Raw genomic sequence first — 72,089 nt, 5'->3', positions numbered from 1 at the left:
TAGCTGACAAGGGACTCAGAAGACATAATCAAAGTCTCAATCTAGTGCCATTTGGTTGGGGAGAGAGTGTGGATGCATAGTAGCTCACAAAGCTTCTTAGCATTCTCCATTAGTACAAGAAATGTCATGTCTCTGATCTGTGCTGATCAGTTTTCCTTACTTCCTGGAGGGTTCTAAAGCAATGATTGGTCAGGGGAGAAAGGCTTATCTTTACCTCTGCTCATGAATGCATGCTTAATGCTCACATTTCGATACTGCTTTAAAGTAGACAAGTATTCTTCAATCTACATTTCATACCGCTGCTGATACAATCTTCCTAATAAACAGATACTGCTATATCATTTTCATGGTGTAGGGGATAAAGAACTTGACTTACAATTAAGAAGACAGAAGCTTGAATCCCACTTAAATCATTTACTAGTTGCCCATCAAGTAATTTTCCCTCTCTGACTTTGTTTTCTCATCTGTAAAATGAGAACACAGAACCCAGTTACTTTAGTAGCCAGTTAGTATCTTGTGGTCTTAAGCAAATAATTTTATTCTGGTATTCATTTCTTCATCTATAAAATGAAGGTGTTGAACTCAGTAACCCCTTAGTTTTCTTCTAGCTCTAAATATATGATTCTATAATCCTTTAGGTACCCCCTATAGCTTAGAGGATAAAATTCAAACTTGTTAACCTGGAATTCAATGGCTTTCACAATTCATTTCCGACTTACTGTCAGAGATTCTTTGCATTATTCTTTTCCATGCATTCAAAATTTCAGTCAGATTGGAGTATAAACCATTTCCCAATTTAATCGTATCCTTTTGACTTCTGCACATCTGTTCACACTGTTCCCTATACCTGCATCAGATTATTTCCACATCTCTGTGTTCCTATCCTTCAAGGCCCAGCTTAGGTACCATGACATTGAAATGGAGAATAGAAGCTGGCCATCAATTATTCCGTGCTCATGCTGCCTGACCCATCCTTTTTCTGGCCATATTTCATGTGTTTTTGATGGTATCTTTTATTCCTCTTCTCCTGTGAAGCTTTTTTTTTTTGCTAATATGTTATAACCTACGCATGCCCACCACAGAGCTCTCCTTTGCCATTTAGATAACCTATTATTTTAATTTTTTTGAAAACTGTGGAATTACATGACATATCATTACGAAAATAATAATATTTTATTTTATAGTTGTAACTTTGTCTTAGGGGGGAGTTTTAAATCATAAAATTGCTTCCAGTTTCCAAATACATTATAATGCTCCATACTATTTCTGTTCAACTTCACACTGGGCTCATTGTCCATGAATGATGTATATGTATATATATATATGTGTATGTGTGTATGTATATGTGTGTGTGTATATATATGTGCATATATATATATATGTATATACAGAATGAAGGAAGCTTAAGTATCTACTATGTGCTAGAAACTATGGTATGTGCTTTCCAAATATTACCCCATTTGCTGACATATATTTTACTGATAGACCAGATCTATGGATTATTCATTCATCCAAATGCATGACATTTTCTGGACTACCACATTTTCATCTTTTAGTTTTTCCTGTACTCTATCCACAGTACCACACTGTTTCTCCCACAGAAATGCCAACATTTATATTAGAATCTTATGTTTGTATTGCATATAACAGGTTAGTATTATATAGATTTGTACACACTCTGATTCTTATAGTAACAAATCACATTAAAAGGAAGCATCTTTACATGAAATTAGCCAAGATAAAGCTAAAATTAAAATGGCCATGAAATCTTTATACATGCGCACACATCAGAGTTCCTTTTATTTATAGCTTGAGGACAAAAATACCTGAGGACACAAGTGCTATTTCTCTCCATTTTACTGAAGATAAACATGATCAACCCTTGACAAAACTGTGAAATCTGCCATTTGTCTTCTTTTTTTCTCAGTCTTTTTTCTGTGTTTCTCACCTCTAGTTTCTCTGTATTCCTTGTCTATGTAATTACCTTGTTGAGAATGATCCAGTCCTACTATGAATCTATATTTTCAATATAAATTTATTTGTTCCCTGAACTAATTCTTTCCTAAATTAACAGTTGACTATTAGACTTTAAGTATTCCGGAGATATCTTAAAATCCAACATATCTGAAAGTGAACTCATTATTTTTAATCCCAAGCCCACCACTCTTCAAATTTCCCTATTTCTGTTGAAAGCACCACCATCCTTTCAGTGTCACAGGTTTGTGTTCTCAGAATTGTTCTCAAGTCCTGCATCTCTCTTATTCCACATATCTAATCAGCTGTTCAATCTCACCAAAGATACCTCAAATGTAGATGTCCAAAATTAAACTTATTATCTTTTCCTCAGTGGTTGCCTCTATTCCTAAGTTCTCAGTTTATGTTGATGATGCCACCATTCTCCCAGACACTAAAGTTTGGAAGCTTAATTATCTTTGATTCTTCTCCCTTCATCATTCTCCATGCTCAAACACCAATTCTTCTTTATTCTGTCTCCATAATATCTCTTAAATGCATATTCTTTTCATTTCTATTGCAACGATTTTTAACTTAAGCCTTTACTAATTCTAACCTAGACCATTGCAATAGGTTTCTACCTATTCTTCTTGTCTCTAGCCTTACCACTACCTAATTTATCTTTCCGAATTCTACCAAAGTGAACTTTACAGCGCCTGAATTTGATCACATCACCCCTTTTCTCAAAACTTCCTCATTGCCTGTCAGGTAAAATGCAATTTCCTGGGTTAGGTTAAAACCACCCTGAAGAGCTGAGGCTCAGGAAGCCATAGGGGACAAGTTTGGGGAGGGAGCAGAGTAGGAGACTGAGTGGTAATGAGTGAAGGGGATAGTGTATTTGTGTGATAGACAAGTCAATGACTGACTGTCACAACTAAGCTATGATGCATCTGATCTTTCGCTTCTCTGGTTGGGTGTGGGTCATGCCATAACTCCCTTGGGTTCATGCCACAGCTCATACTTTGGAGACCACATACTTTGGAGACACATACTGGAAGCTTTGTCATCCACTAGCCTTGTCTTCTCTCTGCTTTCCACTTATTGCACAATGCGTCTTCTAGTCTTAGGAAGGATTTCTGTGTTTCTGCTTGTGGAAGTCTTTCTCATTCTTCAAAACTCAGTTCAGGTTCAAACTTCTAAGATTCCCCTAGCTAGAAGATATTCCTCTTTCTTCAAAACTTTTATTAAATCTTGTTTAACCTCTCTTACACAATTAGTCATATTGCAACATGTTGCAGTTATTTTCATGTATGTCCTATCTACCCTCCTGGAATATAAACTCTGTGAGGGTAAATATTGTGCCCTGTTTCATCTTTGATTCCCCAAGATGTAGCACAGTGCTTTGCACATAGTAAATACTCAATAAGTATTCACTGAATTTGTTTGTTGAGTTCTCATTCCAAATTTCTTTTTGAGTCATGTAGTCTGTAGTCACTAGATCAAAAAGTGGTAAATCAAAATAGAACAAAACAAAACAGGATGTTCTAGACCTAATGGCAAACCAGATATAAATAAATCCCTGCATAATCAGATGGCATTAATCCAAGGAGTCTGCAGAAACTGTTAGCCATTGATTAAAGTAATTAGGACTCTAGACTGGAAAGGTGGAAGCTCTGAGAGAATGTGATTGAAGTCTACAAAATCATTTTGGGAAGATAGATGCTAAAAAAAGGAAAATAAACCTTTGATATTATTTGTATTCAAATATAATTTGAATTTCTATAACACTTTGTAGATTGCAAAATTCCTTCCTCAGTCCTGTGAAGTAGGGAGTATATGACATTTTACAGAGAAGTAATCTTAATCTCAGAGAGGTGAACTGATTTGTCCAAGGTCACACAGATAGTATATTATGCCAGCACTCAAACCTGGCTTTCCTGATACAAAATTCCATGCTTCTCCCACTATATCAGATTACATCTGATATTTCTTAATAGAAGTTTATTGACTTTAGTTGAGTGATAGTCTTCATCCTTTGTGAGCAGGAAATTGAATTGATTCTTAGTCCCTTCTTTCCTCGGAAGCCCAGTGGGAAGTTTGCTCTAGGCACTGTAATTTATCCATGGGTTGACTTCAATATGTAAAGTCCTCTGACCTTCCTTCATCTGAATAGAAACCATTGGTCTTAGAGTTGGAAGACCTGGGTTTAGTATTTAGTTCTTATACTTATTAGTTACATCACTTTGGGGAAAATGATTTATGTTTCTGAGACTTTGGTTCCTCTCAGCCGCAAGATGCAAATAATATTTCCCCACTGAAGGCATTCGGATCTCTTAATCCAAGTCAGGAACTCCTGGTGTGGAAAATTCCCTTCACTGAGATATATTAGCATTTTGTAGTCTTAGCTTCCTTGGAACCTCAAGAGGTTAAATGCCTTGTTAGCGGTCAAATAGCAGATAGGTGTCAAAGGCAAGATTTGAGTTCAAGTCTTCCTGACTTTAAAACTAGACCTATATCTACTGTAGAATACTATCTTTATAAAGAGGGACAGACAGATAGATCAATCATTTATTAAGCACTTACTGTGTATCAACTTCTGTGCTAAGAAGGTTACATTCGAATGGGGAAAACAACAGTGGAGGGCAGAGGGCAAAGTTGCACGCAGTGTTATGGAGATGTCTGGGGAGTGAGGAGCAAATAATAATGATAATAACAAATATCTGTTATTATTAAAAATCTATATACTGCTTTAAAGTTGGCCAAGTGCATTGTATGCACTCCTTTGATCTCATAATACATGAACTAACTCACTAGGATATTAAAGGGGAAGTGCTCTCTATAAATTAAAATTATCATTATTCAACTGATAAATATTTTTAAAGTACTTATTACACAGTGGCACTGTGAGAGTTACAAAGATAAAGTCCATTGAGTTCCTGCCCTCAAGGAGTTTACAATCTAGCAAAAGAAACAAGCACGTTTCTGGTTCTTTTTATTTGTTTTCACTCTTCCTCTTGGTCTAATACTACAGTTGTCTCTCCTTGAGAAATGAGAACCATAGTCCTCATAATCAGGCATAGGTAATCCAAGGGATTGCTCTTTGGTGACTTGCCTTTCATGCACCTGTCTTCTCCAATTCCAGCTTCATTTTGTATATAAAAACACAGTTCATTCTTCCACGCCTCCATGTCTTTATTTCCAATGTCCTGTGTCTTTGAGGTTATATATCTTCTTTGCAGATCTTATTCTCTCCATTAAAAAGATTCTTATTTTATTATGAACTTAATCGTCAACAAAAATAATTTTATCAATATAAAAAACACAAAAAGAGAAAGGCATATAAAGCCACAAACTTCTGCTGGGTGTAGTTTTTTTTTTTTTAAGTATATATTCAATTTAACAAGGTAACAAGAAAAAATTATTCAGTTTGCATTTTTTTAACTTTTTATTTTCTACCATAGATTTTTTCAGGTTCTGGAATGATAGTTTTAATACTTGGTCGTGGCAATTTGTCATCAGTTTGCCCATGTGCAACCCTCAAGGAGAATTACACTTATTTACCACTGCACCTCAGGATCTTACAATTGTTGCCACCTCTGATGGCATTTATGCCACCGAACAGTTGGGTAGAGATGGACAGTACTGACCTTGGTCTCAATATGAAATGAGGAGTATGGTGCATTCAGAACATTGAACTTTGATTTAGGTACCTGAGTTTTTGTGATTGTTATTGTTTGTTTTTAGTCCAAGGTGATACTATATAGCTGCATGACGTTGGGCAAATCACTTTCCTGTCTGGGTATTACTTTCCACATCTATAAAATCTGGGCATTGAACCAGATGACTGCTCATGTCAGTTTTAGCTCTATTAGTCTATGGACTAGATTCTAGAACATACTTTGCACAAGTAGTTCCTTAGGGTGTCTTCCCCTTAAATCTTCATTCTCTTGAATTAAAGATGAGGGGCAGCTAGGTGGAGCAGTCGTTAAAGTCCTGGACTCCTGATTCATTTTCCAGAGTTCATATCTAGCATCAGAAACTTAGTAGCTTTGTTACCCCTGGTAAGTCACTTAAGCTTGCCTTATCTCCTTCTCTGTAAAATGAGCTGGAGAAGGAAAGGCCAAACCACTCGAGTATCTTGGCCAAGAAAATTCCAAAATGGGTCATGAAGAGCTGAACATTTCTGAAATGACTTAACAACAAAACCTGAATTCCAGAATGATTGAGCTTCCTTCACTTTCTTTAATTTCAACAACCTTAATGCTACCCTACCTTGGGACTCCTGGGTAACTCGTTTATATTTTTTGGCCTTTTTGATGTTAATTCAATGAGTACTTAGTGAGTTTCTCTACTTTAACCCTTCCTACCTGAACAGTGAAACAGTATTTCCTCTTTCTGGTCTGGAAAGGAGAATTCCTCCTTTTTGTTATCAGATAGATTGAGTTTTCATGCAGCAAATCACATCCCTGAATCATTACAACTACATGCAACTTAGACTGTAGAAATCAGTTAGCCTAAGTTCAATTAATCAGTAAACATCTATTAAGTACCAGCTATCTGACAGGCACTGTGCAAAATGCTGGGGATACAAAAAGAGGCAAAAGACAGTCCTTGCTCTGAAGGACCTTACGATCTAATAAGGATAATCATAATTTGGGGGGCGGAGGTTTATTCCTGTCCTCAATATCAGTTTTATCAAGGAGCCTTATTTTTAGAGAAACAAAAGCACATTTGCATAAAGAATTTAAGAGTTGTAGCCTTTGGAGTCTAGGTTTCAGCGCCAGTTTTGTTGTTGACTAGCTGTGTTACTTTCGGTAAATTACTTAAACTCTCTCATTCTTGATTTCTTCATCTGTACTAGGGGGAAGTTGCATGAAATGAACTCTAAAGTTCCTTCCAGCTCTAAATCCTGTGATTCTTATAACATTTAAAAAACTACTATACTAATTAAGAAAGGCATTATCTTTTTGTGCAGATAAAGAAATGTAGGCAGGCAGAGCTCAAAAGGTGAATTGAAAGAATGACAAGTAAGTAGAAAAGCCGGTAATAAAACTTGGGGCTATTGGGTTGGGGAATAGAGGAAGGGGTGGTTCTGTTTTCAAACAACTGAATATGTGATAGGATGAGAGTTGTAAGCTTTAATTCTGGCTAGTGACTAGAAATGAAGAAGAATTTTCTGACAAAGCCCAAAAGTGAGTGGGACTGCCTGTGAAGGAGTGAGTTTTCCATTTCTGGAAGTCTACAAGTAGAGGTTGAATAACAACTTACTTGACAGGAATTTTATAAAATACATGCCTGCAAAGGGTATAATGTCTACCCTTTTCTATTGCAAGCCGTCCATGCTGGTGGGGTTTCTGATTCCCAGTCCAGTGAACGTTTACATGTCTACTTTACTCATGTACGTATAACAAGATCTTTCAGATTTGGAAGAGATCTTAAAAGTATCCAGTCTAACCTCTTCATTTTACAGATGAAGGAACTGACACAGACAACAGTGCAGTAACTTATCCAGGGCAATACAAGAGGTAAATAATGTAACAGATTTAAACCTACATAACTTGATTCTGAATCCATTGTTTTTTCCACCCTACTTCCAAAAATGAATACACATTTCTTATTCAAAGAAAAGTTTGTGTATTTCAGATAATGAGTTCTCATTTGCATTTGCTTTTTTAAAAAAATGGCAAGCTTCATCTCTTATATAGTATTTCATTTCTTGATAAGAATGTTATCTTAGATTTTGAATGGAAAGGGTGTTTAGGTGTCATTCAGTTCAACTCCTTAATTCTACAAATGAAGACCTTAATGGCTATAGATGTTAAATGACTTGCTGTTAATGACTTGCCCAAGATCATGAGAGTAACAACCTTCATTTACATAATGATTACGAATATTATCACATTTTATCCTCACAACAACCCAGGGAGGTGGGTGCTATTATTATCCCCATTTACAGATGAAGAAACTGAGGCAAACAGGTTAAATGACTTGCCCAGAGTTACACAACTAGTCAGTGTCAGAGGCAGGATTTGAACTTAAGTCCAAGGTTCTATTCAGTACCCTAACTAGACAAGGTCAGTAGGCAGAAAGTAGAAAAGCCAAGTCTTCTTAGAAATTGAAGACTTTCAATGGCATCACTATACCACTCTATGACAAGACTCCTCAATTTTCAAGTGAGAAAATTGAACCCTAAAAGGGAGAGTGACCAGCTCAAGTCACCCAGATGGTATGAAGCAGAGCCCAGATTCAAACCTTGGCATTTTGGACTCAATCTTCAATGTTCTTGTCCATATTTCACTATGTATTAAAAGACAATTGTTATGTTTTTCCAGTTCCACAAAGTAGTAGTGGATTAGACTAAGGAAAACTTTCTGTTCAATAGTGTAAGACAGAAGGAACTAAGTAACTATCACCAAAGCACCACTAGTTAAGATACAGCAGATTTATGAGCTCTAGTTTCTACCTTAGGCCTGTCATATTTTTTCACCTTTATGTTAGTTAATTGCGGAGTAACATAAATTAACTTTGGAACACAGCAAAAATGGGAACTTTATTTATGAATTTCTTGAATTTCTTTACCTCAAGCCAAACAACTAAATTGCTACTTAGCATAAATTATTTATTGGCCCTGGCTCAATAGCATCCACCACCAGCCCCTGGAGGTATGGGAGATATAAAAGATTTAAAGCATCTGTGCGACAGTATTGGTGCAGCCGCGGAGCGATGTTTCTTTCCAGAAGGGTCCACTTTATTTTGTTGTAAATAAATAGAGCCTGGATTTCCAGAGAGGGCAAGCTAGCTTCCAGCAAGATGGGGGTGTTTTGCATATGTTAATTACACAACCCTTTTATGACAGATAGACACATACTGTTTGCACAGATATTTCTCAGAAGACCTATCGACCAAAATGGATCTTTTCATTTCCTGGCAGGGTATAATTTCACTCATTTGATCTTACTTCATAATCCCAAGTTTCTCGAGTAGACCCAACAAACTAGTGAATCACAAAAGCATAACACTATCCTATCATTAATAAAATTGGGCTCGTCTCCAGTCCAATTTCTAGTGTATCCAAAGACTCCATGCCTGCCAAAGTCACCAGGGACACCACCAGTCTACTCCTTGCTCGAATGAAAAGGGAGTATTTTCATCTTGCTTTTTTCACTTTTCTTTCATAAGCTCTGGGTCAGAAATTAAAACAAGACCTTCTTTCCAGGGCATAGACAGGTTTTTCTCCAGTCTCTTTGGACAAACTTCAGCAGGTCACTTCTGACTGGACTGTGCTATGGTCCTCTCTATGATTCTTTTGTCTTTTTTGTATATAACAGTGTGTCTTTCACTCCTGTAGGTTGGGGTAGCTTTAGATAGCTGATAGAATTTGTGGGGAGTCCTTGACCATCCTTCCTTTCCTCACTTGCAAAATGAGATTGAATTAGATGACTTTTGAGGTCTGTTCCAAGTCTAAATCCTCCAAATTCAGTTTATTCTTATGCATCCCTCCATCAGCAGACTTGTTTAAAGTTGTATATATGTAGTCATCCTACTCCTGCTTCCAATCCTCTTTTACTAGACCACAACTTAGAGTATCCTTGAAATACCCTTCTCATTCCAGATTGTGAATTCTCCCTTCCTTTTTGGAAGGCATATCTTGAAATTCTATCTTCTCAACAAATTTTCTGAGCAGAAATTGTTTTATTCTTTGGGTTTGTATCCCAGCACCTACAACAGTGCCTGACATGTAGTCATTGATGACTAAAGCTTGTTGGATGGATTAAGGGCACTTTGGCTTCTCTCAGTTGAAGTATGTGATTTCTATGGCTTATTTTCATTCTCATACCATGTGACATAAGATTCTCTGCCTTTGTTGTCTCTTTGATTTTGCTCTGTCCATGCTTATTATACAATAGAGGAATGGGGTGTGTGTGTGTGTGTGTGTGTGTGTGTGTGTGTACTTTTGTGTGTACTTTGGGGAGATGCTCAACATCTGCTGTACCCCTTTATTATAGCATAGAGCATGCAGGATATGAGACAGTTCTTCACCTCTGATTAAATTCAGAGGGTGATTCTCTATGTGTTTATTATCTTCTCCTTCTCATTCCCCTTCTCCCAAACCCAGGGAGACGAATGCCCCAAATGAGCACTGGGGAAAAGTAGTCATACATTTTTTTTTTAATAGCAGAACTATATTTTTGTAAATTATAATAGATAATCTCAATGTGTCATATACATCTTATATAAAACATAAAGAGTTGCATGAGTCAGTCTTACATGCATTTAAAAAGCTCATTTTAATATTTAATGTTGCTTAACAGTCGCCTAAATCTCAGAAGGTGAGTATGGAATACTATACACAAAACTGGAGTTGAAAAAAATATTTGCAGAAAAATATTTGGAGTCCTTCTTTTCTTATCAGTCTGACCTCCAGAGCACTAGACTATCCAAAGTAATTTCTGTTTTTATAGCTCAGTGAAGTAACTTGGAAATGGATGTGAAAAAGAATGTCCAAGGAATATCTTCTCTCTAATGATATTGAACCATATTTTTCTTTCCATCATCTTCATATACTTTTCTTTTTGGCTTTATGTTATCATGTATTTTTTGAGAATGGGAAGGAGATTCAATTTTAATTGTAGCTGCCATCACTGAACTCATAATTCATTTCTTAATAAACCTCTGGTCTACCCAAAGTAGACTAATTTGTGGGTGGTATTGAAAGAATGTTAATATGAGGTAGTTTGGGGAATAACTAACTTGTGGTCAAACCTTATATATTCTATTTTAATACATATAATACTCTATTTTAATGTCTGTGGTACTCATCTATAGTATTCGTTTTCATATTCCTCTGTTTTTGAGTACCATGCATAGAACCACCTTTTGCTGAGATTGGATGATGTAGTCCATTTTTTAAACAAAAGAAAACATAAGTACTTCATTTCATAATGTTTATCATCATTCAGAGTACTTCTACATTTCTCTGCATAATTGGGCTTCTAGGATACTGTGTCATTAGGGATTTTGGTCCAGCTTTTCTAATTTAAAAGGATACTTTTGCCCCTGGAGAGAAAGCCTAAGACTTTCCTGGGATGCATGGAGAAGAGGAAAGAAGGGAGAAGAGGCAGAGTGCTTCTGGAAACCACTGATAACTATTGCTATCTGAACTTTTTGCTATATGTTATGAAGGGTTTCAGCTCTTGGAGATCTCCAGGGATGCCAAAGAGTCTGCTAAATTCTGCAAGCAAATCTCCAGTATGGAACTAGCCTCATATTGTTTTCTTTTAGAATATTAGTTTTTCTTTGCTCATAATCATAGAGAAATATGTTTTTCAATTCCTCATTGGTCTTTTGTAAAAAAAAAATAGAACTGTGACAAAATGCAGAGGAAATAAGTAAATAGTTCTTTTGGTGTGTAAAAATTCACTTATTTCTACTTCAAAAGACAAATTAAATCTGCCCCTCCCCAATCTAAATGCTCAAAATTTAAGAACTTTGCCATTTTGAAGTTTAGTTATGTGTCTAGTTCATGATGAGAAAAGTTGCTTGTTTAATTTAGTGAAATATAGGTATTAAAAAGGAAGTTAAAAAATAGAAAATTGCTTTTGAAAATCTATAGTATTTCCCTTCCTTCTTCACCGATCTTCCTTTTTTCCTTACTATTTTGATATGAAATCAGTGCATGAGAGTTGTATGGTCAGGCTTTGAAGTCAGACAAACATTGCGTCTTATCAATGTTTTTTTTTCCCTTTGATTTTCCCAGAAGGCAGACTTCCATAGTGACACTCACCATTTTTTAAAAATCTCATCCCTATTAATAACTCTTTTTTGAAAATATATTTCTAATACATGTATATTTAATTATTTTTAAATTGTATACATGTACCCCTGTACTAATATTTATGAAAATTAAAAATATATGCAAATAAGGCATTTTAAAAAATGAGTTAAAAATGAAATAATATTTGATCTTAGAGAAAGTAGGGGGCAATTAAAATTAATTGAGTATGGGAGCAGCATAATCAGATTGAGGATTTAAGAAAATAATTTTGGCAATTTACATTATGATAGATCAGAGTAGGTCAGGGAGGACAGGTAGGTGGTTGTTGAAATAGAACAAGTGAGAAAAGATGAGGAATTAGAAGTAAGTAATGTGTGTGTTGGTGGTGAGAAGGGGCAGATGCAAGGTAGAAATGATAAGATCTGGAAAGTGATTAGATCTGCAGGGTGAAAGAAAATAGGACCTCTATTGAGATTGCAGCAAAGAAGACACTGAAGATGACAGCCTGAATGACTAGAAGAGTGGTGGTGCCTTTGACAAACATAGAGAAATCTAGATGAAGGGTGCTCTTGTGGGGAAAGATCATAAAGATTGGCAGTGCAGAACACATCTCTGTTTGTTCACCTTGTGTCACTCACTCCATCTCACCTACACTGAAAAAGGGGAGAGATCTTACTTATTCCATGGTCTCTGACCTGGATCCAGAGTCCACCTGAAATAGTGCTTTTCTACCCAGAGGTTATCTGGGGACAAGGAGTGGGTATACTTGGGGAACTGGGCTTCAGGGCAACTATTATGATAGGTGTCCCAATGAACAGTTAGCTCCTTTACCTCTTTGTAACTGCTTTGAAGTACCAACTTGCAAGGTGACAGTGAGAAAGCTGGTAACTTGTACATTGAAGGAAAGGGGTTTGGTGGTGGGAGAGTCTGGTAAGATAAGCATAGGTAGGATTCCACTTTTGTCACATATAGGAGGGTGAGATGAGATCCATTTTCCCCACCCCTTGAAATACTGGTCCATGGTCCCCTGGGAGTCAGGCTACAGCCTTTCATAGGGCCCCAATGTTCACTTGATCTTTAAAAATTAATAAGCAATCCAAAGAAACTTTTATACAAGAAAAATGATGAGAACTTACATGTGCTATAAAAACATAAAAAAATTTAATCATTGAAATACTCAATTTTAGGTGAACTTCCTTGAATTTCTGAGACATGGAGATTAAATCCTTTCTGTGTAACTGATTTCCGTAGTGTGGGCAGGTAAAAGGTTGCCATTTTCTTTTGGATTTTTTCTTTGAATTTTTCTCAACTAATAAGCATTTATTTTCTCTCCCTCTCACCTACCTCACCTTTTAAAAAAGAAAAAAAGAAGCTTTGTTATAAAGGTGCATAGTCAACTAAAACAAATTCTCCTTTGATCCAACTTCTACTTGTGTGTGACACTTGAACAAACATGAGGTGGTTATTTGGGTAAGCTACCTTTGACTTTTTTCTCTCCTCCAACTGCTTCCCTATTATGTTATGAACATGCAAAATACGTGCAAATGAAAAGTTCTATCAGGAGCAACAGAGACTTAAGAGTATTTTAGAACTGGAGGGTATCTCAGATATTATTTAGTGAAACTGTTTCATTTTGTAAGTAAAGACGTTGAGGCCCTAGAAGGGTAGTGTTTTACCTAAGGTCATTAAGATGGTTAGTAGCCAAGTCAGGACTAGAATGTCATGGCCATTTTGTAAGAATAAATAACAGAGAAAGGTGGGACTCTACCCCCTAGAGCCAATCAATAAGTATTTATTAAGTACCTATCTTATGCCAGGTACTGTTCTAGGCATACAAAAAGAAGTAAAAGAAAGTCTCTCTCCTCAAGGAACTTACAATATAATGAGGGAAGACTATGTGTGTGCGTGTACACACATACAAATATATACATATATAATGTATATACATATACATAACATATATGCATATATGCATATATATATATAGTGTGTGTGTGTGTGTGTGTGTGTGTGTGTCAAAGTATACAGGCTAAGTAGGAAGTGATTAACAGAAGAAGTCACAAGAATTAAAGGTCTGGGGAAAGCTTCCAATAAAATAACAGATTTTAGTTAGGACAGAAAGGAAGCTAGGGAGGTGAGTAAGTAGAACAAAGGAGGGAAAGCATTCCAGGCATGGAGAACAGTCACAGAAAGTACTTAGAGCCCAGGGATGGAGTGCCTTGTTTGGGCAATAGCCAGGAGACCAAAGTCATTGGTTCAAAGAATACACATCAGTAAGAAAGGTATAAGAAGACTGGAAAGGTAAGAGGATGTTAGATTATAAAGGGCTTTGACTCGCCAACAGAACATTTTGTATTTGACCCCAGAAGCAACGGGAAGTCGCTGGAGTCTATTGATGGGAGGCTGAAGCAATAAGGTTGGACCTGTGCTTCAGGAAAATTACTTGAGTGGTTGAATGGAAGATCAATGGATATGGGGAGACTAGCAGGCTATTACAAGAGTCCAGGCATGAGAAAATGAGGGCCTATGCTACCATAGTATCGGTGTCAGGGGAGAGAAGAGGGCATCTCTGAGAGATGTTTGCAAGAGGGAAATTGACAGGTATTAGCAACAGATTGGATATGGTAGTGAGAGAGTAAGGAATCCAGGATCATTCCTAGGTTGTGAGCTTGAGGGAACAGGAAAAATAGGATTGCCCTTTACAGTAATATAGGAAAGTAGGATGGGAGGGAGAATTTTTTTGGGGGGAAATATAATGAGTTCTGTTTTGGACATGTTGGTTTTAAGATGTTTACTGGACATCAACTTTGATATCTGAAAGGCATTTGGAGATGGGATATTGGAAATCAGGTGAGAGTTTGGGGAAAGATAGATGTATTTGAAAATCATTAACAGAGAGATGGTAATCAGATCCATGGGAAATGATGAGATCACCAACTGAAATAATATTGAGGTTGAGGAGAAGAGGCCCCAGGGTAGAACCCTGAGGAACACTTATGGTTAGATGGCATGATCTGGAAGGATCCAGCAAAGGAGAAAGAGAAATGATCAGTTAAATGGGATGAGAACCATATGAGTAATATTGTGAAAACCAAGAGAGAAAAGAGTATCTGGGAGGAGAGAGAGATCAACAGTGTCAAAGGCTGCAGAAGATCAAGGAGAATGGTAATAGATAAAAGGCCATTGCTCTGCCAGCTAAGAGATCATTAGTAAATTTGGAGAGAGCAGTCTCAGTGGAATAAGGTTGGAAGACAGATTGTAAATGGTTAGGGAGAGAGTAAGAGGAGAGAAAGTGAAGTACCTATTATGGATGGTCTTTTCAAGGAGTTTAGGTACAAAGGGCAAAAGAGTTATAGGATAATACTTAGCTCAGATGGAAGATTTAAATGAGGTTTTTTTTTTTTCAGGATGGGAGAGACATGGGCATGTTTGTAGGAAGGAGAGAATGAATGAGTAAACAGGGAGAGATTGAAAATAAGTGATAGAAAGAAGATTCTGGGAAGATGGTTGAGTAGGTCAGAAAATTCCAAGCTTTTCAGATTTCCCCCACAAATGAGGTAAAAAGAAAGAATATAGAGTGGTCAACATAAATAAGAGTAGGGGCAGAACAGTGGTCCTCCTGGGACAATCTTAGAAGATCTGAAGAAAAATCTCAGGATGAGGTTTGGTGCCTGTAAAGTGCAAACACCTCCAGGCTTCCAACACTTCCACTTCCAACAATTCCACTTAAACAATGAGCAATCTACATGTGGTGGTGTCACAATTAGAATCACATAAGACCTAGCAGTGGCAACACTAAAAGATCATAGGACTTGGAACATTATATTGTTGTTGTGTTTGTCTTTCGTTTTTGAAGAGGACCATGACATCAAAATGATGACATGAATTGCAGTTGACTTGATTTTGAGTGAGGAAGGGCTGTGCAAGGTCACCATTCTTACTTTTGGGCAGCTTTTGGGCATGGAGTGTACCTTCCCCTAGGTTCCCCTTCATCATAGGAGAGGAGGAGGAGGGACAAAAGGAGGTGGAGAACGATGAGGATGGAGAGGGGGAGAAGGAGGGAGAGGGAGAGGGGGAGGATGAGGGGGAGTGGGAGGGAGGAGCTGCTACTCACTCACAGGTTGTGTTTGTCCATTCTCAAGGAGGACCATGCCATCAAGATGATGACGTGACTTGCAGTTGACTTTGATTTGAGTGAGGGAGGGCTGTGCAAGGTCACCAACCTCACTTTCTTCTCCTGAGCCATCTGGGTCCAGTGGCCTGATATTTATCAGGATAACTGAAACACTATATATCAAAGAGCAAAAGAACTGTGACTCTATCCAAAAATATCATAGCCAGCAAAACTAAGCATAATGCTGAATGAAAACAAACAAAAAAATAGACATTTAATTAATTATCAGACTTTCAGGATTTTGTTTAAAAAAACACAACCCTATACTTAAAAGAAGATTTGGCATGAAAGAACTAGGAGATATATAACATACATGCCAAACACTAGTTACATGAGATTCAACAATGATGTAATGCTTGCTTTTTTAATGAGGAAGTGTAAAGATATGTCTAAGATTGTTACTAGTAATTGGACAGTTTATAGTAAAGATTGAGATAGAGCTGAATATGATATGATTTTAAAAATTGAAATTGTTTAGGAATAGCTAAAAAGAGTAATTATACAAATAAGGTGCAAGAGGAAGAACTAACACACAGGAATTAGATGGGAGAGGAGGGCTGGTAGTTCTGGAAAGCCACTTTCATTGGAAATGGGTTCAAAGGGAACAATACATACATACACACACACACACACACACACACACACACACACATATATATATATATGTATCTAGAAGAGTATAAAAGTCTTCTAAATTAAGAAAGAAATAAAATGCTAAGAGGTTAGGCAAAGGAAGAGGATAAGGAAGGTATCTTTAGAGGGGAGAAGAGAACAGGTTAAAGGAGGTATAGAAGAGTGTTTGGATTAATGGGAAAAGGAGGATAAGGGAGGGATCTTTGGGGGTGCAGATTTAGTAATAGGGGGGCAAGTTAGCAGGTAGAGGTAAAGTAGGGGAGTCAGGAGAGATAGGAAATAAGAGATACACACAAACATAAAATAAATATTAGGAGTAGAATTTGTTAGGAAAAAAGGAGCAGGACTGGTAATCATGATCTCAGACAAAGTTAAGGCTAAAATAGATTTAATCAAAGGGACAAATATGGAAATTATACTATATGTCATTCATAGTCATCAATGTTGATTTTGACTTTTAAAACAATTAGTATAAGGTTGCCATATTGCTATGGTATAGGAAAGGATAAAGTGGTGGACTTGAGAAAATGTGGAAAGACTTGGGCTTATGAAGGAAGAGATCATCCCCCCTCAGAGAAACAAAGGACCAATAAGTATATTATGGTCTTAGATGCTTACAAATGTATATGTCTATATATGAGTATAATATAAATATCTAAGCATATGTATGTGTAGGTACATGTATATATGTATGTATATCTATATTTATATCTTTGTATATACATGTCTCTATATGTATGTATGTATGTGTATGTATGTATGTATGCATGTATCCATGCTTAATTGAAGCCTTCTGGTGGGTAGGTGGAAGAAGAACAAAGTAAAAAGTGCACAGCAGAGCACAAAAGAAACCATATAAGGAAACAAAGAAAAGACGGATAGCTCTCAGCACCCATACACAGTATTTTTTATGTAGGTTTTCTTGAAATGCCAATTTATTGTTGTATATTTTGAATCCTTTCTTATATTCTGTTGTTTATGTGACAATGCTTTTGTAAAGTTTTGAATTATTTTAGTTTTAGTACTTGTTTCTTTTTTCTTTTCTTATTTTTTGTATTTGTTTAAAATATAAAATATATATATATGTACATAAATATATATGCAGAAAATAAGTGATAGATTGAGGACGATGGGGGTGGGGGGAATCCATTAGATGAGATGGGATAGAATTGGAATCACTTGAACAAGAACTTGAGAAGGAGTAAGACCAGTTCATTTTGTGAAACCAAACTGAAGGAGGAGGTTTTGGCAGAAGGTATCTGAGTGACAGGAGATGATGAAGAGGGAGTTCATAGAGAATAGCACATTTTCTAAAATATTTTATTATATGTAACAATAATATTTTTCTATATTTTCAATAAAATGTCAGACAAGATTTTTAGCTTAGAGAATAGAGGCAGGGGAGCCATAGGGGAGGTTCTAAGAAGAAAGAAAAGATTTGAAAAAATCACATGAATATGTGAGTTGATAAGGGAAGCATACTAGAACTGCCTAACAGCAATGAGTGAAGGCCCAGCTGAAACAACATATTGTTGTTGTTTGTACTTTGCTTTTGAAGAAGATCAATGACATCATTGGTGATGTCTTGACTTGGATGTGTCTTGAATTTAAGTGAGGTAAAGTTGCTAAAAGTTGTCAGTCTCAATTTCTCTTCCAGAATCATCAAAGTCCAGTGGCAAGACAAAAGTCAAGAGATTGGCAATGGCCCAGTAAGCAGTGGACGACTTTGACCTCTTGGATGTTTGACTAAGCTCTAAGTGTTCCACAGCACCTGCTTCAGCTACCTTCATGGTCATTGGAACAAATTGTTCTCATCAGCCCTGTTGGCTGGGGGGAAGTCTTCATAAGCTTGTGGTAGCTGTTTCTTTAAGATACCAATGGCTTTGAGCCTGCCAATTACTCTGGACATAGTTTAGTCCATCTGCCAAAACAGTTTTACTAGGGTGACCACTGCATGCTCTACAGCTTCCTGAAGTCACAGATGAGAGCTGGGTGAGCAGTGGACACCAAAGGTGGATGAATAGCCCTGAAAAGGGCCCAGCAAACCCTCACATCAGAGGTGCTGTCCTCCTGAACACCCCAGACACAAATTTGATATAGATCCTGTCAGAATGGTTGCATGATTTTCTCTATTTTTGTTCAGTAGCACCTGTGTAGGAGTAAAGGTGGGAAATGATTGGAGTGATCCAAAGCTGAGACTTGCCTGGGCATCCTCAACAATTTTATAAGGGATGTAGGGATTCAAGAGAGGAAGACAGTGTGGAGTTTCTTCACCAAAGGGTCAAGTTTGGGGAAAGACGAGAGAGTGGTTAATGTAAGAGAGATGGCCAGGAAGAGAATTGAGGGGCCAAGGGATTGGAGGTCATGATGTGGATGAAGAGCAGGTTTTGTAAGGGAAAGCAGAGGGAGAGATGAAAAGCTGACAGATTATGGTCAGATAAGGAGATTACAGAATTCTTGAACATAGAGGTAGTTCATTTGTGTGTGATGGCATGGGTCAAAGGTATGGCCACCTTTGTGTATGGCTGAGGTGGGATGCAGAAGTGTGTCATAAGATGTGAGTAGAATGAGTGGTAAAAATATGTATGTTGAAGTTCCCTAACTTGAGGGCAGGAATTTGGGAGAAGAGAAGAGATGTGAGTCAGGTATTGAACTCGTTGAAGAGAAAAGGGATGTGACTGGAAGGTTTATAGACAATAGTTACTAGGATTTCAATTGGGTGGTAAATATGAATAGCATGAATCTCAAAGGAAGAGGTTACAGAGTGATCTAGGTAGGGGGAGAATGTGGAAATGGCAATAGGGAGCAAGAAGTATTCCAATTCCTCTTTGTTGACCAGTGAGTTGAGAAGAATGAGTGAAGTACAGCCAGTACTGGAATACGTGGCCAGGGAGGCTATGCCACTGGGGGACCTGGTTTCAGTAAGAAATAGTAGATGGAAAGAGTGAGAGAGGAAATAAAAATTAAAATAAAGAGAAGTTTGTGGCCTGAGGAACAGGCATTCCAGAGAGCACAGTGAAAAGGCTGGTTGATGTTTTGTTTAAAACTTCAGGGTGCAAGGGTTGAGGGGGATGGAAATGGAAAAATGTGTGGTAAGTGGTGGGGAATGGGATTTGCATCATGATTCACAAGACTTCAGAGTCACTGGGATGTGAAGGGTATGATGTAGTACGAGAATGCTCATCATTGAATGGAGGGAGGGTGCCATTTTTCTTCCCAACAGAGGTTGAAGACAAGTACAGTTGTCAGATAGGAGAGCCTGCTTCACAAGTTTTTTCCTCCAAAGGCTGGAGATTAGAGAGGAGGAGGGCATAGTTCGAGATGGAAGTTGAGCCTGTACCATAGAAGTAAGAAGTTCCATTCCGCAAAAGCTTTCCTTTTCTATTTCTTGCAAAGGATAGGCAACAGTATGAAATGGAAGGCCTGAAGTAAAAATGTTAGTTGTCCTCTTTGACCCTTGACTTTTTCCACAACTTAACAGGGAGTAGGAGGTGAAGTTTGTCTTGTGCTGGCACAGATGGAAGTCATTGCTTTGGATTAGGTTCTTAGGGTTAGTCCCTTGAGACCTTCCCTTTGAAGACAAGAGGGGTCCAACAGGAGATGGAACCACAACATCCTCACATACTTTCTCACCAGTGTTCTCACCTGAAAAGTATGGCCCCGAAGAGACAATAAGAAGTGGTAAATTCCCAATGCAGGGGAAAAGTCCTTTCAGGCAGATGGAAGATGCTTTTTCTGGCCCCTACAACCTTTCTTTAGGGGATGTGATACATCCAGAAGGAGTTGGAAGATACGAAGATCTCTTAAGCATGATTCAGAGCACAATGGATTTTTACTAATAACTTAGATGAAAGGATAGGAAGCATGCTTGTTAAATTTGTATATAACAGAACTGGGAGAGATAGTTAATATAGAATCATGACTGGGAAGAGACCTCAGATGACATCAAGATAAACCCTTTCATTTTATATATGAAAAAACAGGATCAGAGATAGTAAGTCACTTTCCTAACTTAAAACCCAACAATTTGCAGGAAGCCTCCTCCAATGCCTCTTGATTCTGGTGCCTTCCCTCTGTTGATTATTTTCAATTTATTCTGTAAATAGCTTGTTTGGACAAAGATGTTTGTATTTTGGTTTTCCTATTAGATTGTAAGCTACTTGAGGACAGGCACTATCTTTTACCTTTCTTTTTATCACTGGCACTTAGCACATTACCTAGAAAATTGCATTGATGTCCTATTCTTTGTGAACTCACTTGGGGTTTTATTGGCAAAGATACTGGAACAGTTTGCCATTTTTTTCTTCAGCTCATTTTATAGATGAGGATCTGAGACAAATGGGGTCACACAGTTAGTAAGTGTCTGAGGTCAGGTTTGAACTCAGTAAGATAAGTCTTCCTGATTCCAGAGCTAGCACTCTCTACTGTGGGAACTTAAATGTTTATTGATTAAGTTACCAACTTTTAAGTAAGCTTTTTGATTCATGTAACTAGAACATTTGATAAACAGAAAAATCTGAGACAAGGTGAATGAATTGGTTTCACAAAGTAATTGAACGAAAGCACAAAATGACATTTAAGAACAGGTGAGTTCCTTGGATACCAGAATGTTTCTGCACAATAGAGGGATGCTCAGTTAATATGCTTTTTTATCATTACATCTCGTCTTCTGTGGAACCAAGAGTAATCCTTTGAATTCAGCAGTAGATGGATTGTTGCCCAAATATGATTCCTTCCCTTGCTTCTTTATAGCCAGTGTAGGAAATCAATTGTTCTTTCTGGGTGGGAGGACTGTGCTAGAAGTAAGAAAGAGGAGGAAAATGAATGTGGGAAGGATAGGAGAGGAAATATTCTAGTTAATAGAAGACTTTCACTGGGAAATTTGAACTTATTTTTGTGTAGCCAGAATTCACCATTTGGCCAACATGGAATCAATTTGTTTATACAAACACTTGACAGAAAACATTCATTTTTACCTGCTTCCTTCTTTTTATAATTTTTCTTTAATCACATTGAGGATGGATTTCTCTAATATTTGAATAATCACCTTTCATTGTATCCCATTTGTACCACTAGTGATGTGACTTTAGGAAGGACAGTTTAAGTACTGTCCTGACTTACTGTGATTGGCTAAAAGCAGAACATCTGATTGGTTTTAGATTTGCTTTGTTGATCATTTTATCCTCAGAATGTTGTGGTGGCAAAGGGGAGATCTAACACTATGAACTTGCTTTTTGATTAACAAGGAAGGAGTGGTTCATGAATCGGAAGGGAAAGGAATTTTTCAAAAAGATTCTAGCATTACGTAAGATCTCACCATTTTCAAGGAAGGAAATGCTGGAAATAGTTAGATGCACCTTGTAGACCAGGTATTCCTAATCTTGAGGCCATGAATTAGGTTTTAAAGATCATACATTTTGATAACTGTGTTTTATTATTATTGGTTTTATTTTTAATTCAATGTGTTTCATCTTATACATCTGAGAAAAGAGCTGTTGAATTCCAAAAAGGTTAAGAAAACTTGTGAATCTAAGCTATGGGAGACAGATTTTGAAAAGTTCAAAAAGAGATTGGTATGATCCCATAGACAGGGATTCTAAGTGATAGTTTAAGTAATGATCAGAAGGAACAAACTTCAATACTCTGACTCTAAAATCATAATCAATCCTGATGAGTATAAAGAGAGACAGTTAAAGAAAGTAATGGGACTATACTGAAAGCTATTGAATAAACTCAGATTTCTAAAAAAAAATAACAAATAATGGGGAAGCATATAAATAAGAAAAATACAAAAGACTGGCACTGAATAGTAAGAATATATTTTAATTCACCTAAAGTAGACTAAGGACAAATAAAGGACCAAATTTAGAGTAAGAAAATGAGTAAGGGGTAGAATCAAGATTGTAGAGAGAAATTAGGAAGTTGTCTGAGCTGTCCCCAGTTTCCCTCAGAAACAAAGTTAAATTAAGTCTTTAAAAGAATTCTGAAAAAACAGGCCCCACAAAAAGACGGAAAAAAAACAATTTTCATCGCCCAAGGTAACTTATAAAGATTTCAGGAAGGGTCTGTCTCACTTGGGTAAAAGAAGGGCTCAGCCCAGTGCAAGCAATGTCTGGGAAAGCCAGTGGGAGGTTCTTAGCCACAGCACAGATCACCACCTTAAGCCCCAAGGTTCTGACTCCACAAGCCAATGGCACAGCAGGCCAGCTGTGAAGCCTCCAGCCCCAGTGCAGCAAGCAAGCTGCCAGACCTAGAATTCAGGGCACAACAGGCACAGCTGGATCAGGCCATCCTAGCACAGTAGGCAAGCCAACAATCCCAGAGGCCCCAGCTCAGAAAATCTGTGTCCAGGCCTCTGGCTCCTGGTGTCGTGCCCTTTGTACCCCAGGAGCAGAGTCCAGCTTTAAAAAATGAGTAAAAACAAAACAACAAAAAAGAAAGTACTGACTGTAGAAAGCTACTATGACAACAGGGATGATCCAAACATAAACTCAGAAGAGAATAACAACATCAAAATGTGTGCGTGTGAAACGTCAAAGAAAAATATTAATTGGTCACAAGGCTAAAAACTCCTCTTTGAAAAGCTCAAAAAGGATTTTAAAATAAAATAAAGAAGTAGAAGAAAAATTGGGAAAAGAAATGAGAATTATGCAAGAGAATTATAAGAGTCAACAACTTGAAAAAGGAAGCACAAAAATTGACTGAAGAAAACAACTCCTTAAAAGAATAGAACTGTCCAAATGAAAAATAGAGATACAAAAGTTAACTGAACAAAATAATGTGTTAAAAATTAGGACTGGCCAAGTGGAAGCTAATGACTCTATGAGACATCAAATCAGTCAAACAAAATCAAAAGATTACAGGAGAGATTATTTAAGAATTATTAGACTCCCTGAAAGCCATGATAAAAAAAAGATCCTGGACAGTATCTTTCAAGAGATTATCATGGAAAACTGCCCCAATATCCTAGAACCAGAGGATAAAATAGTTATTTTTTATCATTTTTTCACCTAGTGATAGATATCCAAAAATGAAAACTCCAAGGAACATTGTAGCCAAATTACAGAATTATCAGGTCAAAGAGAAAATTCTGCAAGCAGTCAGAAAGAAACAATTCAAATATCAAGGAGCCACAGTTAGGATTACATAGGATTTAATAGCTTCCACATTAAAGGATTAGAGGTCTTGCAATATGATATGCTAAAAGGTAAAAGAGCTTGGATTTAAACCAAGAATCAACTACCCATCAAAACTGAGCAAAAGCTTCCACAGCAAAAAAAGAGTATTCAATGAAACAGGGGATTTTCAAAGTTTTCTGATGAAAAGACCAGAGCTGAACAGGAAATCTGACTTGCAAATACAAAATGCAAAAGAAGCATAAAAAAGGAAAGAAAAAAGGGAAGAAAAAAAAAACAACATAGTATTTAATTCCCAACATACGAAGATAGTACTTGTAACTCTTGAGAACTGTGTCTCTATTAGAGCAGTTAGAAGGAGTATACTTAGAGGAGGTGGGAATAAGATGATGTTAGTATGATGATTAAAAAATAATTAAAGGGTAAAAAAATATACTGGTAGAATTTCATTTAAAATATTTGGAAACATATAAAATATTTGGAAGTATACTTACCAAGACCAAACCAGGAACTATATTAACACAATTACAAAACACTTTTCATACAAATAAAGTCAGATCTAAACAGCTGGAAAAATATCAATTGCTCATGGGTAAATTGAGCTAACATAATAAAAATGACAATTCTACTTAAATTAATTTACTTATTCAGTGCCATATCAATCTAACTAGCAAAAATTATTTTACAGTGCTAGAAAAAATAATAACAAAATTTATCTGGTCAGGAATATCAAGAGAATTAATGAAAAAAATTCAAAGGAAGGTGGCTTAGCTGTACCAGATCTAAAGCTAGATTATAAAGCAGTAATCACCAAAACTATTTATTTGGTACTGGCTAAGAAATAGAGTGGTAGATCCATGGAATAGATTAGGTACAAAAGTAACACTCGTAAATGATTATAGTAATCTATTGTTTGACAAACCCTAAGATTCCAGCTTCTACAAAAACTCACTATTGACAAAAACTGCTGGGAAAACTGGAAAATAATTTGGCAGAAACTAGGTATAGATCAACATCCCATATCATATACCAAGATAAGGTCAAAATAGGTATATGATTAACACAGAAAGGGTGATACCATAGGTAAATTAGGACAACAAGGAATAGTTTACCTGTCAAAACTATGGGGAAGGGAAGAATTTATGACCAAACAAGATAGAGAACATTATTAAATGCAAAATGGATAATTTTGTTATATTAAATTAATTAGTTTTTACACAAGCAAAACTAACACAACAAAGTTAGAAGGAAAATAGAAATCTTAGAAACAATTTTTACAGCAAGTGTTTCTAATGCAGGCCTCACTTCTCAAATACATAGAGAACCAAGTCAAATTTATAAGAATACAAGTTATTCCAGAATTGATAAATGGTCAAAGGATATGAATAGGCAGTTTTCAGAAGAAGAAATTAAAGCTATCTATAGTCATATGAAAAAATTTTCTAAATCACCATTGATTAGAAAAATGAAAATAAAAACTACTCTGAGGTACCACTTCATATCAATCAGATTGACTAATATGACAGAAAAGGAAAATTATAAATGTCAGAGAAGATGTGGGAAAATTGGGACACTAATGCATTGTTGGTAGAGTTGTGAACTGATCCAACTGTTGTGGAGAGCAATTTAGAACAACTCCCAAAGAGCAATAAAACTGTGCATACTCTTTGATCCAGAAATACCACTACTAGATCTGTATCCCAAAGAGATCATAAAAAAGAGAAAAGGACCTACATGTCCCAAAATATTGGTAATAGCTTTTTTTTCTAGTGGTGAAGAATTGGAAATTGAGGGAATGCCCGTCAATTGGGTAATGACTGAACAAACTATGGTATATGCATATAATGGAATACCATTGTTCCATAAAAAATGATGAGCAGGCAGACTTCAGAAAAAGCTGGAAATACTTACATGAACTGATCCTGAGTGAAGTGAGAAGAACCAGGAGAACACTGTACACAGTACAGTAATATTGTGTGATGATCGACTATGATTGACTTAGCTCTTCTCAGCAATACAGTGATCTAAGAGAATTCCAAAAGACTCATGGTGGAAAATGCTATCCACATCCAGAGAAAAAGCTGGTACCTGAATGAAGATCAAAGTATACTATCTTCACTTTATTTTTGGTTTGGGGATTTTTTGTGTGTGGCTTTTCCATTTTGTTCTGGTTCTTCTTTCACAACATGACTAATGTGGAAATATGTTTATATGATTGCATGTGTATGATCCATATCAGATTGTTTTCCATCTTGGGAAGAGGAGGTGGGAGGGAGGGAGAAAAAATTTGAAACTCAAAATTTTATTTAAGCATGAATATTGAAAACTATCTTTATATGTAATTGGAAAAAATAAAATTGCATTTACCAAGGAGAGAGAGAGAGAGAGAGAGAGAGAGAGAGAGAGAGAGAGAGAGAGAGAGAGAGAGAGAGAGAGAGAGAGAGAGAGAGAGAGAATGAGCAAGGAAGAGATAGGAATGAAAATAGGTAGCATAATATTAATAGATAGGAGAAACAAAGAAATTTTTTTTCAACTTATTGTGTTTCTAGGTTCTCAGTCAAAGAACTGGATCAATTAAAAAGAAAGGCTGTATTAAAGTGCAATAAACAGCCTTGGGAGGGGCATAGGTTGGATGACTATTGCTAGGGTATCAATTAAGTCATTTGACCTCTGTTTGTCTCAGTTTCCTTATCTGTAAAATGGGAATAGTATTGGTATCTATCTCCCAACATTGTTATGAGGATCAAATTAGATAATAGTTGTCAAAGCACTTAGAGTGTCTGGTACATAGTTAGCACCATAAATATGATCTTTAAACTAAAAAAAAAAGTAACTCAACAAAACCCAAACTCTAGAGGAATACCTCTATGCTCAAACGAGTATAACTCTCTAGAACTGGAGGAATAATATTCAGGTTACTGAAAGGGATTGCTGGTACTATCAGAGAAACCACATTCTAACTTTTGGGGTATTGTAGAGAATAAGAGACCTGTTAGAACCCTGGAAATGGATATATGTCTCAATTTCTAGAAAGAGGGAAAAGATGAAGTCCAGAAACTACAGATCTGTGAATATGATCATCTCCAACAAAATTCTTAAGTTGATTATTATTATTATTACTATAATTTTAAGGAGATTATTATTATGTAGAAAAGAACGGTGGTCACTAGGAACCTATATCTTAGAATTCCCCATCATTAGGAAGGAATGGTAATGAAGTTGGAAGGGATATCATTAAGAATAAAGCAAATCAAGCTAACCACTTTCTTTTTTGATAGTGTGAGATTACTGTAGGAATACTGGAAAAATGATTTCATAGAAGTATATTTAATATATATGTGTGTGTGGTAGTGTGAGTGGTGAGAATAGGGAACTCTTTGTACAGATAACTATAGAAAGAAAATGGAGAATAAGATAGATGTAAAGGAGAAGTTCAAGAAAAGACTGAAAAATTTGAAAAGTAACAAGTCAATTGCAGCCTTTCACCTGGGGATAGGAGTTGATGGTGCTAGGGAAGGCTTCTGGAGGAAGAGGTACCTGGGGCAAATCTAGAAGGTAGGGAGAGACTTCGACAAATAGAAATGAGAGTGGGCAAGGTGTCCCTTCCTATCATGGGGGGACAGCATGAACAAAGGGCAGAGCAAGAACATGAGATGGTTTAACTGGAGCATTGAACACATGAAGGAAAATGGTATGAAACAAAGGATGTAGTAAAATTGTGCAAGGTCTTGAGATCCAAGATCAAGAATTTATCCTTATTTGGTAGGACAGAACCAATGAATATTTTTGAATAGAAGAGTGACATCCTATAATTGACCATGACATGAAAGAATAACATAAGTTCTAACAACTATTATATTCTCTTGAGAGATTGACATTTAAATTTCATCAGAATAGAAAGCTGTTTTGGGGAAGCATCAAGTACTTATAACAACATTCTACCTAGCTACTGAACTGTCCAAAGAACCATTGACCATCATCCTATTGATGTTCATCTTCTTTCATTAAGAAATTACCTTGAGCCTCTGTCACCTCTGCTCCCTAGAACTATTGAGTCTCTGGATTTCTTGGACTTGAAGGCTACCTCGATGCCTAGATATGTTTCTCTTAAGGCTGATGTTCAGTCACCCACTTAGTAAAGGCAATATATAGCAGAAAAGTCATGCAGGAATTAGTTAAGTTCCCTGCTCTAGCTGCCACAAGGGCATGGGAAATGATCAGTCCTTCCTTAACACTCATTGGAAGTTTTGGAATTACATAATGGTTCTTGAATAGTCAAAGGAAAAGAGTAACCTAGAACCTTTATCTTCCTGTAAAGGGGTCACTAAGTCATCAGATCTTCTCGTGTTGAAGCCATTTAGGAGATCTCTTCTTCATTTCAAGTAGACCAAGTTGAAGACTCTCAATAGCATGACTAAGACAGGCCAACATAAGCTCTGGGCAGGAACATTTTGACATTTTTTCTTCATATCCCCAGAGAGAAGCACCTCACACATTTCAGGTGCCTCACAAATACTTGTTAGACTGCTGGCTTAGTAAGTGAGCATAGTCTGAGATAGCACTGAAGTAAATGTGAAAAACTAAGGTATATGGTCTTCCAGGTTTCTGAGAATTATCTTTTTGTTTCTGTTTCTTTTCCCCAGCCTCCTCTCTCCCCTTCCCCAAATACCCTCATTCTATGCAGACACAGGTCCACTCATCTGACAGGGCAAAAGAACCCAGCCCATGCCATCACAAATGTCCAAGAGAGGAAGCAGCTGATTTGATGAGTCTGACCCTGTCAATGCCAACAAATCTTGCAAAGAAAAATAATCATAATGAAGCTTTGAAAACCTTCCATCTTTCTTTTATGCAGCTGCGACAGTGACAACAAATTTGCAGACTCAGCTTTCTGGAAGGCCCACAAGACTCTGTCCCAGGCCGATAAAGCTACCTACAATCGCACGCTTCTGCCATCGTGTTTCTTGGGAAAGTTTAATCTTTGCAGTACATCAGGTCTTGCTGACATGCAACTCCAAACAAGTCAGTTGTAAATGAATCCTAATTCTGACAACTCTTAATATTAAATACTCTGACAGGTTCTCTGGATGAAGACTCCGTTACATTAAATTAAGCAGCCAGTCAGCCTCATAGAGATACTGTACAAACACAATGGATCCCTTTGACAATAGCTCTAAGAACTACAGGTCAACTCTGACTTTTGTTGGGGAAATAACATTAGGGGAACATGTGTAAAAGGCCTGTCATTGCCTGGATAAGTTGATACTGAAACTGGTAATCAGTGAAATTGGTGGCATTCTGTTCCTTTTTTGAATAGGAAGGAGTCAGGGATACAAAGAGAGAGTCTATCTCAATTTGTCCTGATATGTACTCTTTCAGGTCTCTCAAGCAAGAAGCTCACTTAGCCATACCTTAGGTGCAGTTTTTAAGGAAAGTCACTGATGTGGTACCTGATAAACAAATTATATGAGATTCGATTACTTGATTTTTCTTTCATTCACAAACACACACAATAAAGAATCTTTCTGGATAAACAAAAGAAAAAATCTCTAAGTGGTTTACTATATCCCATTCCTGGATCTGTTATTTTTTAGATGTGGGATCTTGCTCAAGTCCTTTAATACTCATTCCCTCCCATAACCCTGAAACTCAGTTTCCATACTTGTAAAACTGGAAAGTTTTTTGGGGTCAGGAATCCTTAACTTGTGGTCATTGAGTTGGCTTAAATTTTTCTTGACAGCTATATATCAGTCAATATAATTGGTCTTGGTAATCCTAAGGTTTTTTTTTATTCTATATACTTTAAAATGTTTTTTTTTTCCCCTGAGGAGTCCATAGGCTGTCCCATACTGCTAAAGTGATAATAGAAAATTTTAAGCACCCTTGATCTAAAGGAATCCACATATGACCTGATATGTAAAAACTGCTAGAATAGAGCATTTCATATACCCAGGCTCATGTTTTAATCTTAGATCTTTCACAGGAGAAAAAGTACATTTTAAAATCTCTACACTTCCATATGCATGTGGTTACACAAATACTTGATCACAAAAATATTTTAGCAACTGCTAACTTGAGACACTTCCAGCTGGGAATGATGTGGCATTTGTATCCTTCATTGCCTTCCCTTTCACTATTTCTCATGCCTCACACCTACGTCATCTTTTGAAAAACAAGCATTTCTTCAGGTAGGCTTGGGAATTCAGCACAGACAGCGATGCTACAAATTAATCCTCTTCTCTGCCCCCCTCCCCAAACCCCACAAAACATTATTGTCTGTATTCTACTGAGTAAAGGCCAGCATCAGCCATTAATTTTCCCCTAGAATTCCCATTGATTTCAAAAGGGAGTGCCATTCCCAAATTAATGGCAAAGTGTGGCCCCATGGGGTCATAGTTTGCAAGATGTGGTTCAACAGAGTCATGAATCAGGCAATCCTAGAATATAGGAGTGAATGACAGGGAAAAGATTTTAACCCTCTGTCTGCTAAAGTTATAGTCAATGATGCCCTGAGGCATCAGACATCTATTTTTCTGCCTGGGATCTTTTTTTTTTCCCTCCCTATAAGTTTCTCTTCTGAATTTAGTATTGCATTATTATGTTCCTCTAAGGACAAGCTGTATGTACTGTTGAATTGCTATGAATATCACTATGTGAGTGCTGATTAGACTCACATTTCTTTACTGCCAGGAGTCAGCCATCCTAGACTGTTTGGGGACTCAGGAAACCTAGGCTGACTTTCATCTATGCCACAGTTTATTTATCTGTAAAATGGGGTGGATAACATTTGTATTCAACCATACCTATCATTGTTTGCTAGTTTTCTGGAAGTCCATGTGTTTATATTAGCTATGAGCTTGGAGGATAGAAGAAAAAAAATACATATACACATACATACAACACACACGTACATATACACACATGTGCACACATGCACCACACACATATATAAATATATGTGTGTATACATTTACACATACACATATGTATTATATGTGTATGTGTAAATACATACATATATACATATATAAATATACACACATGCATATCTATCTATCTATCTATCTATCTATCTATCTATCTATCTATCTATCTATCTACCTATCTATCTACTGCTCTATAGCTTGATGCTAGATCCTTTGCCTCCAATTGATCACCTCCACCATTACTGGCAAAGCACTTTGCCTATACTTATTATAATATGACTCACAAAGGTATCATCAGATTAGGACCCTGGGAGAAGAAGCTGTGTGACCAGGAGAATCAATGGTGCTATGAATCCATTTCTATATTCTAGATGCACAGTGGATAGAGTACTGGCCCTGGCATCAGGAAAACATGAGTTCAAATCCAACCTCAGATACTCACCCCGGGCAAGACATTCAACTACTGATTTATTCTGTTTCCTTAATTGTAAAATTAGGATTATAACAACTACTTCATAGGTTTGCAGGACCAAATGACATAATATTTGCAAAAACATTTAGTGTAGTGCCTGGCACATGTTAGACTCTAATAAATAAATGTTCCCTTCCCCTATCCTGTAGCTAGCTGTAATGCCATGCGATACCCATAGTAGCTGTTATGAATATGCATATGTATTTCCAGGGTAGATTTGCAAAGTATAATAAACTCTCTCCCTCAAAGACAAAATCAAAATATTTAGAACATCACTACTAGGATACTAGGAGGTAAAATTTAGCAAGGTACTCATCACCAATCTAGAGAGTGCCAACAACTTAAACAATCTTTCTATTAGGTCTTCTCATAAGCAAGTTCCCTTAGGCAAAAAATTCCTCCCTCCACCCAATCATACTCTGCTTCTTTCTCCCCAACATTCTATTTCAGTTAAAATTCCATTGGGCAAGCTCCTCTCATTCTTTTTCCAATGGGCAAGCTCCATGTGACTCAGGATGTATCAGTTATGAACTGTGCCAGAGCTCAAAGTAGGTAACATAGGCCTAGGAATGGATGGGGAAAATCTCCCTATTCCACCATCATTAGCAAAGTTTCCTGTTTGCTAAGGTGTTTTGTTAAGAGGCCAAGGCTATTTTCTTTCTTGCAAACCTCAACTCTTAGAGTGTTTTCTTTTTTCTTTCTTTTTTTTGGACAGCTTCTTTTCTATGGGTAGAATATGAATCAGGGTGTCAGAATTATCCCATCTGCCACTAACTAGCTGTGTGACCTGCGACAAGCCATGTCCCCTGTCAAGGTTCTTGTTTCCTCATCTGTAAAATGGGTTGTATTTAGTAATCGTCAAGTTTCTGTCCAGCTCTAAAAATATTTGACTTTCTTAAAGGTCGAGGATGAGAATTGAGAAAAAGTCATTAATTTGGTCATTTAGAGGTCACTGGTAACTTTAGAGAAATGTATTTGAGTTGAATGATGAGGTCCAAAGCTAGACTGCAATGAAAGGAAATGTATAGCATCATAACTAAGAAGAAGTGATAGGATTTAGGGAGACATTTTTGTTTTGTTTTAAGAAATGGTGAAAAATTGGGCATGTTTGCAGTTAACAGGTAAGGAACCTGCCAAAAGGTAGGAATCAAAGATCAGAGAGACAGAGAGGCAATACAAGTAGGGTCAGACTATTGGAAAAGATAGGAGAGGATTTTGTCAGAGTTAAATGTAAAGGGATTGGCTTTGATTGAGAAAGGGGTTCCCTAATTGTCAGAGACTGAAATGAAAGAGAAGACAGTGGAGGATGATGTTAGAGGGATATGAAGTTAAGAAGGGATGAAGAGACTTGACTGGCCTTAATTGTTTCAGTGAAATATGAGCTAAGGTCCTTAACTGAGATACTGGGAAGAGGGGGACACTGAAAACTTGAAGAGAAAAGAAAAGGTTTGGAACAGATGGATGTGATAAAGAATAAATTAGGGAGGAGTACAAGGATTTCCTTGCCGTAGTGAGAGAGCAGCAGAGATGGGAAAACCTATTTATATAGCATTTAAAGATTTGCAAAATGCTTTACAAGTATTATCTCATTTTATCCTTACAGCAATCCTGGTAGGTAGGAACCATGTTACCCCTGTTTTACAGATGACGAAACTGAGTCAGAGAGAAGTTAAATGATTTATTCAGGGTCACACAATAAGAGTCTGAGGCAGTATTCCAAGTCAAGTTTTTCTGATTCCAAGTTTAACAGTGTATTCATTTGGCTAGTCTGTTCCAAGACTTCCTCCAACTCCCGTTTAGCAGCTCATGGTTAACTGGGAAGAAGGTGAATATTGGGAATAATTCATTAAGTAACACAGTCACAGAATGGTTCTGAATTCCATTTTTCAGTTGAACTGATCATCTGTGTCTTATCTTAAGGATGACATCACTAGTTGGTACCAACAATAATCCCTCATTTCCTGTCATGATTCCTATTTTGTAGATGAATGTTTGGTCTCCAAGGTATGGGTCTATGTCTTGATGTAGTTCTGCCTCCAAACAGTTGTCATCTACATCAGGATAAAGTAATTGATTTTCATATCAATTGCTGTATTGAGGTTCTTACATCATTTAAGAAAGAAAAAGAACCTGAATATTTCTGCTTCACAACAAATGCTGTGAGTTTCAAATCATACTGTAATGCCATCAACTCCTACATGCTGTGAATTTTGCAAATGCTCATTGGCATAATAAAGGCTATAACAACTCCAAAGGGAAGTGACGGGAAGATAGTATATGTTGTTAAATTAATGTAAGTATTAGTGTATTTGTATTGTGATGCCATAGGTCTTATTCATGACTCAGGAGTCATTATGGTCTATTGTGTCAAGCCTACATATTTCTAATTGGTTTAGTTTTTATCTTCTCTAAAGAAACCAAAGCCCAAATATACAAATCTAGATAAGTGGCTGTCAAGAGAGCTCTGTAAGCACCCGCTAGAACTCAAATGGGACTCTATCATGCTGAATAAGCCAAAATACACGCTGGTGAGGAAATCTTTCACAATAGAAGTCCATAAGTCTGTAGACCTGTAAAGGATCACAAAGTGATTTCTTTAAAATAACCTTGTGAGGCAGGCAGTGCAATCATTTGAATTTTAGAAATTTTAGAAATGAGTAAACAGAGGCTTAGAGACATGGCATGTCTTAATCAGCTGTCAGTGGTGGTGTATGTAGTAGTTAGCAAGCTAGCTAGTCTGTAGTTAGCCAGAATTCGAACCCAGGTTCCCTGACTTCAGGTCTGGTATTCATTCCATTATACAATGCCACCTCTCTATAGTAGACCCAATTCTTTCAACCTAGTAACAACTCACATTTATATAGTTCTTCATGATCTTCAGAACATTTTCCTCAGATAACCCCTGAACTGTGATACAGAAATTCATGTTGCCATTTTGCATATGAGAAAACGACTCTCAGAGGAGTTAAATAACTGGCACTAGACAATGTTAGAACCAAGATTTGAATCTAGGTACTTTCTGATTGCAGGACCAGCACTGTATTTCCACTATCCCATAATGCAGCTCTGGTTATTAAATGGGGCACCTTTGGAAAGTGTCTTAACTTTTCTAATATACCAGGGCATGATTGAACACTGTAGACTGAATCAACAGGAAAACTGGTGCTTTGGATGAGTTCATGTAATTCCAATAGACATCACTTCTTACAGTATACTCGGGGAATAAGAAGAATCATATAGTGGAGGATCTGGTTTGTATTTTTAGTTCTGATATTGGACCCTCTAGGTTTCCAGTGACATAGGGGACTAATATAAGGAAAATTCTGAAGCATAACTAGGCTTTTGACCATTTCTCCTACTTAGAAAATACTAATCATCTTCTTCCTTTAAAAAAGAGAAATTTTTGTTTTTACATTACCCCCATTTCTGAATATGTTATTCCTCCTCCCCTCTCAAGAACTTCATGTTATAACAAAAAATAAGACAGAAAAAGAGGCGGATAAAGAGATACAGTATTTCAATAAAAATAAGCAATATGTCAACCAAATCTAATAGTATACAATAGCATATGAGGTGATTTTTCACACCCACAGTCTCCAAAATTTGTAAAGAGGGAGGGAGACTTTTGTTGTTATTGTTTCAATTCTTATTAGGGCCAGACTTGGCCAATAAAATTCCATAATATTCAGTATCATTTTGTGGTTCTTGTTCTTGTTTTTTCTTCCATTTACATTTTGTAGTCCTTGTATTTATTGTTTTCTTAGCTCTTATTACTTCACTTTGAATCAGTTCATATGTCCTCCTCTGCTTCTCTGTTCTTATATTTACATAAAGATATATAAATATATATCATGTAATATATGTATACATATTATATGTGATATATCTGTATTCTAAACCCACTGAACCTGCTTCCAGTCCAATTCATCCTTACTCCTCAACAAGCCTTCATCAAGGAAATGAAAGTTGTAATGTGGCAACCATTTCTGCAGAGGAATGCAGCCCTGCCACCTCATCAGTCATTATACTCGAGGACTTGAAATGAAAGCTCCTGATACCACAGTTCTTGTCATCACAAACTGGTTCAACATTAGTAGTGAGGAAGATTTTTATTATTGAAAAATGACATTAAAGAAGATGCATTATCATTTGCCTTGTGACTGCACTTTCAGGATCATTGGGCATTTCCAGTGAACTTCTAGCTGAAATTTTCATCTACTGGCCTTTTCACTAGTACGTGAGCTCCTTGAGATCAGGGACTGTCATACTTTTCTGTGCATATCCCCGAGAGTTAGCACAGTGATTTGCATTTAATCAGTATTTAATCAATATTGTTTTCATTCATTCATTCAATTCATTCATTCATTCAATACAGCTCATTTTCCTTATCCTCTACTATTCTAAGCTCAATTAATTTTTCATGGATATTTTTGTCCTGGACATTTATACTGACCATTTGTACTGGGCATTTGTACTTAACTAGCTCTGTGTACTGCCCATAAAATTGCATCATTTGGATATCAGACATTCTGTACATACTTGGTTTCTCCTAAAGTTCTGACTCTTATGATATAGCAATATATCATTGCATCCATGGATCATGGTTTGTTTAACCATACCACAGTCAATGGACATCTAGTTTTTTCCAGTTCTTTGCTGCTATAAAAGTTTTGTATATATGTGAGTTTATTTTCTTTTTAGAGAAGTTTTCTAAGTCCTATATAAAACTACTTAGTAGTTGACAGCTATGGTACAGTGTAATGTACAGGGAATGTGAAGACAGTATCTAGGTTTTAACTTTTTTTATTAGTTGTGGGACAGAAGATAAATCACGCCCTTTCTCTGAGTCTCAGTTTACTCAAATGTGAAATGGGATTAATAAGATGGCTATCACCTGCCTTGCAGGGCTATTAAGAGGAAAGTGCTTTGTGAGCCTTTGGGTACTGTAGGCACACAAACTATCACTATTTCATAACTCTTTATGGAGTAAACCAGCCCTCCAGCTTTGAGTGGCTAGTGATTAATACACCCACATTACTGAAGCTCAATAGCTACATTGGACATCCGCTTTCAACATCAGGATGGTGCTAATAGTGATGTAATGAAGTGCAGATCCACAGTTGAGTTGATCTAGCGAGTTATATTTGACACATGGGTGGCGTTCATCTTGTTATCTTACACTTGTGCAAACAATATTTATTCCACAGGATAGGAAGTCACTCATGTGGAATAAATAACACCTTCTCTGTGAAAGCCGACAATTAGCTGAAATGTAAGAAATGACAAATGTTTTGGTTGATTGAAAGTCATTCCATAGGTTTTTAAGTTTGAAGCTTTATTGAGATGGGGTTGACATTTTTCTGAGATTCATTAATATAACTGCTCTCTGCACGACTTGTTACTGAAATTACCCAAGGGAGAATGGTGGGCATACATTGGAGGAGTGTAGTTTGAATTCGTAGCCAGCAAAGGATCAAAGAATGTTAGGAAGGAACATTTGAAATCATTTAGTTCCACACCCTAATTTTATAATTGAGATAACTGAGATGCAGAGAGATCAAGAAAATTGTTCAAGGGCACACAGATCGTTAATGGTAGAACTGTCACTAGAAAGGCTCCTGACTTCCAATACAGTTGCCTTTACAACACTTTATTTATGATGCCTCTCTCTCTCTCTCTCTCTCTCTCTGTATATACATATACATATGTGTGTGTGTGTGTGTGTGTGCCATTTTGCTGTCCTGTGTTCCTCCTATCGCTATAGTTTTTTTCCCCTAATCAAATAATGTTAGCATTTCATATTTCTTCTACGGACCTTAGAGTGCTTTCCTACATACTGAGCTCAATTTTGCTAGTAGATTAGAGGAATTCTTCCTAGGGGCATTTGGACCCATATGGCAGCATCAGGATCCCTTTCAGTTCATGAGATTCATCTACTATAATGCCCTCTTGCTTTACATCATCCACAATGGTAGTCCCTTCCATTAGTGTGAATAATTGAAAGTAGATATATTTAAACTGCCTTTTTGGTTGGGGAGGTGTTCTTTTAAAGCAACAATCGTATGTCTTCTGTTTTTTTTTTTTCTAAAAATCACTTTATATTTTTTTCTGCTTTCGCCATTTTAAATGTTAACAGACCCCACACATTTCAGTGGCATCCAATGGCTTTCTTATTTGTGCATAGAGAGCTGAGCCTTGTTTGATTAATAGAGGAGCTGTCAGGATTCAGTGTGTGCTCCTAAATTTGTCTAAAATGACAGGAAGTGTCGCATGTTTGCTATTGTTCAGGATTTAAACAATGGAGGTTTGGAAATGGTTGGTACAGTGACACACATCGGGACACGTGCAGGCTCCAGGATGGATTTTCAAGACTTGCCAATTGCACAGTAAACTTCCCTCTGGGTTGAAGATTGCCTTTTCCCTCCTTTCCAAAGGATTTGCATGGAGGCGCTGACTTCAAAAAATACTATACAGCAATTTAAGCCCTATCTTTGAATCATGGTCTGTTCCAGTTTTCTAAATAAAATGCTGAAAGAATAATGGATTTGGAATGAGAAGTCTGGATTCTAGTTCTGGCATTTTTTGACTGTGTGACTTCGGGCAAGTCACTTCACTTTCTGGACTTCAGTTTCCTCTATAAAACGAGGGGAGTAGAACCAATGAGGGTAAGATTGCTTTGAGCTCTGATATTCAGTGATTCTGGTATTAATGTGTAATAACAATAAATTTCCTCTACTCAATAAACATTTATTAAGTGTCTACTATGTGTCAGGCACTGTGCTAAGCACCAGAGACACAAAAACAGGCAAAAGACACTCCTTGCCTTTATGGAGCTTACAATCTAACAGAAGAGACAACATGCAAATAATAGAAAAAAAGATACACACACACACATATATGATAAATTGGAAATCATAGAGGGAAGGCACTGGGATTAAGAGGGGTTGGAGAGGAGGTAGGATTTTGATTTGTAGGAAGGGTATTGGTGAATTACTTTGTTTTCACATTTACATAGCACATTAAAGTTTATAAAAGAAATAAAAAACACTTTTATGTGTATTACCTCATTTGATCCATATCTGACCAGTCCACTACGTTCATTCCATGACCAAATGCTGTTAACCTTCTTTTTCAATGGGTAAGAATCACTTTTTTTGAAAGCTATATGCCTAAACACACTTAATTGGCTCATCTAGCATGTCATAGCAGATCAAGCTTTGGACTGGGAGTCAGGAAGACCTGAGGTGGAATTCTGCTTTAGACACTTACTAGCTGTGTGATTCCAGACAAGTCACCTGATCCCTGTGAACTTCAGTTTCTTCATCTGTAAAAGGGGAATAATAAGAGTAGCTTTTTCACAGGGTTACTGCAAATATCAAAATTAGGTTTCTCATATATATATATATATATATATATGCATATGTCTCCTTATTCATATAGAGACATATGCAATTATACCTATATAGATATATACATCTTTCTAACCCTTGAAGCATTAGCTATTATTAATTATTATTTTTCTCATTGTCATCATTATTCTTCGAAGGGTAGATGTAAAACAGAGTTAATCACACCTCACAGCGCTGATATGATGAAGTTTTTTTTGGGTGTGTGACAAATCTTTTACTATTTCAAAAAAAGGTGAATTACCATTATAATTCTATGAGGAAGTATTGACTTGCCTTCAGACAAGGTTTTTCCTTCTCTCTAACTTCCCTTTATCAATGGAATCACAGGTTCATCCCCTATCCCTATTCCTACTCTAATAAACCATGATTTTAGGTTAAATGCTTGTGTGAATGAGTTAATTTTTCATTGCCAATTGATCAGTGATCACATAATATAGGCAATTTCTCCCAGAACCACCTATCTACATTTCATTCTCCCATAAATCCTCACCAAGTTGACCAAATAGGGTGGGGGGGGGGAGGGGGCAGGGTTGGAGTTGTGGCTTCCTCTAGATCCAAACTATCCCCAGATTTTAAGCTGTCCATCAGTTATTTCTCTTTCTTGCCACATGATTAATCCACCTTCTTTTCCTGTCATGACATCTCTCTGATATCTTTTAGGTTACTTTTCCAGGAAAATTCTTCACTAATAATATGTTTTAAAACACTCATGCTCACCATTGGCCTCTCCATTGCTCTCTTGTGGTTACCCTCAACTTTAATTCTTTGAAGACTAAGGTATAGTGAACTCATAGTCATACCACAACACTACAAGAATATCGGTGTTGAAAGAATGAATCTTTTGTTTCAGAGAAATTCTTGGGGTCATTAAAAGAACTGGCCAATCTCCCAAAGGAAATCTGTCTCACTTTCCTCACCCTCTACTATTCTAGGGTCAATTAATATTTCATGGACAGTTTTTGTCCTGGATATTTGTATTATTTTCACAGGACTACTTCTATAGGCTGCCAATTCAATTGTGCAGACAGTAGACATTCTGCATATCTTCATGCTTTCTCATGTGGATAGTTAGGAAACACTTTTTTTGGTGGCAGTTATAGATCTCATTCATGAGGCTCAGTAATGTTCTAGAAGAGCTTGATGTAATCATTAAAATACCGTATGCAAACAGGAGCGTTTAAAGGTCTTTATATCATCTTTAATTAAGCTCTTATTTAGACCTCTGCTGAATATCCTTCATTACAGGGTTACCCCTTCGGCAAACAAATGTCTCTTTGGTTTATGCTTCATTTTCTATGAGTAATCAGAGTTTCACCAAAGTTATTGCTGTTGCTATAGCTTCAAGGAATGTTTTTTTCTAATTCTGATATTTGCATATTAGACACCTTGTTGGAGGAGAACATTGACTGACGATAATGTTTAGCACACAGTAGCACATAGGACATAGTTCCTGCACATAATAGACACTTAATGAATGCTTCTTGACTGATGGATTTCCTACTTAATCAGATTTTTCAATAATTAAAATAATCACAGTGGGGAAACTGTATTCTCTTTATTCTTTAGTGGACAGGGTGATTACAAAGATATGGTCTAGTTCAGAAAATCATTTGCAAGTCTTATCAAATCATCACCAACTATACTCCAAATTGTGTTGAATTTTATTTTTTTTGAAAGTTGGCACATGGCTTGTGGTTGTTGACATTTTCTTATTTACCTTTGTTGGCAATAACAGAGTCAGTAGTTCCCCCAAGTATATGGTATCCTTCTTGTTTTGAGTTATTTTAAAAATCAATCTCACTAATTTTTTCACTTTAAGTAAGTCAACTTGACCTTTTCAAAAGACTAAGTAGTACAATAGAAAGATTGTATAGCTATTTGATTGAGTAAAGCATTTCACTTTTCTGAGCCTCAGTTTTCTCACCTATCAAGTGAGTATAATAAAATACTTATATTACCTGCATCCCTGGGTTGCTGTGAAGAAAGCATATTTTAAACTTTAAACCACTAAGTAAATATGAGAGATATTATTATTTTTAATTTAGTTTTTATCATCTATGAAATGGAGAAAATTTCTTCAGTCTATTAACAAGCATTTACTAAGTTTGTAGTACTTGCTAGGCATTATGCCAGGCAACAGGGATACAAATAAATGAAATACTCCTCAACCCCAAGGAAATTCCATTCTAACAAGAGTTAGGGGATCTGACGACTCTTCCATGTCAGTGCAATCTCACAGGTATATGCAAGAAAAAGCAATGTTCCACTGACTGACCAAAACAAGGGCAGTAGATAAGAGACCATTTGTACCCAGTAGTTTGGGTACAGATTCTCTGGTGTGACTAAGATAATCACTGTTGGTCAATATGCTGAACTCTTACTGGAAAGGTCTATACATCATTATTCTTAAGTATTTTGTTTAGTATGATAGGATAGTTTGAGGACTTGTCCCCAATGATTCTTGGAAGACAATTAGTAAATGTCTGAGGCAACTGGATGTTGTGGTGGGTAGAGTACAAGATTTGGAGGAAGTTTTGAGTTCAAGTCCTGCTTCAGACACTGACTTTATAACCCTGAGAAAACCACTTATCCTCTCTGAGACTCAGTTTTCTCACCCGGAGATGACCTACAAGCTCTAATTCCAAGATTTGATGACATTTGAATGCTCTAGGAAACATAATCAAACTTCAAATATCATGTCTGGTAGGAAATGTGAGGAGAGAAAAACATTTCATGCATGTTTCAGAGTACCAAATGATCATTTGGTTTTATTTTGTTAAAAATCAAATTGAAATTTCATGAAAGACTAAAATTGCCAGAGATACAAAAGCAGGAGTATACGAATAAATGATGTAATAACTTCCTCTTTGTGGGAAACAAGACATGTGACATATTTTTAATTTTAATCTGCATCATGAATATTTGCTCATCATTTTATTGTCAAGATGAACATCAAAGCAAGATAGTAAGCCTAATTTATAGTATTTGTTAATTTTTGAGGTACAAATGCTCATGCTAAAAATTTAACAATCAGCTCTTGGAAGATGTTTCAAGTGGTCCGTATCATACCTCTAAGCAAAAGGTTCAAGGAATTGTGTTGGTTTTTTTTTTAAATTTTATCCCAGATGGCTAAGTTAACTCTCAGCTTTCACAAATGCTCTATAATTTTTATACTGTAGAAATTACTTGAAAATAAGTAGCAATCATGATGGTCACTAATTCAGAGGAGATAAAAATCAAGAGGAAAAGCATTAATAATATTCATGGCCTCATTCATTTGACAAGCATTTATGTTTTACTGATCAGGTACTATGCTAGATTCTAGGTATATAGTGATTTCCCTCAAGGAACTTAAGTCTATCACAGTGAAATATTGACTAAAAAAATTCTTTACTTTTTTTTTAACATTGAAACAAATATGAGTGATTGAGAATGAAAACAAAAAAGTGAGTTAATTTACTAAAAATTATTTCACAAAACCCAGTGCTGTATGCCTGTAATCCCTGCTACTAGGAAAGGGTGAGAATGGTGGATTGCTGGAGTTCAGGAGTTTGGAGCTACAGAAGGTCTAAAGCCAATCAAAATTCTGTAGTAATTCTCACATCAATATGTTGCATTTCAAGGAGGCATAGCCACCAGACTGCAGAGGGAGGGGTGAATGGGTCCAGTGTGGAAATGGAGTAGGTCAAAACTCCCATGCCAATCAGCAGCGGAGTTTAGTATAAGAGTATCACTGTCCTTCCAGCACTGATGAGAAAGGTAAATAGTTAAACAAACAGTGAATAATCTGAGAAACGATAAAATTTAGAATTAGCAGAGGCTTACGATGACTGCTAGGCAAAATGAACAACAACAGGGATTCCTCATTAAAAAGAAAAAAAAAATATGTAGAGGCTAGAGGAAAATAAAGGATGAATAAAGTCACAGCTTAAGGTATAAAGATGTAGCTAGTGTTTATATAAAGCTTTATTGTTTGTAAAGAGCTTCTCCATACATCTCTCTTGTGATCTTCACAATGGATCTGTGCAGTAGCTACTGTTCTTAACCCTATTTTACAGATAAGGAAACTCAGGCAGAAGGATCCTTGATTCTCAAGATCACACAGGCAACAAGTGACTGAGGCAGGATTCCAAGTCAAGTCTTCCTAACCCCAAGTCCTACTGCTTAGATGACAATGTATAATGGATAACTAATCTTAGGACACTTTAACAGAAAAGAGCATAGAAAAAAGGAAATTTTAACCTATTTATTGTGCTCTGCCTGGCTAAGGCTACTCCTGGAGGACTGTACTTAATTCTTGGAGTCACATCCTAGGAAGGACATAGGCAGGTTAGCAGGTGTCCAGACAAGAGTAATTGATTAAGAGCTAAAGCTCTACTCGAACCAATTAAACTGAGAATGTTTAGCCCAGAGAAGGCGTAAGAACTATCTTCAAGTATTTGAAAGGATGTCATTCAGAAAAGAGATTAGATTGTTTTTTTTCTTTGTCTACAAGAGACACAACAAGAAACAATGAATGAGTAGATGATATAGAGGACCCAGATTTTAGTTTGACCTACAGAAAACATTCCTAACAATAAATGTTGTCCCAAAATGGATTGAGCTGAACTGTTACAGTGCCATCTCTACCAATGGTGCATTGATGTGTCTGTTTTCCCACAGTCCCAGAGACACCACCACTAAGTCCACAACCCAAAGAGAAAAAGAGAGATTAAAAGATTGTATATCTATAAATATATATTTATGTGTATGTATGTAGTATATGAGTATATGTGTGTACAGGTATATTATATATTCTCATTTGTATATTTGTTTTTACACACGTGTGTGTGTATGTGTGTGTGAGATATAGTAATGAAGAATAATCCATATTTTTGGATATTGCCAACATGAGAATTTGCTTTCATTGACTATGGTTTTCTGTTATAAGGATCTTGTTTTTCTTTCTTCTTCTTTCCTTCCTTCGTTCCTTCCTTCTTTCCTTCAGTGTGGCATAGTGAACAAAGGGTATTTCCTTCCTTCCTTCCTTCCTTCCTTCCTTCCTTCCTTCCTTCCTTCCTTCCTTCCTTCCTTCCTTCCTTCCTTCCTTCTTTCCTTCCTTCCTTCCTTTTTCATTAGATAAGGAGAAAAATAAATGTTTGTCAGTTGAAAAAAATTTTAAAAATAGAATGGGCTTCTTGAGAGGCAGTGGCTCCTCTCTAGCTGGAAGTGGCTGTTACATGGGGGATTCCTGATTAGATATACATTCACGTAAATGGTCTCTTCCAATTCTGAAATTCTCTTATTCTGTGATTGTACCTGAAGGTTTAGCTTATTGTGATTTTAAAAATCTTTTATGGCATTTGCAATGTACACCACATAATGTTTCTAACGTATTTTACTGTTATTTGTTACTTCAATTTTAGCTCTATGGTAGTAAGATGCTTTAGAAATTTTAATATATGTATGTGTGTATACACACATTTGTGTATGTGTGTGAATGTGTGTATATGTATGCATACACATATGCATATACATATGTGTATGTGTGTTTATATGCATGTATATGTGTGTATGTTCATGCTTAGTTGTCACAATATAAACACAGTGCTGCAGTATGGTTACCTGACCTTCCATTGATTTCCTATCTAATATGATATTATGATTATATATTACTTGGTATTACTCTTTATTATTCCCTGGGATATTAACTAGGATGTTTTAAAGCATTTAATTCCATGGCTGTGAGCATTAATCCCACCATAGCCCTCTCTCCTATGTATCACGCTGTCACAATTCAATCCCCCAGTGCAAGTCTGCAGGTTTAGTTACTTTTATTTAAGAAAAGAAATGTTTGCTGAATCCATCATAAGTTGGAGAAAAAATGGTCCTTATTCCTGTGCTTTGCAGACCATATATATATTTCTAGAAGATGTAGTTCCATCTTGGCCAAGGTTCAGTGCTCCAACTCTCCATTGTGAAGCTGTAGGAGGAAAGCTGTGGACTTCTTTCCCAACCAATAAAATTCAGCAGTAAAATAAATAACATTCATGGCAGCTCACTCACTCTAGTTTTGCAATATTTTCTCCAATATTTTCTTAAAGCTTCATGTATGGAAAGTATCTTTGTTTTCACTTCATTTTACATTTTGCCAAGGAAAAGTGACAAAACAGTACTTATCATCTTCCTTCAAAACATATGGCATGTGCCCACGGAATATTAAATGATCTTTTACAATGACAACAAACGTTGCAAAATCTCATCTGAAGCTCATGGAATGTAAGTGTTCTAGAAGCAACTGGGGGAAGACAAGAACTGGCCCAATGCTAGCCTTCTCGTGGAGGCTGAGTGTAGAAATCAGAGGTCATATAGAATGTTAATGGTGGCATATTTGTGCACATGGGGAGGAATCTTTCTTTTCTGTGCCTGGAGGAAGATAGAGAGAATGTAACTGGATCTTTCAGATAGCCAGCTATCTTGAGGGTTAGTGTGACACCGCAGACAGAGGACTGGTTTTAGACTTCAGGAGACCTGGGTTCAAGTTCTGCTCCTAACACATTTACCCTTTCCATGGCCCAGCCCAGGCAAGATCAAGATTGCATATGGGCTAGCTATGGGTTGCAGCTCTGTACCAGTGGAGCAGTGGGAGTTTGATATGCTAATGAAATCATAGATCTGGAGATCTATTCCCCACCCCCGCAAATTCCATCTGCTTTATATGGTTAGGATTTCACCAATTTGGGGGCAGGAAGTTGGATAAAATGACTTTTTGAGGTTATCTTCTAGCTCTAAAATTCTTTCCTGTGGGATGGGATGTTGGAAATACATGAAGTAGACCTAATCTTAGTTATATGTATCACATAACCAATTATCTGCCCTCTGATTTGAAAGGGGATAATATGTTGGATTTATGATATTGTGACAGTTTAAGTTGAAATTAATAACTTATTGCTATGTAAATTAGCACAAATACACATCAATGCAAACACAAAATTATTTTCTTTGCTTTCAGAACTCAACATGGGAATTAAACTTTACTGGATCTCTCCATTGGTTTGAGCAACAAACTCCTCCAGAAGTAGATTTTATCAATAAGAGGGACTTGATAAAAACCAAAAAATGCTCATCAATTCGTTTATATCATTATTTAGTTGCTTAATTACAACACTGGTGATCTATTTCTGAGTGCAGTAACAGATCACCATACTTAAAATGGAAGCTTGTCTTCTCCTCAAATCAGAAGATAAACAAAATGTATCTTTCTGCTGCATATAGACCTAAAGGTAAAAGAAAAATAGATAATGCTAATTTTGGAAATAATGACTTTTAGAATCCTTAGCTTTTTTCAAGACTCAGCTCAAGTACTATCTCCTATAAAAAATTTATTTATCTGATTCCTCATTCTATGTGCTTCTTCACTCACCAATATATGTCATCTATCTATCTGTCTGTCTGTCTGTCTATATCTATAGCTCTATCTCTAACATCTCTCTATACTTCTCACATCTTACTCTCTCTAACATCTCTCTGTATCTGTCTTTCTCTTGGCTTAGATTCAAATGTGCATGTATAGCCTCTTGTACATACTGGATATGTGACCATGAGCTGGTAATTTAACATACTGATGCACTGGGTAATTCTCTAAAACAATACAATAAAGAGAATGTGGTATTTGAATTGATGGAGGAACTTTCCTCATTCTCATTCTCCCTCCCTTTTATCTCCACTTCTTATTTTCCATAATAGAATGTAAGGTCCTTAAAGGTAAGAACTGTTTTTTTGCTTGCCCTATAATCTAATACAAGGCCTGACTTATATTAGGTATTTAATAAATGCTTGTTGAAATATATTCCATTGAATTAAATTTATATATATGCATTTATATGTATATATGGATTGTTGATTGAGAAAAATTAGTAACCTGTGATAGAGATGCAATTGAAACTTCTGCCTGACCTTATTTAGTCTTAAATGGTTGTTACTCAGTGTGTTTACAGTTAAATTCCTTTTTGCAATTAATGCAAGACTTACAATTTTAAAAGATTCAAGAACTCAGATCCTTGTAATGATCAATCATAATTTCATGGGATTGATGATTAATGCTACTTTCAGATTGGGAGGTGATTGATTCAGAATGAGAAATATATGTTTGGAGGTAGGAATGTGGATATTTCTTGTGCTTGATGATGTATAAATTTTTATAAAAATCATTTTGCTTTTAATTTAGGGGTGCAATATGATAGATAAAATAGATAATTGCTAATTGAAAGATAGAAAATAATAAAAATAAAATCAGAAGATGGCACTGTAATTTCTGACATAGTATATAAAGCCCCAAATGAAAGTCTTCTTAAGAGTTGTAAAAAGGGAACCAAATAAAAGTTGAAAATTCTCCCAAAGTTATAATTTGGAAGGGGAATCTCAGAATTGTGGACATCTATTTATTTACTAAAAGACGACATTGTAGGGGGAAAACCCAGCCCTTCAAGATGCATAGTATTCTGATCTTACAGGCATAAAAGGTAGAGAATTCATAACTGAAAATATAAAAAGGTAATCATCAGTCATTAATTTCTGCTCTTAATTCTCTCTCCTTTACCTGGGGGCTCTTTCAACCTCCAATTTCTCAGGTCATTGGATCAGTTTGTGGGTAAGGCCAGGTTTCTTTTTTCTTCTTTTCTTTTACCCTTTCCCCTTGATAGGTCATGTGATTTGATCACTGTGAGAAAATTTCTGGTGTGGAAAATCTGTCTATGGATGTAGATTGGTAGGCCATGTACCATTTAAAGTTTTAGAGAGTTTCCTGGAGGCACTTTGAAGTTTAAGCGACTTGCCCACGGTCATTAGCCAGTATGTTTCAGAGACTGGTTTGGAATCTAAGTTCTCCCATAATCCTATGAAATACACCAGACTACCTTTATGGTTAAAGAAAGAGAATTGTTTTTCTATTTAACTGTGGAAGATATTTCATTATTAAGGTTCTATTTACTTAGCATATTGTGGTCATCATGTAGAAGTTACTTTCTTGGTCCGAAAGAGTTAATTCACTTCTGAAACAACCTATGTTAATCCCATGGAGTTTCCATATTGGGAAAATCTGACTCCAGGTATGTGACAATTTACGTAATGCTTTATAACTTTATGAGATAAATAAGCATTGTTATATAGCTAATTAAGGAATACTATGCTAAATATAGTACCAATGAAGATTGATTACCATTTTGTAATTGAGAGAGCTGCAACACAGAGAGATGATGTAACTCTCTCATGATCACAAAGTAAGGTTAGGTACAGAGGAGGGAAAAGCCATCATATATTCTTCTCTCCTTAATGATTGGTCAGACACTGCTTTGGACACAGACAACTGAGTGACACTGGCGTGAACATGGTGAAACCAACTCCCACTGTAATTCACCACTTCTGCAGCAAGGTCATATCATACCATGATTCTTGAGAGAGACAGAGTGGCCTCCAGCCAGAACTTCACAAATGTGGGTTTTAGTTTGTACAATGCCCATCAAGAGAGAATGTCACCTAGCTGTGCTCTGTAGCTTTTGTTTGCTACATTAAAGGAATAAAAGGATATACAGAGGCTGTTTTGGGTGGTGGTAATTTTGCTCATAATTTCATTGAATATGTTTTCTTTTACTTGTAATTACTGTGTTCCCTTGTAGTATAAAAAAGGTAAATGTGACTGTGCTATGAAATAGTGAAATACAGGGATGTGAACTAACTAGTCCTTGGAGCCTCAGTTTCTTCATCTCTAAAATGGGATTGATGATATGCTACCTACCACACAGGGTCATTGGTTGCAAAACTCTTTGTAAAAGCTAAAGGAATACGATTTATCATTAGCATTCTCTGCCTTCAGCAACCAGGCCAGGCCAAATGCAAAGCTAAAAGCTGCTAAAAAGGGTGTCTGTTTTCTCCACTCTAAATGGTGAGAAAATCAAGCCCAGCTTTGAAATCCTGAGTGTATGTGGTTTCCAGTGGTGCTCCAGCTTTTCATCCCCTTTGCCTCATCGACTGCAATTGAATACGTGGTGTGATCTGTATTTAGTCAGTGTGGTTTCCATCCCCTCTGTTCTGTTGTGCGTCTCCTTCACGTCAGGAGTTTGATCTGAAGTTGGTGGGAGTCCGAGATCTAGGGAGATATGTGGCTGTGCTGAGGAGATGAAAATTGGATTGAGTGTGAACTGTATGTCGGGAATTGTTCCTTCTTTATCTAGCTTTAGCTATGTACATAGTAGGAAGCTGCATGTTGCTGGAGATCTTGGGACTCTGAACTTTAGGAGAGTGATATTGCATACTGGGGAAGCTTTTATTGGTACACATAGGGATATGAATGAGAATACAAATTTAAACAGGTAACCATTTATTTTGATGGTTTTGGTTTTTTTCTAGTGTGGAGGCAAGTATGTTCACCAGGTGGTCTCTTGAGGGTCTTTCTAGATTCTAGATTTTTTGATTTTAAGAAATCTACTTAGTTTTAAAGAGAATCAGACGGAGTTTCTTAGATGACCTTGCTTCTCTGTTCTTATGAAAAAGTAAATACTCTTTTGATTCAGAGGTCAAATAATCATTTTTTTGGTTGGGTCCTTCTTGAGATTCTTTTCTTGGACTCTTTTTTATCTTCAGCTCACAGAATCTTTTCACCCTTTGTCCACTACACTCTGATCCCAACAAACATATTTAAAAGAACTGGATCCAATGGCTGGATTTGTCTTTTAAATTAACTTAATGGGAAAAAGTAATCTTTAAGACTGGCCAGGAGCTGGTGGGCTTCTGAATTGTTCTGGGGGTAATGTTAGGAATGTTACTGACCTCAGAAACTACTACTTAAATGGCTGCACAGTTGGTCCTATTTTCAAAATACATTCATTTGCTCTCTCCAGACCTCACATAAGTTTGTTAAATTGGGAAAGCTCAGCAGGTGGTGTGCCTGAAATGTTTCTGTGCTGAATCTTTGCTGGTCTTGCCAAGGCATGAAGCTTTTGAAAGCTGGCACAAAGAAAATGGAAAATGCGTGGTCAAATGTCCCATCCTTAAATGGAAAGATACTTCCCAAGTAAGGGAGTATGGTATCAAAATATTATAGTGCCTCGTACATAGTAGGCATTTAATAAATGTTCTGTCATCTGTCTTTCTTCATCATCACCATCATCGTCATCATCATCATGTACCATGGCTGTCTAAGGATCTCTTTCTTCCAAAATAATAAGGGATATTTAACTTAAACCATCACAAGTTTTCCCACAACAACTGCTAAGCAGCTCCTTAGCTCACCCAGGGCAAATGGGAAACCCTGTAAAAAAGGCAGAATATAAACCAACACACTCTAATTCAACCTTCCACTGTTTCCACTTGCTGCCCCTTGGAAATGGAGTAAATATATTTTTACATTGTCCATAACATGCCTCTACTTTACCATGGAGAGCTCATTATTACCCTTTCAATTCTGTATCCCTTCTCTCTTTTGTGCATACAGTTATAAGTTTACTTGCCGGACTTCTTATTAGACTAAGGGATCCTCTCTCTGGCCAATGCTTGAAGTAGACTTTTGGTTTAAGCAACAATCCCTAATCTTGGGTTCAGTAGATATTGATCAGTTTACACCTTCTTATTTTGCTAATGCTGCTAATACTCTTCTAGCCAGGTTTTCCTGATTACTGACCCCACTGATAACTCACTATCTAACCAATCCTTTAAGCACACTATTCCCTTTCAAAGGATTCCTTTGCCTCTGCTACTCCGCAGTATTTTATTCTCTCATCTATTCATTTGGAATAACTCATGTTACTCAAAATATAAATTAAAGTCAATCTTCTCCAGGGGTCTTTTCCTAAGTAGGTGAAAAATTTCCCAAATTTGGTATTCCAATATTATACACACATATACCCTATTTAAAGCCTTTAAAGTCCTCCCACATAATTGTTTATATTCTCTGCCATCACTTCTGTGCCATATTGGAGGTCTTTATTTAATAAATGCATTGGAAAAGAACAGAAGGAATATTAAAGACATATTTAGCTGCAGACAGGAATATGTTAAGCAGTGTGGAATATAGAGAGAGCTCAAGATAAATGGTCAGAAGCTCTGGATTCCAGTCCCAGCTTTGCCACTAAATTGGGTATGTTTTTGCAAATCACAACATTTCTGGCCCTTAATACAATTTACTGTAAAATAATGCACTGAGGCTAGATAATCTCTAAAGTCTCTTCCAATTTTCAAAAGCTATTTAGTATAGGCAGTTCCCTATTTATAAATTCTAGTCTAAAAGCATTACAGAAAGTTGTTTAAAAGTGGAAGCAACATGTATGGATGATAATGTCACATAAAGTTAGATTTCCTAGCATTTTAATAGTGAGCCCAATTTTTCCTCAAACATTTCCCTCCCTCTTTCACACAGGAAGGGTTATTTGAGAATTCTGACAGAGAAGTGAGGGTTGAGATGCAAAAGTTTTTGGAGTAAAACAGGACTTTTGGGCAAAAGGTGGCATGAAAATGAGAAAGAGGCTCTGAACTGGGCATATGCCCTTCACATAAGGGTGAAAAAGCGAAAGAACTACCTAAACGATTTACTTTTCTTTCCTCTTGTCATTTACAGTTCCTGTACAGAAAACCCTACACGAGAGTAGAAAAGACTTGAGATAAGAATAGTTTTGATGTAGAAGGCATAATTTCAGGCAAGAATGGAAACTGCAAAAAATAAGAATAAATGGGAGGGAATATGAAAGAGAATTCCCAAGAGCAGAACCAAGAAAGTGAAAGGGAGGTCTTAGAGAGACTCAAATGGGAAGATTTTTGTGGAAACCTAAATGGGGTCATTTTAGTATTTAAGTGGTGTTCTTAGATTAGGAATTTGTCTTTCTGCAAATTGCTGAGGCTTGTGAGTAGCTAACAACACTAGCTGTAGCGAAGAGGTAGCAAGATCCAGCACTAGTTCTTATCGACAAACAGACATCATTCCTGCACACAAGCATCTTTAGGCTTATAGTCTCATCAATTTATTCATTTAACAACAACAAAACATTTCATAGTGTTCGTTGTTTGTAGAGCACTGTGTTGGCTGGTGGGGAGAGATACCAAGTTAAATAAACCATGATTTCTCTGAACAAAGGTTAGCATTCACACCGAGGTAAGGAGATTCAGGGAAATATCAGTTACAAACAAGCATAGTTTAGATGAAAGATTGCTAGACTGAGAGTAAGGAGGGATCTGGGTTAAAATCCTGCGTCTTGCTGTGTGACCGTGGGCAAGTAATCCAATCTCTTAAGTCTCAGTTTCCTCACCTGTAAAATAGAGATAATTATATTTACTTCATAGGATTGTTGTGAAGTTCAAATGAGGTCATGAATGTAAAGTGATTTGCAAACCTTAAAGCCTTATATAAATGTCAAGTCTAATTACTTTCCCATAGGAAGAAAAATTCCACTGAAAAGTCACCCTCCCCCCTCAATTCCACCAAAATGGCAATATCTCATACTTTCTTCCATCAAAAGGTTTTCTAATCAACTGCATGTGAATAAATGGTTTTATATATATACATATATATGTATACATATAACTATGATCATCACCAAAACAAAACCAAATAAAAGCTTCCTGTTCCTTCCACTAGTATACCAAGCCTGGAAATAAAAGATGAATTTACTTGACCAGGTGTCATGACCAATAATTTAACTTTTTTCCTAGGCAACAGACTGAGAATGGTTTCCATGGACCATACTTTTTTTTTTTTTATCTAAAGTTAGGAGTCATTTTCTAAATTCCTATTTGTGAATATGAAATATAAGTATAATAAGTATTTAAAAATCTATTGTTAGTTTTTTTAAAAAAGTGAGAACTGATTCCATGTTTATAATTGTTAAGTAAAATAAAAATTGAATGAGTTTTCAAAGTGAGTAATTTTTTATTTGAATTCTACAGCCTTATGTATTATGTAACAATTAGTAATGATGGGATGGATAATTTTTTTTGGAACAGTTCCTGATTCCATTACTCAACTACTCTATCGACCAGTAATTATGAATCATATCTTTAATTAGCTGCTGCTCTTCAGAAACATATGAAAGCCAAGGGCATAAAGTAATTGGCATAAAAGTTTTCCTAATTAATTTATCTGTCCATGTGAGTAACCGGGACTGGAGTCTGGGGATCATTTATAACTCCAGGAAGGCCAGCCCTAAAACCCAATGTCAAAGGAGATTTATATTTGTGAATTATAAAAAGACAACAAGCCACAGAATTGCATTATGCCCCAACTGGAACAATGCAACCCAGAATGCGTGGATCGGAGATGAGCAAAAAAAGTTCCTATTGATCCAACTCGTTTCCATCATATCCTCCAGTGAGCATTTCAAATCTCTCTTGCCTTTTCCTCATTCAACATTGTAACAGTAATCAAGCACATTAAGCAATTCATTAAACAACAGCCCCACTGACCACAGGGAGTACTGCAGCGAACATTCATTAGCCAGCCAATAACTTTATTGAAGCAGGAAAGGAAGGGCTCAGAGTGCAAAACCCAATCCTTTATCTCTTGATACCAAAAAAAAAAAAAAAGAAGAAGAAGAAGCAACTCAGACTGTGCTGGATGTGCCTTTCAAAAATGATCAAACCTCTCTTCTTTCTGGCCCAGATGGTGCTTTCAAATAAGACTCTGTCTCTGAGATGAGCAAAACTGGGACAGGGCTTGAGATGTCCTGGTTAAGTTCTCCGCCTGTCAGAGACATAGTTCATAACAGCATTCCCTCCCTCAGCTTGGATACTGGAGATTTATGTGGGGTTGGAACCAGAGATTTTCAAATATTAACACTGAGGGGCTAGGGTTTCAGATTAGATTTTTTAAAAGGCACAGGGAGCCAGCAGCTAGCCCAGGTATGCCACTTTAGAAAATCCTGACTCGTCTAGCTCACTGTAATAAAAGTGATATATGTATGTTTCCAACTTCACCAAGAGAATGCCGAAATAACAAAAGCAAACTGACCTAGACTCTGCAGACCTTAGCCACGGACAGCCTAGAAAAGCTGGACACCCTTGGTCTGGAGTGGGGAGGGGGGGAGGAGGTGGTGTCCAGTCACATTTCTAATTCCTTTTCTTACCCTCAAGCCTTTTGGAAACTGGACATCATGGTACTGCCAGCCAGTGGGTTGCTGGACATATATCCTTGCTGGGCATAGTTTTCATTTTTAAAGTGGCTTTCACATTTTTGTTTGTGATGAGTACATCATCTAGTGAGAAGAAAATATCAACAGTAAGAATTATGTCTTTTCCCTCCTTCCTTTCTTTTCTCTTCTTTCTTCCTTCCTTTTCTTTCTGTATCTTTCTTTCCTTCTTTCTCTCTCTTTCTTTCTTTCTGTCTTTCCTTCTTTCTTTCTTTTTCTCTCTCTTTCCCTCCCTCCCTCCTTCCTTCCCTCCCTCCTTTCTTCCTTCCTTTCCTTTCTTTCTTTCCTTTCTTCCAGAAGGATCCAAATGAAACCCCTTTGCAGGAGGCATTATTTTATTGTTTGACGGGTCTCTGGAGTAAGCCTGAATTAGAGATGCAGTTCTAAGACTTCCCCTCCCCCACTTCTAGAAAGCTGTGGTGGCAGGATTAGCCCACATTTGAGAAATTTTCCTCTTAATACTCAAAATAAGCTTTCTTTCTAACCCTTTTGTCTCATGGGCAAAGTATCAGCATCATTCTTCCTAGCCCATATCTATTGATTAAGCTACTGACACAATGCCATCAGTAAATAAAATAAAATTGTCCCTCTTTTAGGCTCTTCTCAGCAGCACAGCTAATAAAAGGAGACGGCACAGCTGGCTTGATATATGGAGCCATCCTGCTGCCTGCCACGTGGTGAGGCGTGGGTTCGGAACCAGGCACACAGTGCACCCTTCCTCAGAGCTTCTGAAGAAGATTATAGGGTGAGATGAAAAGCATCACAGAGTCCAAGGGAGGGGAACAGGGAAAGGAGAGCCTTTCAGAGCTAGATTCCAAACCAGGTGAAGAAGCAGAGTAATTAATAAGACACCCGTAAGTGAAAAGCCATTCCTTTACAAAAGCTACTTTGGATGCATGAACTAAGGAATGAGCAAATAAAAAGTATTTATTTTTCTTACTGTATGATAAGCACTGTATGTATTAAATATTGGGGATACAAATGGAAAATTGAGACAATCCCTCATTTCAAGGAGTTCACAATTTAATTAGAGGACACAATAGATAGAGGAAGGTTCAGTTGTAGGATGGAGGAAAATGACTGATAGTCCTTTAGTTGCAGCAGTAGAGTGGCTAAGTCCAAGGGTTCAGTCAGTCAGTTAACAATTATTAAACACTTACCAATATTCTGGGTACTAAAGTGACAGAGATACAAAGAAAGGCAAAACAAAACAACCCTTGCTCTTAAGTAACTTGCATTCTATTGGGGGAGACAATATGCAAACAGCTGTATACCAACAAGCCATATGCAGGGTAACTTGGAGGTGGTCTTAAAGGAATTAAATGAGGGAGGGCTGTGCAGATCACCAACCTCATTTCTTCTCCAGAGCCATCTGGATCCAGTGACCAGATATTCATCAGGATGACTGGAGATGACCCAGGATGCACTGGAAGAAGAAGAAGAAGAAGAAGAAGAAGAAGAAGAAGAAGAAGAAGAAGAAGAAGAAGAAGAAGAAGAAGAAGAAGAGGAAGAGGAAGAGGAAGGAGAAGAGGAAGAAGAAGAGGAAGAGGAAGAGGAAGAAGGAAGGAGGAAGAGGAAGAAGGAGAAGGAGAAAGAGAAGGAGAAGGAGGAGGAGGAGGAGAAGAAGAAGAGGAAGAAGAAAGAAGAAGACCTATACTTTTGGAAAACTTTGGCAGATGATTGGAGGTGGGACTGTAGTGGGAATACAAGGCAAGAAGACCAACCAGAAGGCTATTCAATAGTACAGGGAAGAAATAAGGGCCTATAGCCTGTGACACCGTTGATCACTCTCTCCTCCTTGAGACTCTCTGGTTTTGGCACATCACTTTCTCCAAGTTCTCATCCTACTAATCTGACCACTCCTTATCAGTTTCCTTAGCTTAATCCTCTTCCAGATCATGCCCTCTAACTGCAGGTGACCTTCAGAGTTCTGTCCTGAGCCCTCTTCACTTTTCCCTGTATACTACTTCACTTTTTGATCTCATCAGCTTCCATGGATGGAATTACCATTACCATAACCATATTGATGATTCTCAAATTTACCTATCCTGGATGAAACTCTGCTTGATCTCCAATCTCCCATATTTAACTATATGTCCAGTAGACATCTTAAACTCAATATGTCCAAAACAGAACTCACCATCTTTTCTCCTAAACCTTCCTTACTTCCTACCTTCCCTACTACTGTAGAGGGCAATACCATCTTCCCAGTACCTCAGACTCACAACTTACAAGTTATCATAGGTTTCTCACCATCTCTCATCCTCCCCCAAACCCTGATCACACCTAATCTGTTGCCAAAGCCTGTTGATTTTACCTGTGGAATATCTCTTGTACATGCCACCTTCTCTCTTTTAACATTGCCACTCTTTTATTATCTGCAGACCCAAGTAGAGTGAGCTGAAAGTCCAAGTTGTGCCCTCAATTAAGTCAGTCTTTGGAATTTTAGTACTCCACCCTATAGCCCTTCAGTTAGAGGGGAGAGGAGGCTGAGGGAGGTGTTAGCTGGCAAACACCTGAGATTAGAAGATTAGACTGTAGTGCAGTTCTACAGTACCTCAGGCTTGGATTATTGCAATAGTTTGCTCGTGGGTCAGCTAGCCTGGAGTCTCTCCTGACTCCAATCCATTCCCTATTAAGTCACTAAAATGATTTTCCTATCGTTCAAGTCTGATCACATCACTCCCCACCCCCCTAATCCCCCCCACCCCCATTCCCCATCCCCCATCCCCTGCCAAATAAATTCTAGTGACTTCCTTTGCCTCTAGGATTAAATACAAAATACTGTTTGGCATTCAGACCTTCAGAGGTTTGAATAACCTAACCCTCTCTTACCCTTCCAAGTCTTTTTATACCTTACTCCCAACATTTACTCTTCAATTTCGAGACACTGACCTTCTGGTTGTTCCACAAGCTAGATATACTCTAAAGATAAAGATACTGAGAACAGCTCTGGCATTTTTCTGGCTGTTCCTCTTGTCTGGAATGTTCTTCTTTGCTCTGACTTTCTTTAAGTCCCAACTAAAATTCCACTTGGTACAGGAAGCCTTCCTTAACCTCTCTTAATTCCTGTGCAGATCCCCATTAATCATCTCCTATTTATCCTATGTTTATACCTTGTTTTGTATGTATTTGTTTGCTTACACATTGTCTTCCCCATTACATTGTGAGCTTCTTGAAGTCAATGACTGCCTTTTGACTTTATTTTTGTATCCTCAGAACTTAACATAGTACCTGGCACATAGTAGGCACTTAATAAGTGTTTATTAATTGCCCTAAGATGGTAGCAGTGTCTGATGAGAGAAGGGGGAATTTGTGAAATATGGTCTGATAGCACTTGGCAACAGAGTAGATATCTTGAGTGAAAGAGAGTATGAGGAATTGAAGATTCAATTCAATAAGCCCTTCTACTAAGTGCCAGGCACCTTTCTAGTGCAGAGGATACAAATAATAAAAAGAAAGATAGTTCCTATCCTCAAGAAGCTTATAATTTAATGGAAGACAATACACAAGGGAAAGCACAGGACAAGGAAGGGGAAATGCTAGGAGGTACCTGACATGGAGGCATCTTGTTCTGTGGAGTTGAAACCAGGCAGATCTGCAGCCTCAGCTGGAGTAATCTGAAAGTCCAAGTTCAGCCCTCGATTAAGTAAGACTGGGATTTTAGTACTCTACCCTATAACCTTTGAATCAGAGGGGAGAGGAGTCTGAGGGAGGTGTTAGCTAGCAAACCATGATGAGATTAGAAGTAATAGACCTCATTCTGGGAGGGGAGATCTTGTTCCTTGGAGTTGAAAGCAGGTAAATAAATACTAAATGGTAACAGTTTCTCTTTTACCTAAGAACCCTAAGGGTCTTCCCCTCCCAGTTTGATTTTGCGTTTTGTTTTGTTATGTTTGTATCGAAAGGGGCCAACCTGTGAGTAACTGCGTAAAGAGGCCTATTCATTGAATGGGTGTATATCTCTCAAAGACTTTAGATTAAAATGTTCAGGATCCCACTTTGCCTCCTGAGCCATCTCCAGTCCTCCTGATGAATATCTGGCTCTGGAGGAGAAAGTGAGGCTGGTGACCTGCACAGCCCTCCCTCACTCAAGTCAAAGTCAAGTGTAAGTCCTGTCATCGCCTTGATGTCATGGTCCTCTTTGAGAACGAAGGATAAACACAGCAACAAGATAGAGAAGCAGATGCAGAGTGGAATGACCTCTAGGTTCTGATCCTGGGTGACTGGGAGGATGGTTGTAACATCAATAACAATAAGGAACTTAGGAAGAGGGGGTTAGGAAGGAAAGACAATGAGTTCATTTATGGACATAGTTTAAGATATCTATAGGTTATCCAGTTTACAGTCTTTAATGGCAGCTGGAGCTCAGAAGAGAAGTTAGATAGTGACAAATAATCTGAGAATTGTCTATGTATAAATAATTATTAAGGGCAGTCAGGTGGTGCAGTGAATAGAGTGAAGGGGCTGAAGTCAGAAGACTTATCTTCCTAAATTCAAATCTGGACTCAGATACTTAACTAGCTGTATGATCCTGGCCAAGTCACTTAACCCTATTTGACTCAGTTTCCTCCTCTATAAAATGAGCTGGAGAAGGAAATAGCAGACTACTCCAGGATCTTTGCCAAGAAAACCCCAAATAGGGTCCCAAAGAGTCAGACACAACTGAAATGACTGAACAACCACAATAACAAAATAATTATTGAACCTGTGGGAGTTGATGAAGTCACCAATAGAAACAGTAAAGAGAGAGGAGAGAAGAGAGTAGAGGACAGAACCTTGGGTGGTACCTATACTTAATAAGCATGACCTTGGAAGGAGATCCAGCAAAAGAGATTGAGAAAGACCAATGAGGTGGGGGAGAACCAGGGGAGAGCAAAGTCAAGGAAACCTGGAGAGAAAATAGTATCAAAGAAAAATATGTAATCAACTGTGCCAAAGAACCCAGAGTTAAAAAAGAATGAAGATGGAGGAAAGGTTATGAGGTTGGCGTATGAGCTAATTGGTAAATGAATGTTGATTGTTAGGTCAAGTAGACATTCCTGGAAGCCTGAAGAGAAGAAGAGAGCAGATGGCCTGGTGGGCCAGAAGGCATAGTGTCAGATCACATGTGAAGGTTTTGTTGTTCTTACAGAGTAGCGGCAAGGTAGATGATGATGATGATGATGATGATGATGATGATGATGATGATGATGATGATGATGATTGTTGATGATGAGTGATGATTGATGATGATGATGATGATGATTGTTGATGATGATTGATGATGATGATGATTGATGATAATGATGATTGATGATGATGATGATGATGATGATGATGATAGTTAACACCTATAATATTACTTTCAGGTTTGCAAAACAACTTTTAAATATCATCTCACTTTATCCTCACAACAACCCTGGGATGTAAGTGCTATTATTATCTCCTTTTTACATATGAGGAAATTGAGTCAAACAAGGTTTCATTGACTTGTCTAGGGTTCCACAGTTAGGAAGTATCTGAAACTGGATTTCAAACTCCAATCTTTATGACTCCAGGTTCTCTATCAGAAAAGAACTCAATGCAAAATATTTTAAGTGATTTTTGGTCATTTATTCATATATGCCCTTCAGTTTGTATCTTGGAATAACAGGGATAGTATAGTAAAGAGAAAAAAAAATATTGTCTCTGGAATCAGAAGAATGGAATTTGGACTCCAGTTCTGATGATTGACTGTAACACTTAACTTGGCTAAAACCTCAGTTTTCTTATATGTAAAATAGTGGAGTTGGTCTGTGGAGTGTCTTCTAGCCCTAGATCTTTGACAGTTTCAGAAGTTCTCTGAAGATCACTGGAATTAAAAGTTACAATAGTTTCTCTAACTTTTGGAACAGAAAAAGGGGCTGTGCATCTTTATTTGTCCCCTCAATGCTACTGTTCTGGAATGAACTTGGCAATGAGAGAAGAGGGACTGTAGTAAATCTCAGGCTAACATTTCCTGGGGAATTGGTGAGGACACAGGACATGCATTGAAAAGTGGCTTAACTCTGAATTTTAAATCCTTTCTAACCATGAGCAGTTTGTGGTTGAATTAATTTTTAATGCTAATGTGTTGAATACAGTCCTACTTTCTTTTTGGATTATGGCACAGTAGTACATTAATTTCTTGCCTTGGGGTTTAGAAAATATTCCTAGATATCTGTTCAATGGCTCTACCAAATGGGAAAGCTATTTTTATTTTAAAAGGTAGGTGGTGAGATTAGAACAGTTATTTAAGAACAATTAGTTCAGAAACACGATTTCTGTGGTCATAGAGTTTGAAATTTGGTCTCTAGACCACTTAATCAAAGGCTAATTAGTTAAAGACATTAATGGTATTTACTGCCTATAGAACACTCTATGCATGGTGCTTTGGGGAGAATTGACAGGGTAGTGAAGGAATCCCAGTGTAACACATTAAGTAATGACCTCACAATGTTTGGATCCCTTCCCTCAGCAAAGGGGAGAGAAAGGGAGACGGAGTAAGAAAGGGGGAAAAAATCTAAATACAGTGTAATTTATCTGTTTCTAACTTCTGCTTTGTGCACAGTTATTTCCAATGATTTGGACATCACTGGCCTAAGATTAAAGTTTTAATATTTCAATATCATGTTTATATTGTTTTGCTATCCACTAAACTGTTAAAAAATCAAAATATATTGAATTGACCTGATTTGTTTCCTTCTTCATTCTCAGAACAACTAGTCTACTTCCTAGTTTTGTGAAATAATTCCTTCCTGAAAGTGGATACTATCACTGTTCCTGGCATCAAAGGGATGCTACTAAACTTTGTGTATATCTGTATTTAGTTTACTTTTGATTAGTATCGTCCAAAGTGCTTGGGATGTGCTTTCCCTAGATTAGTGCATTTGAAAAACGCTCTAGGTCTCTAGACTTGAATAGGAAACAATCCTACTCCTAAATGTAGCCACCCAGACATTGACTACATCCGGGCAGGTCTGTGTACTACTTTTGCTTTACTTCTCAGAAACCAGAATAAATAGCTGAGAAACTGAGGGGCAATAACATGATTGGCACACATATCCTTGGAGCCTTTTTTGTATGTGTGTACCACTGGTAGATTTTATGTTATCAATAAACTGTGCAGTTAGATTTAAAGAGTGTGAGACTGCATTTTCAATCCTTGAGATCTAGATGTTTATTAACTCAAACACATTTAGAGAGTTGTAGTTGGAAAAAATGAATATATGATGTTAGATCCATTCTACTCTTTCAAGCTACCTTGCTGTCAGAACCAGAAACTATACCCTGAAACTTAACCCTTTTGTCTCCAGATATGCTACCTGGAGACCCTACTCATTTCATTGATGAATTCCTTGTGGGATTCACTATTTCAGGCAAATACCCCATGTACTAGAATCTACTCCCTGACCCTCTACTCATGTTCTTGACAGTTGTCTTGCTGTTCCATTAATCACTCCTCCCGCCTTCCCCCAAATCTTTCCAGTTCTAGAACCATGATCAAATTAGTCCTTTGATTATTCACTGAAAGTGAATTAATCTAGTGTGTTAATCTACACTCCACTCAATGACCCGGTAAATGGTTTAGTTTCCCTGATTCCTGAGTCATAAAAGCTCTAACCGAGGTGAAGTTAGTATCAAAGATTATAGTGGAATCTCCAATGCCTTGAGATGATACCTTTCTTACTTAGCATGGTTACTGTGTTGAGAGCGTAGATAGACAAGGAGGGAAGTAGTACGCAAACTTAATTGTATCTTATCATTTTTTATCTTAGTTTTTAATCTATCATTTTTAATCTTAGCTCAGTTAAAGCTACAATTAATTGCAATTTTATGGTCCATGAAGAATAACTTGTATTTTAATACTGATCCTGAATTACTGGATTGGCCTAAATTAGATCTGACCCATCCTAATCTGCAAAGATTTTTATAATAAAAGGTTTCAAACTTCAAGAAGTATAATACCTGGACTCTGATATCACAGTTCTGCATATGTTTCTAGATGTGGCAGAAAGAAAGGGAACTTAATTTTATCAAATGTAGAGAGAGAAGAAGATCTGTCTTGGATGCAAGGTGATCCCAGGGGCATTAAGGGAATTATTCACAATGTATTTGAAAAGAAGATAATAAATATGTGGGAGAAAAACAAAGTTGGGGAAAACAATTGTTAGAATGTAAAAGTATTCATTCCATTTGTTATCTTACAATGTCATGTGTGAGGTGGGGTTGAGGATAACACTATCCATCTATATTACTTTATAAATTCAAGCATAATGTAAATGTTAGCTATTATTATTTGAATGATAAGAGAGAACAGGTTTACAGATGGCTGAGAAGAAGATGCTGCAGACATGATGCTTCTGTGGAAGAAAGCAGACTACTTTGTATTGAACAAAAGGCTAGGCAAAGAAGAGTTGTGTGAGGGATGATGTTAAGTTAGGAGTGACTAGAAGAGGGCTTTGATAGGATAAGTAAGTCGTACCAATTGTCAAGTTCTCCAGGGAGTCCAAAGAAAACTTATCCAGCTGTCTATCAGACCACAGGAGGGAGATGTTTCCAGTGGAATTTGAGACAGATTAGATGGGAGAAAAGACATAAAGGACATTTGAGGGATGCTCGCAAGAAATACAGTAATCAAGGTCAAAGCCAGGCCTACCATATACTGTGGAGCACAATAGAGAATGAAATGGGATTTGATGAACCAAATTTCTGGGTGTTTGTGGGGAGTGAAGACAGTTTAGGGGAAAGGTAAGCAAGCTTGTTGAGGACAGGAATACTGAACAACCTATTTATCTTTCTATCTTTTGCAGTGCCTAGAATATGGTTTTTCATGTAGTAGGTCAATTTAATTAATGTTTGATGAATGAATGAATGAATGAATAAATGAGATCAGATTGGAGCTTATCATATTTGAGTAGAGAGGAGAAATTCACTTCTCTCAACTGAAAGGAAGGGAAAAAGAAAGCAAACTGACTTTAATAAAGTATCAGTATTTATAAAACCCTTTATTTACATGATCCTATTTCAACTTCAAAGCACCTTTGTGATATGGATGCCATCATAACCTCACATTACAGATAGGGAAATGGAAGTTCAGAGAGGTTAACTGACTCAGCGTCACACAGCAATCGTGTCTGAGGCAGGATTGAACTCAGGTGTTCCTGATTGTGAGCCACAACTGTGCACATCGCAGTCTAATGTATGATGACGTACTGTCAGGAGAAAATGGTGGTAGTAGTCTGGGAGGGGGAGACAAATACGTAGAAAACTAGCCAGCTAGCTAGATGGATATATGGATGATCTATTTGGAAGGGTATATTTAGGAGCCAAAAGAGAAATACTTACAGGAAGCAGAAAAAGTAAACAAATACTAACATGGCTTCTCCTTTACGTTGACCTCGCTAAGAAGAGTGATTTGGTTTCTTGATTTTTCTTATTATTTTTTTTTAATTGAGATGAACTCTGGATCCATACCACCTTACCACTCACTGATTTAGCAGCATTTGTGTTGAGTTCTAGAAGGCATAAAATGGTTTGTATTCCTTCTTTCAATGAGGTTTGGGATTAAAGACCAATCAAACTGTCCAAGTAGAACAACTATGGTGATTTTTTATTAGTGATAGTGAGAAAATATGATAAAAAACATCTGGAATAAAACATGTTCTACTGATTAGTTATATTCCCTTGACTGCCATATGCACTGATATACATGAGCTACATGTGTATATGAAGCTGGGAGTCGATCTTGGCATATATCCTTGAGTAGATGCCAAGCTGTATATATTTATCTATATGCATGTATATAGATGCATACATATATGTTGTATATGGAGTCATATTACACAATACTGAGATGTTTATTTAGTTGTAGCATGACATTAACAAGTGTAATGACTTGGTTAAATTAAAAATTTGTGCCAATGCCCTCATTTTTTTTTTTCACCTGGGATGGTTGCAGTGAAACTGCTGCAAAGACAAGCAGTATGACATGAAAGGAAAAGTCACAGGCTTTTTGAACTTGGGATACTTGGCTTCATTTCTAAGTTCCAACACTGGATCAATGAGCAAATGATTTGACTGTTCTCAATTTTCCTTATCAGTAAAATGGGATTCATGCTATTTACACTACCTATTTCACAGGATTTTTATAAAGTATGTGTTCTGCAAAAACTAAGTGCCATGGAAACATGAATTATGGACTTTGTGTAGTGCTAGACACATAGCAAGATCTTAATAAATTATATTTGACTGAATAAACGATTCTTCAAAGGCCCCCATCATCCTAAGTTTCTGTGTTGTAACACTTGAAATGTAGGTTTCATGGTCAGATAGTTTGGGAATGAGGTGTAGGAATGGACTTCATTGAAGTACAAGCTCACAGTACTCTCCATACCATACTAGAACTGGGACACCTCTGCTCATAACATACTCTAGTCTAGCACAGAATTTGGGATCAGTTGAGTCCGCATTGCTTTAGTTACAGGAAATTCCCAAAGGACCTCATTATAGCACAGACTCTCCTGTATCATGGCCCTAGAGCTTGGAACCCAAGGATAGGGTTAGAGAGAGGCTTCAGGGTATGAATATAGGAATTCTGCTTATCCACTTGTGCCCTACACAGCCATCTCAGTGGCAAAAAGTGCATAGGCAGTAGAATAACAGGAGAACACAGAATTAAGCTTCTTCCTTCCTCTCCAGATCCCACATGTGGAGACTTTTTTAAGCTCCAAGGAAATATGTTGAGGCAATTTTTTCTCTTGTTGTTTTTCATTTTTGAGGCTCATTATTAGTTCCAAGACTATTCAGGGATATCTAATATTTTCCAGACCTAGTCTTTTTATTTCCTTGCACTACCATATTTTTTTCCACTTTTAATTACTCCATTGATTTTAAAGAGCTGCATAGAAAACCTTCAAAAGCATCCTTCTTAGAGGCAATTCTTCTTGCATGTCATTTATGTTCCATATTTCTCTTCCCTTGTTCTTTAGTTCTAAAGAAATTTGCATAATGGTAATACTAATAATAACAGCATCTGTGTTTCTGATGACTTGCTTCATCTCCAACAAATGTTTACTCCCAGCTGAAGTCATAAGCTGCTTTTCTTGACATCATAAGTGATCATTCCAGTCCTTGACTAGGGAATGTGGTGAACAGAGATGATCTCTATGTATGGGGACAAGCATGGGTCCACAAACTTTCTCTGAGTGTCATGAGGAGTAACACTAAGAGATTTTTGTCTTTTCCTGTCCTAATAAGTTCAGACCTGGAGGTTTAGACCCATTGACTATGATTATATGATTTTAGACTTTGGAGAAGGGGACCAATGTTAGATCAATGAGCTTTCAGGTTTTGTCTAGAAGTTGTTTTTTTTTTAAATTTTTAAATGAGAGCAAGTGGGATTATAAATTTATAAGCAGCTAATTGTATTATACATATGACATATATGTATATTGGAAATCTGTTCTAAAAATCTGTTACCTCATAAACATTGCTCAATGAACACTGTACATACATTTACAAAATACCTCCTGTGTACTGAGTGGTAATATACCATACAATATACTGAGAAGGTTCTGTGTTTTAAGACCTAATAATAACTAGATCTTATTTGATATAATCCCATTACCCCATACCCTGTTGGTGTAGCTTCTCAGCTTTCTGCCTCTAGTCACCTAAGAAGCTTCTCTTGCTTTTTGAGAGACAGAGAGAGAGAGAGAGAGAGAGAGAGAGAGAGAGAGAGAGAGAGACAGCAGGAGATCCAAAATACAGTTCTTCTCACTAAAAGTGACCTTCAACAGATCACTCTACCTGTCTATGCTTCATTTACTAAATGAAATCAGGGAAATTCTTGCTTCCTACCTACTTCCCAGGAGTACTTTCAAAATGAATATGTGAACATTAAAATATACTTTGGAAAGCATTGAGAAATTCTCATAAGAAAGGCGATGGGCAAATGAATTAATAACTAATTATTTTGTATTAAAATCTACTGACCTAAGTGTTTTATAGTTTAATTTCATGGAGAGGGAAACCAAGGCACACAACATAAATGAAATAAGTTACAAAAAGATTGGCTGTCAGGATTGAAATCACGATGCAGACTTTCAAGCTTTCAGTGTTTCTACTCAGAAATTCAGAACATATATGTATTTTCACTAGTTTAAAAATGAGGGAAAAACAGATGCACTGTATGATATTTGGGAAAAAAAACAGATTTTTTTCCCTGCAAAAGGTTTCCAATTTTTTTATGAATGCATAAATTGGTTTATAATTAAACTTTCATTACTTTCTTCAAAACCTTGATGAGCTTGGACCTTTCTCAAGGAGACCTGACATTACAGTGACTTGAAAGTTGTTTCCCATAACTCAAAACAGAAACTAGAGTTAAGATAATAGCATGATATAGTAATTCTGGCATTTAAAGAGTTCTCAGACACCGTCTACTTCCAACCCCTCCTCATAGTTTTCCAACCCAGCATCATCTTACAAATGAGGAAGCACTCCCAGAGAAGTTAAATGACTTTCCCAGGGTTACATGTCAGATAGGAAATTTCAAGTCAGATCTTCAAACACCAGAGTCAGTGTTCTTTGCACTGGGCTCACTGCTTGGCATCTTAGAGGTGCCATGAACCAGAAACTTGATGAAAGCATTAACACGGGATTTGGTGACCATTTGGAGACTGGAGGAGAAGAGAGACATGATAGGAAAAAGAGACTGGTGGCAAGTACAATGACAATGGAATCAGAGTTCCTGGGGCAAAATCTCAGCTCTGTTGCTTGTTATCTGTATGACCTGAGATGAGTTAAAAGACACTTTCGACCTCTGCTGAGGAAAATCCTCCCTTCTTCAAAGATTACCTTTGATTGTACCCTGTGAAAGATGGACATCCTTGGCATCATAGATCCAGAGTTAGAAAGGACCATATTGGACAGTGTTCCCATGATTATAGTGGAAGATGGAACTCTAGAGCTTAGTTCGTCCAACCCTGTCAGGTTACAAAGAGTTGTCTGAGGTTGAAGTAAGTTCATAGCCAGGATTTGAACCAGAACAAGATGGTTTGAATCCAGAAGTTTTTCCATTGTGCCTCACTAGAATGATACCAGTGCTTCCTCATTGGATCAAGATGGCATTTAAACAATTTGGCTTAGGAGTCCAAAGAATGAACACACACACACACACACACACACTCACACACACACGCACCATACACAGAATGTTACTATTGCTTGTAAGATGGTGTTTTTAAAAAAAGATTTTAACCTCTCAATTTACCTTTTATTTAATTTGCATGTACTTATTTTTGTACATGATGTCACCCTTAACAGAATATAAGTACCTGAGAGCAAGACCGATTTTTTTTGTGTTTTAATTTCCAGTTCTTAATACAATACCTAACATATAGTAGGTGCTTAGCAAATGCTTGCTGGTGAATCCAGTGGTTGATTAATGGTTGCTAGGTGACACAGTGGATAGAATGCTGGACCTGGAGTCAGGAAGAGTCAAGTTCAATTTTCAGTATTAGGCACTTACTAGTTGTGGCCATGGATAAGTCACTTAACCCTGTCTGCCTCAGTTTCTTCATCTTTAAAATGAGAACAACAAGAGAACCCACCTCCTAGGGCTGACAAAATCAAATATTTGTAAAGCATTTTGCAAACCTTGAAGTCCTATATAAATGGCAGTTATTACTATGATATCCCAATTTAATATATCCATACTTTAACAGGAGAAGGACCACTGGCCTTGGATTCAAAAGAGCTGGTTCTAATGCTTGCTGTAAGCTGTGTGACTGTGAGTAAGTCAGTGAAGTTCTCTGAGCTCAGTTTTCTGTTTCATCATTGATAAAGTCTGGATGGGAAATTTGCTCTACCTGACTCACAGGGCTGTGATGGAGATCAAATGAGATAGTGCACATAGAACACTGTAAATCTTAAAGGGCTATATAATGCCTGCTATTCTTAGTACACAGTATCAGAAAAGTAATAAATTATATAAAATCAGAGAGGGAAACCACACAAATGTACGTAAACCAGAGTCATAATTCAGAGATGTGTTCTGGTCTTAAAACTCCGTTCCAGCATACTTGATGTTGTTGCAGTTAGATTTATACAGCATGTGTGTTTCCTTCTTACAAAGGCTTTTGTTCCAGTGAACCAGTTCTCAGTAACCTTCTCTCTCCTATTTCCAAACCATACACATAAGCTAGCTGTAGCATCCCAGCCCCACTGCCTGAAACTCTATAAAACCCTTGGCCTCAGACCAGAGAAGACCTAAATGCAGGAAAGTAAGGATAAATTAAAGTGACAGGGTCTCAGCAGTGGAAATTAGTGCAACTCCTCTAATTGCATGTCTAGCCTGAATGATGGGATACTTAATTCTTACACATCCCAGACAATTGCTTTATACTAACATGAGCTCTGGGAAAAAGGCAGATTCCAGAGACATATGGAGCAGGAGATGGAGTGGAAAAATAAATCAGAAGCCCTAGCCACTCTGGAAAAAAATGCTTTATGCTGTTAATATAAGGCGTTGCCACTGGTTTGTGTATATACACACATGTACATGTGTGTATACACACATGTATATATGTACACAGTGCACATATATACTTATCTCCATATGTGTATCTACTGACATACATATAGGTGTACATATAGATAGGTGTACACATATAGGCATACATATACACATACATGTGTGTGCGTATATGTGTGTGTATATTAGTGTATATTTATGTATATTTATTTATGCATGTGTACAATACATACATATGTCTTAGTTTCCATGTATAATGGATTATATTACACATTTATATAAATATATCTGATAATGTCCTCATAGTCAATTCTTACAAACAAATATAGAACTGTGACTGACAAAAGCGAAACTCAGATTGTCAATTTTTACCTTAGCCAAACATAACAATGATAAAAATAAATAAATATTTAAAAAATATTTTAGGTGGAAAAGTTGCATTCCTGCAGTTAGCTGAGGACCCTGGCCTGGATTTTAGATCCCAAGAGATCTAACCAGGAATCGGGCAGAGCCATGCGTTCTGTTCCACCACTCAAAGGACTCCTAATAAAAGGCTTCAAAACTAGCATGGGTTCTTATATCTATTTAACCTTTCGCCCCAAGAAGCAAAGAGCATCTGGTTAAGTGGAGAGTAAAAGCAGCCCAGCAACTTTTCATTATCAAGGCTTACAGGCAGAATGTGGGGAAGCTGGAGCTGCCAAGCCTGGGTTAAATGCTTGTTGCCTTCACTGCCTAAGGCCATCTCGCGTGTTTAGAAATGATTAAGTACTGCAGCCTAGAAAGGACCTGTCCTGAGCGTTCATCTCTGACTTCCAGCAGAAAGGAGAGGCTAGCAGTGACAGAGGCAGATGGATGAGTCTCATTAGTATGGTAAGGCAGCGAACCAGACTGCCTTCACAGAGCTGTCCAAAAAAAGAGAGCAAATTAAAAAAGGATCTAGGAAAAACCAATGAGCGAGTGTTTTAACTCTCTGTTACCTGGTTTCAATGGGTAGCAGGTTATTCAGGCAGCTTGGCTTCCTCAGGGATGCCCAGATCATAAAATGAGAGAGAAGCCCTTTGCATGCATGCCTAAATGCTGGTGGTCACAGTGTTCTCTCTTCCCTCACCTTCTCATCCTTTCAATGCTCTTTGAACTTTCTCCCCAGAGCCAGGCACAAAGCAAGAGCTAAGAAACAGGGGAACCTTGAATTGAAGGCACAGGGCACAGGATGTGGTTGAGGTAATTGGAGGGCAGAGAGGGGTCTTTTGGAGAAGTATGACCTGTAATGAAGAAAGAGGTCTTGGATGTCCAGGAGGAAGGCAACCAACTTGGACAGGGTGTCCCTGGCTAGGCATGGGTCAGGAATCTGTACAAAAAAACCCAATGTTTCGCTCGAAAGGACAGCTGACCTCCTGCTAGTCAAGTGGTAGTTCTGCCCTAAAGCCATTACCTGTCATCAGGAAGAAACATTGTCAGCGCTGCTGGAGCAGGCATTCCTAGGACCCTAAAACTGTGAAGTTTCACTGAGGACATGGAGTTAGCCCTGAAATTCTGGATGGCTGTCTTAACTGTTGGTTTAGAAAACCTTGAAGGTTTCACTTAAAACCAAAGGTTCTATAAATGGAGTTACATAGAAGATAAAGGGCCATCATCTAGATTTGTATTTCTAAAACTCATAGATTCTAGAGCAGGAAAGCACCATCTCTTAACCCAAATTCCTCATTTTAGACAGTGGAATTAAGACTCAGGGAGAAGTGGCTCATCCCAGGTCACCAGGGAACAAGCAGAAGAGGAGCTTTCCACCTCAGGTCCTTGGAGTCCAAAGCCGCTGGTCTTGTCACTATAATATGTTTCCTTAATTGTTCAACTGGGATCCCTTGGGGTCCATATTGTCTCCTCAGAGCAATTAGGGAAATGATGGACAAGGTGTGACAGCTATAATGCTAGAGAATATCTCCATGCCATCCTGGAGAAAGGGATGGAAGCAATTCAGCATACAGTAATCATAATCATGGTTCCCTGAAATGACTATTCAACTAGTAATTGGCAGAATGACCCCATAGTCTCAGTTCTATCACTGTTTCATGTGACCTTGGGATGTAAAAATCATCTAGCCTCACCCTCTCATTTTGTATCCTAAGAAACTGAAACCTATAGAGGTCAAATGACTTGTCCAAGGTCATGCAAGTAGTAAAGCAGAGTTAGGATTTGAGATCAAATCCCCTGACTATAAATCCTACTACTTCTCTGTAGTGTTCTATGTATTGGTAACAGTAGTGCTTGGTACTGCAGTAGATGGAACCCTGGGCCTGGAGTCAGGAAGACTCATCTTCCTGAGTTCAAATCCAGCCTCAGACACTTTCTGACTGTGTGACCCTGGGCAAGTCACTTAACTCTGTGTGCCTTGGTTTCCTCATCTGTAAAGTGAGTTGGAGAGGAAAACAGCAAACCACTCCAGTATCTTTGCCAAGAAAACCCTAAATGGGATCGCAAAGAGTCGAACATGACTGAAAACTGACTGAACAAACACAGTGGTGGTTAGGGGAACCCTCTAAAATGTTGGGATGAAGCACCTTCCACAGAGGTAGGAATGTGTGTTATGATTCTGTGGTGAGGGATACACATGATATATCCCCTTGCTAAAGGATCAGAACTGTAATTTATAAAATTGCTACCTATAAAAAGGGGATTGAATTAAATTGAGGATTCTTAACTTTTTTGTCATGTATCCCATTGGCAATCTGCTGAAGACTATTGATTCCTTCTTAGAATAATGTTTTGTTGCCTGTAATTAGAGGAAGTGCTATTTTTCAGTTAGAGATTGTGAAAATGAAGTTGTGGTTTTTTCCTTTCCAAGTTCACAGATCCACTCTGAACTCTCTGAACTACTAGACCCTTGGTGGGGGGGGAGGGGGAAAGAAGTCTGTGAATCCCAGGTTAATAATCTTTGAACTGGGTCATTTTGTGGAGTCTACTTCTATATATATCTTGAAGTCATATATAGATTCAAAATCTATGTTCCAAAGGAAGAAAGGGTGAAATTCATACCTTTCCTGGTGTGCAAATGGAAAATTCTGGAAACAGCAGGAAAATCGACAATAGCACTTTTTTCTTTTAAATAAAGTTGAGCTTCTGTTTAAATACACACACTCTCATACATACACACATGCACACACACACACTCACACTCACACACACACAGCTTGCTAAAGGTATTTTAGTGTGGTTGAGGTTATGTCAATGTTAGGGCTTCCCTCATCTAGGTTGGTTCCAGCTGCTTGTGTGCCAGAAGAGGAAATGGACTGAAACGTCATAAGGAACAATCAAGAATAAAAATGCAGCTAAAGAGAAAGAGTAGGAATTGGCCAGGCTTCTTTCTTTAGGATCCCTGGGATATCTGCCCATCTCACTGCAGATGCAAATGATAAGGTGGCAGGTAGTTGCTCTATGGCTTGTCATTTATTCACATGACTGCTTCTCTTCTTAATGAAAAAAATAACCCAACAAAAATATAAAAGTAAACAAACAAAAACCACTGGGCTTGTGTAAATGAGGAGAGCTGGCTTAAAAAAAATTTTCAAAATATAAGTTTCAAACCTCAACAACCATTTGCCTCTTGATTCTAAAGTGCTTTTTCTCAATCTGTTCTTTGCAGGGCAGAAGACCTAAACTTTGAGCATCTCTTGAGTTGGGGGAGAGGGCAATAATCTTCTTAGCATTCATAACTCATCCCTGTTCAAATCTGTGTTAAGAGAGAAAAAAAGCTGTTTGAAAATGCTGTTCCAGTCTGTCACTCTTGTTCTCAGCATCCTCCACCCCGGAAGTAAATAATATTTCCTAGCAAGTGGAAGACTTGTACCTGACCTACTAGTTGTAAATCCTGTAACTCACTTAGGGACTCTATGTCAAATATTCACTTCTAAACCCTTTTATTCCAATAACAT

The 72,089-nt window shown here is 37.3% G+C and overlaps 1 long non-coding RNA gene across 1 annotated transcript; it reads left to right on the top strand.

The window, feature by feature from the left end:
• The first annotated feature begins 31,562 nt into the window (after positions 1 to 31,562).
• Positions 31,563 to 48,016, top strand: LOC140523750 (uncharacterized). The gene is made up of 3 exons (XR_011973458.1): positions 31,563 to 31,617; positions 45,470 to 45,711; positions 47,800 to 48,016. It is a non-coding gene; the product is annotated as an uncharacterized lncRNA (long non-coding RNA).
• The last annotated feature ends 24,073 nt before the right edge of the window (positions 48,017 to 72,089 follow it).

The sequence above is a fragment of the Notamacropus eugenii genome, chromosome 2 (genome assembly GCF_028372415.1).
Source record: "Notamacropus eugenii isolate mMacEug1 chromosome 2, mMacEug1.pri_v2, whole genome shotgun sequence".
NCBI classification, from domain to species: domain Eukaryota; kingdom Metazoa; phylum Chordata; class Mammalia; order Diprotodontia; family Macropodidae; genus Notamacropus; species Notamacropus eugenii.
Note: the sequence above shows the minus strand (reverse complement) of the source record. Positions and strands in the feature narration are given on the sequence as shown.